Below are 59,289 nucleotides of genomic sequence, written 5' to 3'. Positions count from 1 at the left end.
ACTTTTTGCGCCTATTTCTACCTCAAATATCAGCGGAATTGCGGCGATTTCATGAATTACTTCGGGTGTAACTTTTTGTGATGCACGCACCGGCGAGAATGGTTGAAAATGCGTTCTTTATTTTTCTCCCCATAATCTCTTCGCATTCCGTACATGCGTTCTTGAAAGGTATACGACACGGCAGAATTCACGATCCTTTTTGCGCCTATTTCTACCTAAAATATCAGCGGGATTGCGATGATTTTATGAATAACTTCGGCTGTAATCTTTTATGATGCACGGGCCAAAAAGGGTTGAAAATGTGTCCTGTATTTTTCTCCCAATAATCTCTTCGCATTTCGTACATGCGTATACGACACGGCTGAATTCACGATCCTTTTATCGCCTATTTCTACATTAAATATCAGCCGTATTGTGGCAATTTCATGAATTACTTCTGATGTAATCTTTTGTGATGCACGCACCAGCTAGAATGGTTGAAAATGCGTTCTTTATTTTTCTGCCCATAATTTCTTCGCATTCCGTACATGCGTTCTTGAAAGGTATACGACACGGCCGAATTCACGATCCTTTTTGCGTCTATTTCTACCTGAAATATCAGCGGGATTGCGATGATTTCATGTATGACTTCGGATGCAATCTTTTATGATACACGCGCCAAAAGGGGTTGAAAATGTGTCCTTTATTTTTCCCCGATAAACTCTTCGCATTTCGTAAATGCGTTCTTACAAGATACACGACACGGCCAAAAATCATGATTCTTTTGCGCCTATCGTTTCCTCAAACTTCAACGGGATTGCGATGATTTTATGAATTATTATTCGGCTCTAATCTTTATGATGCACGGGCCAAAAGGGTTTGAAAATGTGTCCTGTATTTTCACCCAATAATCACTTCGCATTGCGTACATGCCTATACGTCACGGCCGAATTCACGATCCTTTTAGCGCCTATTCCTACATCAAATATCAGCGGGATTGCGATATGTCATTAATTATTTCGGCTGAAATCTTTTGTGATACATTCACCAGAAGGGTTGAAAATGCGTTCTTTATTTTTCTCCCGATAATTTCTTCGCATTTGTGCATGCGTTTTCAAAATTATACATTGCATGCAGGGCCGAATTCGATATTCTTTTTGCGCCTATGTAATTATTGTTTACTCAAATTCCAACGGGATTGTGAAATTTTCATGAATTACTATTTGGCTGTAATCTATATGATGCAAGCGCCAAAAGGGGTGAAAATGTGTCCTTTATTTTTCTCCCGCTAATCTTTTCCCATTTCGTACATGCGTTCTTAAAAGGTATACGACACGGCCGAATTCACGATCCTTTTTGCGCCTATTTCTACCTCAAATATCAGCGGGATTGTGGCGATTTCATGAATTACTTCAGATGTAATTTTTTATGATGCACGCACCAGAAGGGTAAAATGTGTTTTTTTTATTTTTCTCCCGATAATCTCGTCGCATTTGTTCATACGTTTTTGATAACCAACACGGCATGCAGGACTGAATTCAAGATCCTTTTTGCGCCTATTATTTCCTCAAATTTCAACGGGATTGCGTTGATTTCATGAATTGTTATTCGGCTGTAATCTTTTATGATGCACTCACCAAAATGTGTCCTTTATTTTTTTTTTTCACCTCTATAATCTCTTCGCATTTCGTACATAAGCTTTTGAAAGATACGACGCGGCCGGTCGAATTCATGATCCTTTTTGGGACGACTTCTACCTCAAATATGTAAGCGGGACTGCCATGATTTCATGATTTTTTTTCCTCCCTAGTATTATCTATTCACATTTTGTGCATGCGTTCTTAAAAAGTACACGGAAGAGCCGATTTCGTGATCCTTTTTGCGCCTATCTTCATTATGAGACCATTCTGAGCGAATGAATATATTCATTTGTGAAATGACTGTGTAAAATGAAAATGAACGCAATCAGATCCATTTACTGTATCGCTGAATATCGATGTGTTTTTACTTTTTCTAAAAATCGACACAAGTAAATTAGTTCTAACATAACTGCCACGCTGCTGCGAAAAGCCGGGATCTGATCGATCTTGCGTAAAAAAAAAAATAATGAGTAAAATGACCCAGAAATGCGTGCGCTTCTATCAATGCTTCTTGTCTGGCATGACCGCCGATTGCAAGCAAACGAAAAGCAGTTACACTGTACATGCTCTGCATGTATTGCATTGCATGGCAGTGCGTGAGCAGCGCCAAATGCGCAAGCGAGGGCAAATAACTGGTCGACTGCTAGTGCTCAAAACTAATGTATGTTTACTGTACAAAGTGCACCGGTAGACATAAACGAAAACTTGCGTAAAACTTGTTGAACAGTGCGATATCTTGCATTCTGTTTCTCCCTGATCGGGGCTGCTCTTTTTCTTTCTACTGACCCCACCAATGCTTTTTTTTTTTTTCTTACTGGTCATGTCGGACCGGTAACTTGTGGATTTCCTGAAAAGTTACCGGTCCGACAGTGACTTTTACCGGTCTTTGACCGTCGGACCGGCGCCAGTGTGCAGCCCTGCCTGAACTGTTAAATGCGTTTGTTTCTTTTTCCGAACACCGATTAAGTAGGTTAATATGCGTTATTCAACTATTTTTACGCTACTCTCACCCGGCGAGATCGCGATGATTTCATTAATTATTTCGGCTTTAATCATACACACTCATAGTTAAATTATCATTTGTTAAATGATAATGAACAAATCCAGATCTATTCAAATTAATAAATGCGTTTGTTTCTTTTTCTGAACACCGATTAAGTAGGTTAACATGCGTTATTCAACTATTTTTACGCTACTGTCACCCGACAAGATCGCGATGATTTCATTGATTATTTCGGCTTTAATCATACACACTCATATTTAAATTATCATTTGTTAATGATAAAGAACAAATCCAGATCTATTCAAATTAATAAATCCGTTCGTTTCTTTTTCTGAACACCGATTAAGTAGGTTAACATGCGTTATTCAACTATTTTTACGCTACTGTCACCCGACGGGATCGCGCTGATTTCATTAATTATTTCGGCTTTAATCATCCACACTCATATTTGCTAAGCAGCAAAAGAACTGGAAGTCGGAACTAAAAATGGAAAGGATATAATAATGAGTTGCACACGCATTCCAATTGTCCATTTTTGGCCACAAGTGTCGCTACATGAAAAGTTTTTGAATGCGTTATCTTTTTTATTTCTCGTTGCGGTGTGGTCTGCCCTAATATCACGCACGCGTATCTCGCGGAAAAGAAAATCGAATGATTATGTTTAATGATTTAGTAGGAACATCGGAAGACATTCCTGTGTCTTATCGCGTGATTTAGAAGAAAACATGGAAGGAACGGTTCTCTGCAAAACGGAAAAAGACGTGGATAGCGTGATTCGGTTTTCAGGGTTTCGTTTGTCGCGTGTTTGAAAGCGGCAATTTAGTCAAGAAATAGAACCTCGTTATATCCGATCAAATTGCTTATGTTTTTCTTTATCATGATGCACCGAAATTGTCCTCGTTATAACCGGAATCTCGTTATAACCGAACTCGTTATAACCGATTCGTTCTGCCATAGGTTTACACGCAAAGGAAAACGGGACCGACGCGATCACCTCGTTATAAGCGGTTCCTCGTTATAACCGAACTCGTTATAACGGGGTTTCACTGTAATAGCTCCTTGGTCATAGTAGTCGCAGCTTCGCAACAGCAAGGCCGAGTAGAACTTACAGAAGTTTATGGAGATGCACGAGTGCATGTGCTAGATGTATTTTCAACAAAGATTTAATTCTCAAAACCGTTATCACCCTCAGAATAAATATCATTATATTTTTTAAAAATATCTATTATTTTTTAATAATTTTTGTTGACTATAAAGTAGAAATTAAACACCGATCAGTAATAATAGAAATTGACGATTGATTGCTTATTCAATTTTGTATGTGTTGTAGTGCACTTCATATCTGCTCTAGCTGTACTCAGAAACACACAACGACTAGAGGCGGAAGTCCTAGCCCAGTGCTTTGGTACGCGTGGCATTGCTTGACTTGCAAGGCGCCTTCATTGCATGCACTCAACTGTACGTGGGATACTGTGTACGGTCGCTACTACACCGCACAGCGGCGACAGGCTCATTTGTAAGTTGTATGTTATTTCCGAAAGAACATTCAAATTCCAGGCCCCCTTAATACAACCTCAGCTTTCTGAACAGTACGGTGAACCGAAGTCCAAGAGAAAGTGCCTTATTCTGCTGAGAAACATGGCGAATTATGACCATATCTTGTTCCTTGCCTGCACTGTTGCTTTATTAACAACAGCGAAAGCATATTTCATCGCCATCGATGCCCATGCAGAAGAATGTTTTCACGACAGGGTGTCCTCAGGAACCAGGATGGCCCTTACTTTTGAGGTTGCGGAAGGTGGATTTTTAGATATTGATGTGAAGGTATGTTTTGAGGTTTGTAAATTAACTGTATTATCAAAAGTAAGGAGTCTTTGCGTAGCAAATCATATGCATGTACATGCTCACACATATCAGCATATGTACGTCAGCAATGAACATCATTTTTTTTAAGGAGAATTTTAGTGGAATCTATATAGGCCCCCTACCGTTTTTACACTTTTTTTGACAACCGCAGTGGCAGTGTGAGTGCGAGTGACAATGAGTGTGCCAGTCTGCCCATATTAACATATATGCCCAACATGGCATGGCCATGGCTGTCTGTAGCATATTGATTGAAATTGAAATGGAACTACGCCTAGGCGCTAGGGTACGTGTAAGAGTACCAGTATTCGGTCAGCTACCTGTATTCGGTCACTTTTCACTAGTCACCAGCCAGTAAGTTCAACTGTCACAACACACGCAAATCACATCAATTCACATACTTTCACACTCATTCACAACTGACAACAGGAAACTCCCTTAACCCCCTCCAAAAATCCATCCAAAATCCCAAATTTTACCGTCAAAAGTGCAGAATCGGTGCTACTTTCCAAAAGCACGCGCGGATAAGGCCCAGTTTTAAGAGTATGGGTCGCCGAAAAAGCACTAAAAATCAAGAAATAGGCCATTCTCTCGCGGGTTTTTTTGCTTATCGCAAGCTTGTGGAGTGTGATGGTATCCTCAAAAACGCACAAGAAAAACAAAATTTCCGCACGTGCCGATACAGTGTCTCAATTTGTACAAGGGTTGAATGCAAGTGCCGAGTCCCCAGTATTCGGGCACCACAACGTTCCCGATGCAATTTTGCGCCAACATGGTAGCGCGTGCGCGTTTTTCAGCTGCCTTGAACACGCATTGACTTTGAACGTGCATATCGCATCACCGAATACTGGTGGCGGTGACCGTATACTGCACTGGGGAATTTTCAAGGTGATGTATTTTGCGATTTTGTGAAATTCTGTGTGATATTTAAGTTACAAAATGAAAATTGAGATTAAAGAAATTTGATATATTTCACGTACATTGCTGTGGATATGATGTATGTATGTATTATTTTAGTTTGAAAAATACACGTTGTATTGCAGAAAAGCTTAAGTGACCGAATACTGGGGATGTTGTACATGTTGTTTTACTGGACGTTGGGATATTTGCACAATTATTACACTGTGATGTGGTGATACTTGAGATCTAAATTTGAATTTGTGGACAGTCGAGTCACAGATACGATGGAAAAAGGAAAAAAGGGCCTGCAGACTCCTTGCTTGATTGTCTGCCTTGAAACTACCCATACTATTACTTGGACACTTTACTTTTAGGTGTACTTTATCACATTCTATTGACAAAATCTTACATTCTGTATAGAACTAGAAGTGCTTCCTTTCTCCTCAGAGCATTAATTACATTTGTTAATTTGATAGCTTGTCCCAACAGGCAACACAGACACAGTGACAGTGTGTCGGTGCAGTGTGAATGTGTACGGTAATATAAAGCCCTATTGCATTGATATTCCAGAAACTAATGACAATAATGCACAATGTAAAGTTTGTTACTTTGATCTTGTGCACCATTAAAAGTATTTAAGAAAGTCTGTGATTGAGTTAATCTTTGGACAGGGAGTTTGATTCATCGGACTAAAATCCAATTCATCAGCTTCCTGTTCCTTGTCACATATGAAAAAGCATTAAAATGCTGCACTGGTACAATATTGTTAAACTAACAATCATCATCATCATCATCTGGTACAGGAAGAAGGTGTTGGCCTGTAACTCCAGATCACTGCTTCTTATTTGGCCTGTACTTAATTAACTGAGTACAACATGCGCAGGAGTGGAGTCATGGGAGATCAAAATGATGCTCCCACCAATATTTATCAATATATTGTTTGAATTTTTCAGTTGTTGACAAGACCATTATGTGTTCCGGCAAGCTGTTCCAGTCCTATATTGTACGTCTGCTGAAAGACTTGCTTCTAACATCCAATCTGCAATGTTCTCTTTGGATCTTGAAACAATGCCCTCTTGTGGTTCTACTTGTAGGTTGGGAGAAGAAGTGGTCCTGTGAGATGTTGACAAGTCCGTGCATGATCTTCAACTTCTTTGTAAAAGAAAAAAAAAAGCAATCTTCAACTTCTTTGTAAAAGATGTACCCGGTACCTCGCAGAAACTATATACATTTGTATATGCACTCATCACAAAAAAAATGAAATTTGTGCTTGCTTTCAGATCTCTGGACCAGATGGAAAAACAATTCATACAGGAGAGCGTGAATCAAATGGAAAGTACACCTTTGCTGCGCACATGGATGGTGTTTACAAGTATTGCTTCAGTAATAAGATGTCAACCATGACACCAAAGATTGTCATGTTTTCTATGGATGTTGGCGATTCTCCTAAAGACCAGGGAATTGAAACAGAGGGTATGCATCGATATTTACATTATGTGCAGAGTATGCCGTAGGGCCTACATATTGGTAAAATATTCATGTGCATCTGTGAATGTTATGTGATTTCATTCTCCCTGAACAAAAAAAAAAAAAAAAAAAGAAAAGAAAAAGAAATGATTAACAGAAGATGGATCTTATAAACCACTCCGGAAATGAGCTTCTTTTTTTACTAGATTAGTCTACCCTGTCGTGTCTACTGATCTGCCACTGTGCTCAGATACATTACCCAGGATGGAAAAAGAAGAAGAAGAAGAAGAAGAAGGGGGAAAAAAAGAAAAAAAAAAAGGGATGAGTGAGCACCAGGATACAGAACATTATATTTCAACAATTACCAGCACTTGTAATAGAAAAGCATTGATTTATTTCATTTTATGCTATTAATGAGAAGAATGTGGGGCCAAAATTAGTCTGTGTTCTTTGTTTATCAAAAAAGGAAATGTGATCCAACAAGTGCAGTCCATTTTGTTGTTGTTGTTGTTGTTGTTGTTGTTGTTGTTGTTGTTGCTTTGTTTTTGTTTTTGTTTTTGTTTTTGTTTTGTTTTTTGTTTTTTGGTGAAAAGTTTCAGGAAATTCAGTAACTTCATAATTCATGAACTTCCTGTAATAAATTACCAGATTATATGTACATTGTAAGATTCCTTGTGATGAACAGAACACAGACTCAATTAATCATTAAACAATAAGAAAGAGTGAGAGAAATATCGTCGGCCTTATGCCAAAAGGGCACTAATAGTGTACAAAGTCTATGGTGTTTAGGGCCTTTTGGCATAAGGTTGACGATATTGAGAGAATAGATCTCAAACCCAGTACAGGTATCTTTGAATGCATTTCAAAAAAAAAAAAAAAAAAAATGTTCTGACCATTTTACAAATGATGTAAGATACAGTCTGTGCAACACAATGTGTGCTGCTTTATTACCTGTCTGATGTAATATCTAATGTGATATTGTGTTCTCTCTCGAATTTTCTTTTCCTGATGCCCAACATGACCAATGACAGAACACCACAGTAAACTTGAAGAAATGGTAAATGAATTAGCAACAGGGCTTACAGGAGTCAAGCATGAGTTGGAATACATGGAAGTTCGGGAGAGAGTGCACAGATCAAGTAAGTTACTGAGATGCTTCACCTGTGAGATTCAGTGTCACCATTATATGAGTTATCAATATTATTTTGTTGTCGCAAGTCTTGCTCATGTCACCATTTTTGTTTTCATCCTCCTTGGCAATTGCCATTACAGCAGTTGGAAAATATGTACATGTATGAGTATCTAGATCAAATGTTAAGATGAAGGTTAATCTTTTACATTTGTTGTAAAAGAACCACACAAACTAGATGATGAAAGAGGTTTCTGGCAGGAGATGATATTTGTTTTATGAGAATATGTTATTATGCCTTTTGTACTATTTTCAACATAAAGCTAAAAAAATTCTGTACAGTGTTACTACATGTAGGAGAGTCTTATTATCTTCCATGCTTTGTTTGTTCTTCAGATTTAGAGTCCATGGTTGAAATTTATATTGAATTTTGGTGTGCATTTGTATCACTGGAGTAACCTCTGCATGCATGGTTCACCCTTACATGGGAGATTTATTACTTCTTTTGTTGAAACATTCTTTAACATGTGTTTATTTTAGAGATTGCTTTCTTTGATGTGAAAGATATTAAAGGGACTGTAAGGTGTACAGTTCTGGTCAAGGTGAGGATTTAGCTTTTAACATTTTGCGAGATATTCAGAAACCACTCTATGAGATGTCAAATAGCATGCAATTCTAAGGGTATCAAAAGTTTATTTGGTGAAAATCGGTTTCAAAATGGCTGAGATATCCATAAACAAGGTGAAACAAAGAGATCCTAATAAAAGGCATGGCCTGTCGCCTTTTATTATTATCACTTTTTAGCTCACCTGAGCCAAAGGCTCAAGTGAGCTATTGCGATCGCCCTTCGTCCGGCGTGCGTCGTCCGTCGTGCGTAAACTTTTTACATTTTCATCTTCTTCTTGAAAACCCCAAGACCGATTTTCATCAAACTTGGCAGGTAGCATCCCTAGGGGGTTAGGAACTCAATTTGTTAAAATGGGCACCATGCCCCACCCAGGGGGCCCCCAGGGGGGCCCAAACCCCCCAAAATTAAGGAATCTGTAAAAATCTTCTTCTCTAGAACCAGAAGTGATAGAGCAAAGTTAATACTATGAGTTAGTACATTGATGACTGTAGTTTCAAGTTTGTTCATGGCAGAATCAGGGGTGCCCCCCTTGGGACCCAGGGGAGGGGGGTGGGGAGGGGTCCTAATGGGGCCTAAATTATACATTTTCATCTTCTTCTTGAGAACACCATGACCAATTTTCACCAAACTTGGCAGGTAGCATCCCCAGGGGGTTAGGATCTCAATTTGTTAAAATGGGCACCATGCCCCACCCAGGGGCCCCAGGGGGCCCAAACCCCCCAAAATTAAGGAATCTGTAAAAATCTTCTTCTCTAGAACCAGAAGTGATAGAGCTAAGTTGATACTATGAGTTAGTACATTGATGACTGTAGTTTCAAGTTTGTTCATGGCAGAATCAGGGGTGCCCCTCTTGGGGGGGAGGTTGGGAAGGTCCAAACGGGGGCCTGAATTGTACATTTTCAGCTTCTTCCTGAAAACCTCATGATGGATTTTCGTCAAACTTGGCAGGTAGCATCCCTAGGGGGTCAGGATCTGAATTTATCAAAATGGGCACCATTCCCCACCCCTAGGGCCCCAGGGAGCCCCCAATCCCCCCAAATTAAGGAATCTTTAAAAAAAAATTGGGCCCTTATTGTACATTTTCATCTTCTACTTGAGAATGCCTGGTCAAATTTTAGTAGAGCTGTGAATGATTTAGATTAGTGACTGCTCGAAAGGTGAACTTGCGATATTCAGGTGAGCGCTAGACCCGCAGGTCTCTTGTTTGGATATCTCAGCCATTTGAAAAACAATTTTCATCAAATAAATGTTGAATCCTTCTTAAAATTACATGCTCTTTCATATTTCATAAGAGGTTTCTCATTAACTCACTTAGGAATGTTATAAACCTGAATCCCCACCTCAACCAGTACTGTACAGTCCCTTTAACTTTGTACAGGTATCTATTGTACATATGAGAAATGTTTTACACTGTCAGGTAGATTTACATTTGAGTTGATTACAGCATGCCTTTATTTGCAAGAAAGTATGTACTGACCATGTTTAATCCATTGAAATTGCTTCCTCTTCTTCCCCCAACTCCAACAGTTAACGACAACACCAACTCAAGAGTTGTACTGTGGGCATTCTTCGAAAGTCTAGTACTGGTCGCCATGACGCTAGGCCAAGTGTATTACCTGAAGAGGTTCTTTGAAGTCAGGAGAGTTGTGTAGTTTTCCTCACTTGTTAGTTTATTTTCATCATTGTGCAAAATCTTCGAAAGTCTATTACTGTCATCTTTGCAGCTCCAAGAGTGTAATTAGTGATATCTCTTCATTCTGTCATTAGTAAGTTTTACTTCAATAACAATCCCTTAATATCTCATACTCTTTAGAGGACATCCATGTCTGCAAATGATAGTGGGGCAGTGGGATTGAGCAGACTCTAAATACTTGTGTTTCCTCTTTGATGCTCTATGATTGTAGATTTCAGTGTTCTGTTGGTTTGAGGCTTTCATTTACTTCAATTTTCACCATTTGTTTCATTTTCATTCTATTTTGGGTTGTGTAGAAATGACATAGAAAATGCTTGCGAACTTACAATGTTCGTGAGTAAGAAATGGGTGAATTTCATCATGTAACAATTTTACAAGGCATTTGTAAAGTGCATTCTTAAAAATATTGACATCTCTACATAGTTGCCTTGACATTTCATACATACATGTAGGCTGTAGTACCAGTGTCAGTCTTTTATTTGGCAGCAAATGTAGATAGAATAAAAGCCATTATGTGGATTTTAATAGTGGCATGACTTTGCAGATTTCAAGACGTGTTACGTGTATTTGATAGTGCACTGACTGCACCTTTACATACACTGTAATACCTTTTGCCAGATTAACTCTTCCAAATGCAAAAAAAAAATAAATAAATAAATAAAAGATGAAAAATATTGGGGAGCAACCTTCATTACATGAATTTGGCACTGTCAAGCTGGTTTACCTTTATTACTTTGTAAAAATATTTTCTTTTTGTTTCCTCCACTGTAAACCTTTGTAGAGGCACAATGTATGTGCTATGTTTTCTATTGAGGAGAGTGCTTGTCAAGAAGTATACAAAGTAACCAACAAGGTTTGTTTTAGGAATGAAGGTGAAATTGTATGTGTTTGCATGTTACTTGAAATCCACCTCAAATGCCAGTTTAGAAGCATCTTTATTCTATGTTGTAGTAATCTAATTTTATTGAAGGTAATGTGTCCTGTGTCACCACTCAGTTGCCAATCATCTTTTCTCTTTATACATGTATCTTCATTTTGAGTCTGTCAACATAGCTATAAGCCTCAAGGTCAGCTCACTTGCCCAACATTGGTATTGATTCCAGGTAAATAAGCGATTATACCATACTTCACACCAATATACATGTTGTATCTTATTAGTACATGTATTTGAACAATTGATATTCATGAGCTTACATTTCATCCTCTAAAATAAGACTGTGATGTTGTAAGTCAGAGATGTTCAATATCATAACTTCCCTCACTGAGTTTTGCAGATTTTCTTAGCCCTTGTAGGAATAGATTAGTTTCAGGATTTTCAAGTGTGCAATCCATATGGCTGGACCTTTGAGGTGTACAATGGTATTGACTCTTGAACCCGTGCTACCAGTATTGGAGTTAATTTTCTTCTTATGTGTAATTGTGTGAAAAGCTGTATACATTGTATGTGGTTGCATTTGATGTATGTGTGTACATCGCAATGTAATTCTGAATACCAGTAGTTGTGTAAAACACAGATATTAGGGAATACAATATAGTTTGTAGTTTAAATGTAAGGTTCTTACAACCTCACTTGCATGATTTGAATAATTGATAAGAAAAATTCATTTGTACCTGTAGAACAGTTGCTAAGTTGAGAAAAGAAAGGAGAAGTTGACTGGCTCACAGTTGCTAGAGTTTTGTAAGTTTTTGCAGTAGGGGTCAACAGCAATGTGGATGTACAATTGTGGTAGTAGATGGCAGGTACATGTATTACCAGACAGCATGGTAATTCCAGACGCACACATCTCTTCCTATTAATGACATTCAATACACGCGGGACTTCATTGACTAACCTCACAAAGCGTTGTATTGGACGAAATTGGAAAAAAACAAATATGACAAAAATGTAGAAACGCAAAGAAATTCACATTTCACCACAGTTCTAGAAGAAGATGTCGATTTATCACAAGATTTTATCACGTGAACTGTTCGAAATGTTCATGTTAGACCTCATTTGTCGATTTTCTCTTTGCCGTCCTCTAAGTACAAATGTGTACGGTAAATCAAGGTACAAGTACCTGGAGGTATGTGTTGTGATTCTGGTGCAAGGACAAGATGTGAAAGACGTCGATTATTCCATTTCAAAAATTGTGTCCAGAATTATAATGCAATTTTACACTGCGCTGAAATGAATGATAACTTTTTGTAGAGGGGTACACTTGAAGTCTACTACACCGTATTGTCAAAAAACGGAGTGAATAATTTTCATAGTTTTGCCAAAATTCATAATTTTCAGGACTTTTGTGAATAAGTGCATGGTGTTATTTTTGGCTGAAATTTCATCCTCCAAGTATTGGATTCAGAGCCACAAAAAAAAAAAAAAAAAAGCATGCGGTGATACAATCCACTTTCCTACTATTGCATCTGATCGGAAAGCATGTCAGATTTTAATTAGATGAATGATTTATAGTACATGTAGATGGTTAGCAATATGAATGATTAACATCGTATAAAATACAGACAATGTCAATAACAATATCATTTTGCCAGTGTACTGTACAGATCTACCTGAGTTTATCATGCATGTATAATTGTACCTCTTAAATTGACACAATGCTTACCGGTATTTTTTTTTTTTTTTTTTTACTGATAGGTGACTGTATACACTTGCAACACATACATTGTATTATGTGTTTCTGCGATAGAAGTTGTATGAAAACTATGGATATAACGTATACATTAAGTTCTGATTGTGAATTTTTCTCTCTCCCTATCTTCATTCTACGTGTATCTACATATTATGTACTTGCATATTTCTTTCTTTTCATCTATTTTGTTTTGAATATGCATTGTGCACTGTACATAATTTATCACTTCCACTCAGTTTTCACGAATTATTAAACTTCTCTACCCCTGGAATGATAGCTTTGTTTCACTGTGTTATTTTGTGAGTTGTTTGTTGCTGTGTGTTCTTAGGACTGGAATTTGACTCTTTACTTCATTTCATTTTCATTTCATTTCATTTCAGTTATTTGTCCATAAAATGGAAACTGTTCATGAATCAAGTGGCATACATAATTACACATACATGAACATGTTCATAGTGCACACATTTCAAAATGAAATACAGAAGGCAATACATTGTATTACAACACACATGTCATTCATTCATATACACGTAACACATAAATCTTTACACTCAATAACAAAAAGTACATCCACAACATAAAATATGGCACCTGTTTCTTCTAAAACCCACATATATAAGCCTCGGTAAAAATGGAGCAATGCATCCAACAGTATCAAAGTGACTTATGAAATTCGATATGAAATACATGGACATGTACATGCTGCGTATGTTCATACTGTACATAGCCTTCCATTTTACATTTACATTGTATGTTGGTCTACTTCCTTCAAGATTGCATTAATTACAATGCATTCACATTATAACAGTTTATGTTAGGGTTAGGGTTATGTATCTCTGGAGAGACAGAGAGAGGAAATAAAGAGAGGTAGAGAGAACGGAGAGGAGGGGAGATAAATGAGAGAAGGATGCATACAGTGGACTCCCATTATAACGAAGTCCTCGGGGACCGGCAGTTTTCTTTGGTTATAACGAAATTTCGTTATAACCGAATGAATAAACAATAAAAATACATAGAGTTGATAATGTTGCGGCCCTAAATTTAATTTCGTTGTAACCGGAATTTCATTATAACCGTGTTCGTTATAACAGGAGTGCACTGTACAAGTTTATTACCCTGTCGCACAGACACCTGTACAATGTTCATCAATTCAACATCATAGGATGATAATAGCATGAGATATCCTAGACAGCAGTGATATATATGTACAAAGAGTCTAGTGCCTGTATTTAGCTTTGTCTATCATTTTTATTTAGACTTCTGGCTCACACTGATTGATTCAACCATGAGAATATGAGGATAGAATTATAATCCATAATTAGAGGTAATATAGATTTTCTTTCAAACCAGTCATTTCTTGGAAAGTTTTTTTGTGAGATCAATATTTACTACTACACTGTATTTGTGTTTTGGTTTTACTTTTAATGATATACAGTACATGGATTATTGTGATTTTATGTGCTGGCACGTTACTGCAAAACATCACAAAAATAATACTGTAGCAGCTAGGAGAAGCAGATGCATATTCCCAAAGATTAATAAGCAACATACCAAATCATTTAGAAATCATTATCTCAGATTCATTGGCATTCAATTGTTTAAGACAACGAGAAACATTTGCCAATGAGATTATTGGTTTCAAACTTTCCTGATGGGGAGAGCTTATAGGCATGTATAAAAAATTACGACGTCGCCAGCGAGAAAAACAGCCAAGCTCCACCAGGCTCTGGAAAAAAAAACAATTCAAAGCGCCATCTCTTGAATAGACTGAGAAAATGGCCTCGCTTGTAGCAGACTATGCGTCGTCTTCTGACTCCGAATCTGACGAGAATGACCAACATGATGGTGACCTAAAAGCGCAGAACGAACGTGACGTGTGAGATTTTTAATTCATTGTAATATATTCGTGTATAACCTTGTAAACCTGGCCACAGAGACAGGGGTATTCTGTGTTTTTAGAAGCAACAGTGCGGGGACAGATGGCCCGTTATTTGGTGTAGTCCCACATACTGTACAATTGTGTTGTGCCCAACTTAACCCCGGGGCGCCCCTTGAATTGTACACAGCTCAGAGTTAAGTTTATACTGTGGGAGCGAGCTTCGGGCTGTGTTTCGCAGTTAGGCCCAACTCAAGTTGGTTGGTTGGGTTGGTGGTGGTGTTTATTGGCGCTTTTCAATCAATTTGATTATCTGCGCCACGTCTTCTCCATGCTATAGTAGGAGTCCATGAAAGAGTCTATGAGCTCAGTTCGGTTGATCCACGTCACACTCACTCTGTTTTAGGTTTCGGCTCACCTGTCAAGTGGCAGTGTGTGAGATCAATTTCCCTCCACCGTTAATAGTGCAGTTTGTGCAGTGCATCTATATACATACATATAAATATACTCTTTTGTGTGTGTATATTTTTTAACAAAACATACGAGCACACAAGGTGTGCGTATTGCTAGTAAATACTAACAATATCAATAACAATAATCAATCTTTATAAACGCTTTGTATTATTTAAATACACACACAAAGCCCTAAAATTATCTTCTATACTAACCTTCATTATATTTCTAATATTCAATACATTTATTTTCAACATTTTTTGCAACAATTTTCTTTCATTTTTATACCGTTTACATTCCAATAAATAATGTTCTATTGTTTCTAATACTTGACATGAATCACATAATCCATTTTCGTGACAATTAATTTCATAAAGATAATAATTCAACCTACATTTCCCCAGACGAATTTGATGTACTAACACTTCTTCCTTTCTACTCATTCCTTGTAACTGTATTCCCTTAGATATCTGTGACTGTATTCCGAAGAAATCTCTTCCTCTCTCTGATGTTTCCCATTCTGTTTGCCAAATATTTCTATAATACGACACCATATATTTGGTAAGTTCTTGTCTCGTATAAGCAATATCTACATCTATATTTTCTTTAAAAGACCCCCTTTTTGCTAAATTATCAGCTATTTCATTACCTTTCACTCCTCTATGAGAGGGTACCCATTCAAAATGTACATCTATATCCTGTAATTGTAAACATTTCAATTTCTCTAAAATTTCTACAACTAAAACATTAGTAATAGAGAACAAATTTTCTAGCGCCTGTAACGCAGCTAGAGAATCAGTTAAAATAACAACTGAAATACTACGAAAATTCTCTAACCATTCTAATGCCATTATAATTGCAGTTAATTCTGCTCTCATAATACATATTGAAGGTAATCTAAAAACTTTACCTATATCATACTGATCAACATAAAATGCAGCACCAGTATTGTTATTGTCTTGCCTTGATCCATCTGTGTATATTTTCAAATACCCTTTCCATCTTATTAATAATCTTTCTTCTACATAATTTGCTACCTCTATCTCAGTATCACTTCTTTTCCTAATGTTATCAAAAATAAAGTATGATATTCTCGGAGGTACATAATACCAGTACGGTTCTTTTAATATACAATCATAAATTTGTTCAACTTTTGTATTCAAAGTACATGCCCTCATAACAAGCGGGCCTTGACCGGTTTTCCAATGAAATCGATCGTAATACCAACATGGCTGTAATATTTCAACTGTAGAATGCCGTTTCCTTTCAAAAGACATTAAATAAAATCTATACTTATCAACAAATATACTTCTGCGAAATTTTAAGGGCATCTCTCCACACTCTACTTGTAAAGCTTCAAGAGATGTCTTACGCACTGCACCGGTAACTATTCTCAAAGCCTGATATTGAATACAATCAAGTTTACGTTTTGTGCTACTACTTGCAGCATCATACAATTCACATCCATAATCTAAAATTGATCTTATCAATCCTTTATATACCGTCAATAATATTTGTCCGTTACTGCCCCATGGTGTACCAGCAACACATCTCATCAAATTTAATCGCTTTACAGCCTTATCTTTGATAACATCAATATGTTTTTTCCAGTTTAACTTCTGATCAAACCACATTCCTAAAAACTTATATTCCACATATTGTTTAATTTCATATCCTTCAAAAAATAATTTAACATTATTTTTCTGTTTATTGGTAAATACCATCACAGCTGATTTCTCGGCTGAAACATCTATCTTCCAGTCTCTACACCATGACATAATTTCGTCAATTGCTCTTTGTAATTTCTTCTGCAAATAATATAAATTTCTACTCATACCCCATAACGCTATATCATCAGCATATACTGATAATTTAACACAATTTTCTTTCAATTTTAAATCACTCAACATAACATTAAACAAAACTGGACTCATAACACTTCCTTGGGGAGTCCCCCTTTTCAGCACATATTCTTCAGAATATATACCATCTAACTTTACTACACATTGTCTATTTCCCAAAAATGCAGCACTCCACCTTAACATTCTATCTTTAATTCCAATCGCTTCTATCTTTTGAAGTAAACCTTTTCTCCAGATCTTATCGAAAGCCTTAGTTAAATCTAAGAACACAACAACCACATATTCTTTATTCGCCATTCCTTTTTGTACATCAGATTCTAATCTCACCAACTGGTCCATAGTACTTCTATTTTTTCTAAAACCTGCTTGAAACGGATTTAATATATCCTTCCTCTCCAAATACCATACTAATCTGTTTTTCACCATTCTTTCCATGATCTTACACATCACTGAGATTAAAGTAATCGGGCGATATGACGTAGGATTTGTGGGGTCTTTTCCCGGTTTCAACACAGGAATTTGTATACATTGATACCATTCAACTGGAAAAATTGCTTTAATCCATACATCATTATACAATTGTAATAAACATTTATACATAATTTCAGGTAGCGATTGTACCATGATAGCATTAATACCATCTTTACCTGCCGCTGTATTTTTCATTTCTTTCAACGCATTCTTTAACTCTCTCATTGTGAATTCCTCATTGAAAGGACTATCAACTTGCTCATATGAATTTACTTTGATTACTTCATTCTCAATATGTTTCCTTTTTTCTTCTTCTTTTGAACTACATATATCATTTGTTTCGATCAACTGAAACGCCTTAGCAATAAGATTTGCTTTTTGTGATATATCTATTACCGGTGCCATCTTATCCATCTCAAATAAATCACTGCTAACATAAGTATTCTCCTTACTTTTCTGTAATCCTTTCACTTTTTTCCAAACTTTACCCACATCCGTCGTTCGATTAAACGTCTGGCAGTATTTGAGCCAGTATTTATACTTTTCTTCTCTTATAACTTTCTGAGCATACGCTTTCTTTTCTTTATACTTTACCAAATCTTCTGTCTTATAATGCCTTCCTACTCTATTTCTATACCGATTTCTCTCTCTGATCACCTGTTCACATTTCTCTGTCCACCATGGCGCTGGATCCTTTCCTTTTCTTCCACCTATATATACCTTTTTAATATTTTCTTCTGCTACCTCATTAATCAAACTTACAATCAAATTATATTTTTCTTGAATATTCATATCTTCTATCACTTGTAATATATCCAAATGCAAACATTTATCAGCAATTCTTTTCTTATATAAATTCCAATCAACATTTTTAAATGACCACACCTTTTCATTAATTCCTGTTCCTTTTACATTAGAATATTTTCGAATCAATGAGCATTTTAAAACCAAATGATCACTACCAAAATTACTTTCCAATACTTTCCAATTTAAGTCATGCGCAAACTTTTGCGAAGCAATGGTCAGATCTAAACATGACCAAAGACCCGTATGCGGGTCCAGTCTAGTTGCTGATCCATCATTTAATAAAACCAAATTATACTTTTCTAAAAATTTAACCACCACTTTTCCATTATTGTCCTCTTTTCTTCCACCCCACACTACGCTGTGGGCATTGAAATCACCGAACAATATGAAATCGGTAAAACAGTTTTGAATCATATCTTCCAATTTACATATATCTAATTTTTTACATGGATTATAATAATTTATAATTGATACTGGTCTATTAAAAGAAAATACATCTATTCGTTGATACTCTTCAGAAGATGGGGATTGTATCTCTTGAAAAATGATAGATTTATGAATATAAATCACCAAACCGCCTCTACCTCCTGAACCTCTATTCTTAATAACATGGTTGTAATCAGGTATATTGAAAACATTATAATCTGTAAACCAACTCTCTTGTATACATATAATATCTGGTAAATTTGTCCGTTCTTTACCTTCTATCAACTTTTTGTAAAATTCTGTTCCATGAGCATTCATGCTCTGGGCATTCCATTGAAGGATATTAAATACATGATATGTGCGACGGGAACTATCCTGTTCGCTTTGAATATTTTGACTCATTGAAGACGTTCATGAATGAGTTCGGGTGACACATCTTGTATATCTAAGCATCTTTTGGCTGCTTCAACCACAAGTCTAATTCTGTTCGAATGAGTTGTTTCTTTATCCAGATTATTGATGATGAAAGTGACAAATGACAAAAAATCAACATTGACATTGAAAGATGACGTGGCTGGTTGTTCTGGTTCCCCTGTTTGCTCTTTTTTTTCCTCAGCAGGTTCTCTTTTTTCCGTTTGGGTTCCTTGATGTACCATAATTATTCTCTGTTTCAGAGGCGGACTTTCCACTGTATTTGATTGTGTGCTTTGGGGGGTCCTATTTTTTTCATTCTCTTGGGGTAAATTCTGTCGCTTTTTTTCACTGGCCTGTTGTGTTGTCTCTACTTGTTGTGAGGGTTGGGTATTCGACATACTCTGTCGATTCATTTCAGTAGACTGCTGCGACTTATATTGTTTTGCAGCTTGTGCGTACGACACCTTGTTCTCAAGTTTGAGCGTCTGTATCTCTTTAGCTTCTTTGTAGTAGATGCAGCCCTGGTAAGCCGCTGAATGGTTTTCTTTACATCTAAAGCACTTTGGGTTGTCCTTTGTTTGACATTCCTCAAAGTGGTGGTTATCACCACATCTCACACATCTTATTTTCCCCTTACACTGGCTTTTTACGTGTCCGAATTGTTGGCATTGGAAACATCGTGTGAGGGGAGCTACGTATTCATGCACTCTGTATGTTTGATACAAAAAGGTGATAGATGTGGGCATTTGTTGCGTGTCAAAAAAAAGTAGCACAGAAGGTGTGGGGCCTAGTACTCCTTCGATCCTTTTTTTGAAACGCTTTACTTGCATGACTCCTTGGTCCTTCAACAATTCTTGCAGCTCTTCTTCAGTAATCTGCTCATCAACTCTATGGATGACTCCTTTGCTACCCACCACTTTTGATTGTATTCTTTCAACTTTCACAAATACCCCTGCCAACTCACTCATTTCTAAGGCTTTCTTCATCTGTTTTTCGTCTTTACATACGATTTTCAGTACCCGCTTTTCTTTCACTTTGTACATTTTTTCAACTTCCCCGATTTGTTTATGTAAGTGCTGTACTAGTTTGACGGGGCTGATCTGACAAACATTTTGCTCACCTAATCCCACTATGGTCACCGCCATATTTGATCTTTGATTTTGTCCCGTTTCTGTAGTTGCCATTTTAGAAGTAGATCTATCTGTCTCATTACACACACTTTCTTTTCTAATTCTTTTTTCCTCCTGAGTCTCCACTGTGGATTTAGATCTAGGTCTAACTTTTCTTTTCCTCCTTTCTACTCTCCAGCCATTGTCTTCATCTTCGCTGTCTTCTGTTCCCTTTCCTATTTCAATATGCTTGCTAGGTCTAGGTGATATTGAACTACGCACATCCATAGCGGCCTGATGGTAGGCCTCTTCGCCGCTAGATGAGGTTTCATCTGCAAACATATTCAGATGTACTTTTGATTCATTTTTTTCCCGCCTAAAAAGGTCGCTTACTTTGTTAGTGACGGCTTTTATTAGTAGAATTGTGCAGAAGGAGTTTGCCAACAATAACAAGCTTACCTTGGCCTTCAACTTATGAGGTTAAGTAACCGAATCTTAACTGTATAAGTCCGTCCACCAATAACTCTCTCCACAAGTGCCTCAGCAGAATCAGCAAGAAGTATCCACTTTATATTGCTTCAGCTGGCTGTGGCCTTGGCTCCCAAGTTTGATGGGTTTGATGGCACAAATCCTCAGGGCTCGGGTCGGCCGGGCATTGAAGGAGGGTTCCGATGGTCCACAGCCGATTGCAATTTTCCCGCCAAATCTTTGAACTTGGCGTGTGTCCGTATCAAATCAGAGCAGGAGCAGACATGACACGTCCGTTCAGATCTCTCTGTGCTGTCTGTCTGTATTTATGTACGCTGCTGCCGCGCTGCGATCTCCAACTGATCGACTAGTACTAGAAACTAGTAGGTCTAGTAGTAGATCTATTGTACAAGATTTAAACTTTAAACTTTATTATCCGTTCACGTAATTCACTGCACACAAAATCGATCTGTTGTAGTTGGTTCTAGTATTTCTGACTGTAATTTAGCTCGTTTATACGTTATTCTGCGGATAGATTCCAACTATGAGTCGTAGCATAGTGTTCTGGACTTCTAGATTCTAGGGTAAACTTACTTCTTTAATATGCATTTATATGGACGCTTTAACAAGCTGCTTGGTACCACTGAAATGTATTTGTTATGATATCTGATCTGTATCCTGTTATATCAGAGATAAAGACAATAGAACATTTAATGGAATGGGCCTGCAAAATTACCATGTTACCTCAGGTACCAGTAAATTACTACTGGTAACACTGGTATATCTGACTATTCTGGCCTTATTATGTTATGATAAGGTTCCGTTCCGCTGTTTATTGCTGTCACTAATGCACTTGTCAATGTATACTAATTACTCGCCCCACTACTCCCGGACATGGGTGCGTCATTTCCTCGTTTGGTCCGTCAAATTTGTGACCCAGGTGTTCGTCATTTTACCAGCTTTTTCCGTCAAATTTTTTACCGAGGGGTGCGTCAAAATCCCATCATTGTCGGTCAAAATTTTGACCGAGGGGTGCGTCATGGTACGTCACTTGGCTATGGAAAATAACACGCATTTTTTGCACGCTACCGGATACACGTACCGCGAGTGAAATTACAGTGAGCGCTTTCCCGCGGCAAGTGAAAATCAAAAGTCGGGAAGCGTTTTGGAATAAGAGGGGAAAATGCTTGCCAGAATCTGGCAAGCAAATAATTTAAAAGCCACCCTTTCTCCTTACATTTTCCCTCCAACAAACCCATGAAATCATGCATACTCAATCTCAAACCAGGGACTGTTCAGCGATGTAACAACTTAGTTCAACGCTGTGCGAATGTCTCCGTACAGTTACAGCAACTGCACTAGGCTGTATGTAGTTACCAAAGACACTTCCTTTGGTAGTTATTCGACTCGCGGGAATGCTGTGGCGTGGTGTGTACCTGCGCTGCAGCAGTATGCATCCACCGGACTAGCAATGGCCGCACACACACAGCGCATCTGCACACACGTGATTGTCATGTATGGATTGCATGCACAGAATACATATTACTGTACGGAATATCGTAGCAGCAGCGTGATGTACGGTGAATGACAGTACGGTGCTTACAGGGCCATGGTAAGGGAAACTTGCCGAAACTTTTTCAAATTATGTTTACGAACCAAAAGAAAATGAAATTGCTTGAATAAAACGTATCCAAAAATCGTTTCAGTATTTGCGGGGGTGCGTCAAATGTACCGAGGATGTCCGTCAAAAAAGTGACCGAGGTGTGCGTCACTTTCAACGTGTTGTCCGTCAAAAAAGTGACCGTGGTGTTCGTCACTTGCAGCGTTTTGTCCGTCAAAAAAGTGACTGTGGTGTCCGTCAAAAACCCCGTGTGGTCAGTCAAAAAATGACCATGACGCACCCATGTCCGGGGGTAGTGGGGTGCGTCATTACATTGACAAGTGCATAATGGACAAAATCATCTTGCAATATGAAACTGAAAGTGACTGAAATAGAAGTGATAGGCAAATATTGAGCTGCATGCTTCTATTTTATCTGTCTATAGAAAACATGGCAAACAGACAAATCTGCTCACCAGCCATGATGGATCTAGTTCATCAGATTCAGAATCAGCTGATGTCAACCAGAAGTTTCAGTCTGAACCCGAAAGAAATGCAAGACATAGCCTACCCCTTCCAGAAGTCTTTGGTGCATCCCAGTCAGTAACAGAAGGAAAGAACCTTCCCAGCTTATCCGTCTTTGCAAATCCATATGAGCAGGAACGGCAGAAGCAACTTTCCATCTTAGAGAAGCATGTGAAGCTGAAGGAGGAGGAGAAGATGGACAGCCACAGGCCAAGAAATGTGTGTTACAAGTTCCAGAAGTTTCAGAATTGTAAATTTGGGGACAAGTGCAGATATCTGCATATTGGCGGTAATCAGGGCCCCTTACCTGCTGGAGGGAGCCAAGAGCCATCACCTGGCACTTCTAGACTGCCAGCCAACACATCTGCCTCTGACAGGGATTCAGTGCACTCACACCAAGTCCAAAGTGTCCAAGGGCACAGACAAAAGTTTGTGTGCCACCTGTTTCAAAACTTTGGCAAGTGTCGCTATGGAAACTCTTGCAGGTTCTCTCACGCCATCGGCACAGACCAGAGTGCAATGCATGGTGCCCCGTCCAGTGCAGGCTACGTGCGGAGCCCACATGAGAACAGGTTTTACCAGGGTGATGGAGAGAGGAGAGGAGAGGAAGAAGAGGAGGATACAGTACAGAGGAAGAGGAAGGATCGGGCAGGACTTGGAGACTCGCTGGTTCTTTCCAAGAAGGCGAAGAGGATCTACGATCGGCAGAGGCAGCAGGACAGGCCGTGGACCGACAGGACATAATGCAATAACTGATTTTCATTCATAAATTCTCCTAATTTTGTCTGATTTGGCCGTATAATTAGAATTATGCAGTTCCATGAATTTGTTTTCTGTATAACATATTATGCTTATTGATGATGATGGTGATGATGATGATGATGGTGATGATGACAAAAGTATAAAGTTATGATGATATTGATACAGTGTCATGATAATAACAGTAAGATAGTGATGATGATCATAATAAAGAATGGTCATTATAGTTTTGATAGCAATGATAAGAATAATGTTTTTAAATACCATAACAACAAATGAATTAGTTTGAGCAAATTGGTTGATAAAAGTGACAAAGCTCTGTGCTTGTGGATGTCTGCTGTTTCAGATGGACTCCTGTTTTGAAAACAAAACATAAGCATCACCTTTCTCAGTGAGCAATATTCAACAGTTCTTGATTTCTTTACACACTTCTGGGTACAACCTGCTTTTTTATATAGGTATACTTGATCGAAGGATGAACCAGAAAGTATATTTCACATGAATTGCTAGTTTCAATTTAGTTAGTGAATGTGAATAAAAAACTTGGAGAATTTACCTGGGTAACTGCCAGATCTAGAGGTTGTGCCTCATTTCTGATACTTAAGTGCATTTGCTGTGAAACTATTTGCAGTTATCAATTTGTTCACACTTTATATATCGATGATACATATATCAGGGCTCCACACTAACTTTTTTATTTGGTGGCCCGATTGGGCCACCAAAATCATCAATTTCAAATTTATGGTGGCCCGAGAGAAAAATTTGGTGGCCCCCAAAAAACAAAACAAAAAATTAAAATTCCTGCTTTTTTTTTTTGATGAGTCAAATATTTTAAGTTTTATCATAGTAAGAATTGGAAGCTGGACATATCTACTCATAAATAAACCTCAACAAACTCGCAACACTCACTCTCAGGCACTCATTCAGTCCTTTTCATCCATCCTTATAAAAAAATTTAACTGCTGAATGGTAAGACTAAGTATAAATATTCATTGGCAGGAACATGGGTTGCAGCATCTTAACATAAATAAATGACACCTTTCAAATCTTTTTTTTTTATTTGGTGGCCCAACTTTCATTTTTGGTGACCCCAGGCCACCAGGCCACCGTTAGTGTCGAGCCCTGCATATATACAATGTAGGCTTACATGTGTACTTCTCCTCTTTCATGAGTTTTGCCCATCCTCTTTTACACACTTTAACACAGTGTACTGTAGCTGCTTGAAATGGCATTGTTTTGTTTTGTTTTATTTTTATGTGCAGTTTTTTTTTTTTTTTTTTACATTTTGCTTTAATCATGGGAGGCTATTTTCTGTTGTAACAAAAAGCTGTGTGTGTAAGCTTTAAAAAGGAAACTGCCTCCAAATACTGCAAGGTTTCCTTTTTTTGCAATATACTTTGCAAATATTTTGTTGAAAATGGTATGTAGGTTTGAATGTGTAATTAGTCAAAACAGAAAAAAAAAGCAGTAATGGATATGAAAAATCTGTTTGAAAAAAATTGAAATCACTCCTAAAAGTTTGTCCAGCATGATTTAAACCTATGTTTGTAGCTATAATGGTCCATCAACTTCAGCAAATACATGTGTGCTGTATTTGTAAGTCTACCAAATCTCTGACACTTTGGAGCATTCAATACAAAATAACGCGATCAGCTGTTCAGTACATTGTTGTTGTTTTTTTGGTACATCAGGTTAGGGCTCACTGCTTTCTTTATCCCTCTGTTGTTCCTTATCTTGTTGGATGTTGCCTCCCTGTTCATCCTTATCCTTCCCAGATTGCCCCGTTGTCCTTGGGACCATCACTGACCCTCCTCTGCCTTTTGTCTGTCTACCCTCCTGCTTTAATCCCCCTCCCTTTACCTGTTGGGCTCCTTGCCCATGACCTCTAGCCCTCCCCTTTTGTTTTCTTTGTTTGGTGTCCCTAGCCCATCCCTGACTGTTCTTGTTGTGTGTAGTCCCTATACATGATTGCTTTCCTTGCATGTTTGTCATTTTGCCTCCGAGATTCTGCTAGGATCGAAAGCTCAGGCCCCTTTTGACTCCAGTACAAATTTTGGATGGTTCAAATTAAATAGTAATAAGATAATTGTGCAGTTATTGTTGTAGTTCAGCAAAACTACTCTTTCAACTCCTAAATGGCTGAAGCTGGTATTTGGTTTGAAGTGAGATGATAGCTGTGTATGTTTCTCCTGTTCTGAAAGGAAATCAAAATGGCTGCACATGAGACTGTACCACAAAAATCCATAGCCAGGAATAGCACTGCACATTGGAGGATGCCTTGCAAGAAATTGTTGTCTGGAGATGTACTAATTTGAGTATGTCACAAGGTACTATCAGCAAGTGAAGGGAATAGCTGTGGCAAATACACATTAACAAGCAATCTCTTTTAAGGAACACATGTAATAGACATTATTTTGGGTTTGGTGGGTTTGGTTTTGTTGTATTTTGAACATTTGTTTATTCATTTACTTATTATTTACTTGTAAGATGTTTTTGTTGTTAAGTCATGTACTTGGGGAGGGGGGGTGTAAACCCAGTTGCCACGAATAACCAGCTTGGCTATACTGTTACTGAGATTTAAACCTGACAATCGAGTTAAAAACAAAACAAGAACAAGAAGGTATGACGAATGGAAGAATCTGTTGTGTTTGAACTATCGAAATGATACAATGTATCACAAGTAGTTCTATAATGAGCGCTTTGTACTTTGAAACCAAAATGAATGAAGGACATTTAAAAGAAAAATTTTTCCATTAGATTATCGATTGGTTTTCCACATCGAAGGTACACACACACCATTTCCTAGGAATTATAACAACCAGAGCTTTCAAGCTGAAAAAACAAACAAACATATATATATATATATATATATATATATATATATATATATATATATATATATATATATATATATATATATATATATTGTAATGCATGATAATCTGGAGTACATAATAAAAATATAGCCTAGTATTTTAGACATTTGATATCAATGTGAAAGTACTATGTGTGTAGTATTAAATACTTCTGTTTTAGCACACACGTTCATAGATTTTTTACTTTTTACTGCTGTAGAGTTACTCATGAATGTCTAACCATCCCATATTTTTTGCATTCGATGCAATGAAATACTTTATAATGCCATTTTACTGCATGTAACTTTCACTCATTGTAGAAATTCATACATGTATTGAATACCCTAAGTGTGATTTTTTGATCAAGTGACAATCAGCCATTCTCTGCAGTGGCATGGTCTTCTCTCCTATAGTAGGAGCCTTAATGGAATAATTAATATATCATCGCTGGGGTGACAAGACCTCGTATCTGCAAATTTGGTGAAAATGAATTTTTTGGATTAACGGTCAAATAATGGGTTGAGTGATGTCCTGTCTTACTCCAAAAATGAAGCCACCACAGCATGTCAAACTTAAAGGAAAGGCTATCCCATTTGCCACAGTGCTTTGGCCAGCATGTTTTTTGGCTCTCCTGAACATTTGACATTTTGGTAGATACGAGGTCTTGTCACCCCAGCGACGATATATATATATATATATATATATATATATATATATATATATATATATATATATATATAGATAGATATATAGATATATATATATATATATATATATTATGTCAACAATTTCATTTGAAAATGTCCCAGGTATTCAGTGTACAGTGTGTTTAGGGATGGGTTATTCACACTACAGAGCTTTCAGCTGTAGAACATGAAATTCTCTAGATTCTTTTTAAAGCCTTTTCTTTTTAATGGTAAGTGTATAATTCCACTCCATCTTCAACTTTGAATAAGTAGAACAACCAGATTGGTAGCCATTTCATTAACATTGGACATAAATAACAAGGCTTTGAAATGTTTTGATGTGAGAATGCGATTGGCCATAAGGTATGCAGATTAGATGAACTGAACTACACACAAATTGCCCTTTTTTACATAAATCAATAAGAAAAACAAAAACAATTGTATCCTTGACTTCAAATAAATTGTGCAACAATTACTTAATGATGATGATTATTTTTCCGGGTTAAGTTACAGTTGTCTTTAGAATTATTGACTTTTGAGGTGATGTCATCATCACTTCATCAAATTTGCATATTTATGTCATTACTAATGCCATTATTGTTTGTGAAACTTGAAAGTGCTGCAATCCATTACTTTATGCCTAAATTTGATGACAATGCTACTATGTACAGATGTACATCTGTATTATCTGTATGTTTGATTTTATTCCATTGAAGTCAATGGAACATGCAGTGGAAATGCATGTTGATAGTATCATCTAGAGTTGAATTATTAAGTCAGTATTTTTGTATCATCAGTACTTACTGTCATAGTCACATCTGAATAATCTCTTAGCTTACTGATAAAAATGCAATCAGTACCAGAGTCTCATTATGGTCAACCCCGGAATACACAAACTGTGTCCCATCAACTGCAATGTCTTTGATTACAGGGGTCCCAACTATAGAATAGATATTATGTAACGTGTGTCATAAAAATTATTTTTGCTTGATATCTCATTATTTGCAATTGAGAATTATGTACACTGTACTACCTTTTCCTAAACGTATTAAACAAATTTCTTGTTGAGAGTGAGTTATTGTCAATTAGTACATGTATATATAATTAGGTCGTGTTTGTGTGACTGCAATGTACTTTACTCTCGGCACATTTTGACTTCAAGAAAATCCCATCTGCAGCTAAGTGTTTCATCTGTACAGATTCTCATTAAAAATCCCATACATTTTTGTTTTCATTTATTTTTTCCTTTTGACCTGTAGACCAAGACTAATACAGCTGTACTGTGTTAAACCCAGACGTCCAGTCAACCCCCATAACAATACAGAAGAGAGTTAACAAAGCAAATCTGCATTCAAAAAGCCACAAGCCGATGCCAAGTGTAATCACCAACTGGATTTAAAACCGTGCCAGCATTTCCCATTGTAAGCAAGAGGATATATTTTGTTAAAGTACACTACAACGGCTGTAAATGACAAATTTCTTTTTATTTGAGACATAGGGTACATGTACTTTTTTCATGAAACAATTTCAACAAGTTCCATACAGCATTTTGAATGACTTGTGCTGTCCTGTTTGACCCTATTCATGTCTATTGAGCCTGAAGTGATGAACTTAAAATTTGATTCATATTCCACAGACTTTGTGAGACTTCATAACATCAACATATACTGCACTTGTTTATGTGTGTGTGTGTGTGTGTGTACGCGTGAAAGTGTTTATGTATGAATCACATTGCCTGACTTCTTACAACTTCATTTTCAGTTGTAGTGCAGTGTAAATATAAGTGTCTTGTATGTGTCTGTCCATGTGTGTATCTGTCTGTCTGTGTAGTTGTAAGGCCACTCATGTCTTGTGCTAGCCAGTGTAACCATATCTGAAAGAATATAGCTGAAGAACCATCAGTGTCTGACACACTTATATGGATTCACATCTGAACAAACGCATTGAGACCAGTGTGGTTTATGCTCTGTCTACAGTGTATTTGAAAGAACAATTCTTGCAATAATGAGTTTGTTCTGCTAAAAAAGAAAGTCCCATTAAAATGCTTCACAAAATAGAATAGCTTAAGAAAGTATGTAATAGACATGTATACTGTACGAGCTGAAATTTTCGCGGTGGTTTTATTTTCGCGAATTTCGCGAATCGCCTTTGAACCGCAAAAATAACACGCGAAAATAACAACGTGCGAAGAACTAAGTTCAGTTAGACCCTTGCAACCTCGAAATTAACAACACACGAAAATGTCCTCCAAGTAGCAATTCACGAAAATATCTGTACGCGAAAATTTCAGCTCGTAATGTATTTCACGTCTACAATATCATTTCCAATCCAGTGCCATCCATCACTAATTTTATAAATATTAAACTACATATTTACCTCTCAGTACAGACTTTCACAAAAGTTGCTCAGTACCCAACAAGTCTTACCTGCTGCATAAGTATTCACTGTATGTATGTGATAACATTTCTCTTTATGAATGTGAAGTCTTGACAGAGTAACCCCCCCCCCCCCAATCATTTTTTAAAATATGCTGTACAGTTGTAATTAGACAATCCACAACATGCATCCGAAACTCTCTGAAATACATGTACATACCGGCTTTGAAATGTACTGAAGCATTGAATACAGTGCACACCTACGTATGATAGCAAACATGTTTAAAAAGAAGTCGGGTTACAATAAAGTACAAATTCAGGTCCCCAAAAACTGTATAAGTACCTTCATATACTTCATTCGTTTAATTATATCAAAATATAACAAAAGAAAACTGCTGGTCCTGTCAAAAGACAAAGTTGTCTGTGGTATCACTTTAACTCCTCTTTGCAGATTAGATAACACACAACAGACTTTTGACTGCCATCTTCACTCTGTTCTACAGCATCACGGTGGGTTGCACCATGTCACATTTTTTGGAGGCACTGCCTGGAAAGTGGGAAGTACATGTACAAGTATTGGTAGCTGGGATTAACTACAGTACCTGTCAACTCTATATATTATGTACAAATTGGGTTGCATAACGTCTTTTTATTTTTTTTTTGTGGGGGGGGGGGGGCTGTGGGTCAGGGGTAGGAGGGTCAAGGGTATCCCTCTTCATAAAGTCTTCAGTGTTGTGATTTCTTTTTCTGATTTTTATTTAAAGACATGAAAAGGTTGGGTGGGAGGGGCTGCAGACCCTGCAAATAGAATCAACAACACCTCTATGGGCTACATGACTTATACTTTATTGTATCCATGTATTCAGTAGTATCAATTATATTCAACTCTGCACACGTTAAATCCGTTGGGACCTGAGAGAAGCTTCGACTTAGGCAAAATTAAACTTGAGCATGATGTCATTGACACACACTTTCCATACGTTTGTCCGGGAGTAAACTGCTTGACTTTGGAAAAATCTCCCTCAAAATTAAACTTCAAGTCTCACATAGAGCTTTTCGTAAAAGTTCATCAAAAAAAATTCCAAGAAGGTATTGGCTCCTGTCTGCCCAACATAAAAATGTTTTCAAGGCCGATCATGTAGATGGCAGCAACAGTATTTACACACTATAAGTTGGTATGTCTCAGTCCATGGACCAGTCCACCATCAGTTTCAACCTCTTGAACAACTGTTTTACTATCTTAAGTCACATCATCGAAGATACCTCTACGGTATCTTCATGGTGCTATAAAGTGAAAGTCATGCTACCGTCCCTGTCAAACTAGCCGTATTTGTTTGTAGCCACACCAAACCATGGCGTTACTAACTATCCCACGATGCACTGTGCAGGCGAGGGCTTCCTCTGCTTGAGCTGAAGCTAACAGCTTCCATGAATCATGTGCATACCTCATTCAGTGTTGGTGTGCATCCATTCACAATTCTCAATCCCGACCAGGTAATCCACAGATAAACCTCGTAGGTTGATGCTAATTCCACCACATACAAGTTTGCCAATCACAGAACGCTCCTCATAATCTCTAATGTTGGCAAAATGCTGGTGTTTCTTTCTTGTGCGCGCTTCACTCCTTCCTCTGTGTCATGGAAAGGGATACCTCTGCCTCAAGTCAATACAGTTCTACAGCTGGTCTGAGAGTGTGCTCGACTTCCCAGAGTTCCATCATAGGCTGTTGCCATGGTTTCTACTCCTCATGTGATGGAGGCCATGGCAGAAGATCGCTTCTTCTTCTTTAGTAGCTTGGTAGGTGCACCTTTGATCTTGAATGCAGTACTGCAGCAAAAGAAAGATAAGTTTCATATGCAGAGTAAAACATTCATTTAACAATACAAGGCTTACAAAGCATCTGAATGTCTGCTTCAGGAAAAAACAAAAACAAAGAAAAGATGAAAACTGCAGTACACCTTTGTAAATAACTTAATCATATAGATGATAGAAAGTTATATTGGATTATTGCTGGTCAAGAAAGCAGCTGGTCATAGTGTGAAACATACAACTAAGTCTTCAATTCTAGTCAATTTATATCATAACACAGATATCTTCACAGTCTCAAGACACTTACAGTAAAAGTGAAATGCAAATTTTCTGAGAGTGTATTATGTTATCTTACAGTGAATACACCACACAGTGCACCTATGCACATCACATATTTATCTAGCAACACTACACTGCACTAGCTTCAATACCAAAGTGGAAGGGTAGAGTTTGTTTTTTCTGTCATAGACCATATCAATACTCAATGTTGTAAATGTATACTTACTGGCATGTTGAGCATATGGGACTGTAGGTGCAGAATACTGGTAAAGACAAAAATTGAAACATCACAAAAAGATTAGTTATGAACAAAATATTTAAGAAAAGTGAGAATCACAAAGAGGGGAAAACAGTTTTCTTCTCAATACATTCAATAATTTGAATTTTAAAAAAAGGGTATATATATATATATATATATATATATATATATATATATATCAGACAAAAACTGTGGAGAGAGTGTATAAAATGAACTATTTAGTGGCTAGGTCCTTTACTGTTTCTCTTATAATTTTCAGGGAAGTACAAATGGACGTACATGTAGTATAGGTATCACTGAAAAGCATGGTCTTGAGTACATATGATATCAAACTCAGATACTGATGTGATGTAATGTCATTGCGCTTTGAGGTGACAAGGTCATAAACGGCAGAATGCAGATCGTTTTCAGCACTAGTTTCTCTGACTGGAAAGCCTCAAAGAAACCTCAGTAAAGATTTAGAGTGGTTCTGAGAATCCACTGCAGCGCAAAAGTGAGATACATTTCTATGCACAGCTATTTAAAGTTCCCATTATATCTGCAATACAAACATATGCAGGGGAACTCATTGAAAGAGGGCAGCATTTACTGATGACTCACTCGACAGGCACACAGAACAGACATAGCCGACGTCGATGAGAGTGCGGTGGCAGAAGCAGGCCGCCCGGTAGTCGACGTGAACAGCTGGGGGAAGGTTCAGACTCTCTCTCAGGCTGGGCGATGGCAAGTAGACCCACTGAAATGACATCCGAAAGTATATATTTTGCAATGGCTTTTCTATTTCTGTTTGTAATGTACAGTGTGCATAATATTAAAGGAGGGTGAGTTTTACAGGATTGTATCTGTGACTCTCCTTGCAAATATCTCAATATCTACCACCAGAGAAACAATTTTTCTATGAACAACATTAATATCTCTATAAGGTAGATATCAGTAAATGGTACAAGTCGAGGACCTCGTCATCATCCCTGCATCCATGATACATATGATACATGATACATATTTGGAAAAACTGAAGGTGCTGCACTGTCTACATTACAGGAAGCATTTCTTGGTTAATAAACTACAAGTTGAATCGGGAGAAATGGAAATAAACAGCAGGTGTCTATTGCTCTTAACTATGCTATAAAAAATGCTGAATAAATCACTCCAGTAAGAACAAGAACAGACAACGGGGAATGATAATCAGACTACTTACCAGAAGATATTGAAGAAGTCCAGATACAGTAGGTATCTTGAGATACTTTCCACCTGTGATGTCACAGGCTTGCTGAAGGAGACTGGAGTCTTTGTCCAGGATACAGGCATCTATTAGGACACTCTAAAGTGGGAGCACAGAATCAATGGGTTACAGGGGAGTATACAGTCCCTGGGTCATAGCTACACTTGATATGCAGTGGTATCACCTAAAATGAATTTCATTGACATTTTACCAAATGGTAGAGTCCTCAATGACAAGCCTCCATACTCGTTCAACTAGCATCTAACAGATTTGACTGGTGCAGAAATAGGCACTATAAGATTTTCACACATCTTCAAGTCTAATAGTAAGAAATTACATTTAATAATCTTTCTCTCAAAAGGCCCAAGATGTCTTCCAAGTTGCCTTACGATCCATGGGCATAGAAAATCAGCTATTAATTGTATTAACTTGAGACCACAACATGTTGTACTCCACTTATTGTTTGACATACTCGTAGTTTGATGTTGGATGTTGACTGCACTGACCTGACCTTTCTTTGAGACCACCAACAGCATAAATACAGGGGGTGTGGGGGGGAGGGGGGGCAGGGGAAGGATAAGTAGGCACTGTGGTCAAACCATTCCAAAGTACAAACATTTTACCATTGGTACCCCTGCAAAGTCCTCTCATTCTTTCCTTTTTCTTACTTGTTTCTGAGCTGTGAATATAACATTCATGAAGTTCATGTACTGGGATGCACTGTCATCAGCTGCCTTGATTACCTATAGAGATAAATGAGACAGATTACATGTTGTACTAATGTCCAACATTAAGAACTTCATTAACAAATAACTTACATTTGTTTGTGGGAAACATGAAGGGTACAGTTTAAACTAGATAAAGCAAATTATACAAGAGAATTCCATGGTGTGAAACCAATGCAGTTTTCATGGTCACATATAAATGATTAGTGAAATTTTGTGCTACATGATACAAAATAGTCCACATTGACCACAATAATTTATCTAGTTAAAGCATGCAATCAGGCAAATAAGGGAGCAAATCAATTTTCAAACATTGAGCATAACCTGGTTGGTTCTGTGTAAAGAACTCTGACTGGATGTAGGCCCCCATTTCACACCAACATACCGGTACACCTTCAGAAGTAAAACCAGCCAGAAAAGAGATCTCACACCAAAGTGTAAGGCATAATGATATGATACATAATGATACCATTGTACAGAAAGTTTTTGACATGTCACAATAACTGCAACAAAAAATATTGAAGCTTACTTAGCATAACCATGTAACTTTACAGACAAAGAGCGAAAGGGGGGGGGGGTGGGGCAAAACATTCAGTATTCTGACAGTCATAAAATAAACGAACAGGGAAACTATTCCTATTGTGTTCTACATGTATTTACAAAAAGTACAACAAGGATGATAGTAAGCTTACCAGTATTCTTGATTCCATCTTTTCACCAACTGAAAAATTAATTTAAAACATCTAATGACATATGTCATTTGCACATGAGGAAAATCTCTCTTTATATTGATGGGCTGATCTCCGTAGAATTTAGTATGTGTCAGTATCCAAGAATTTGGGGTGTACTTGAACAATGTAAGCAAACCTCTTGACAATGATTTGAGCTTGAATTACAATTAAAAAGTGTAATCAATTAAAAATTGTTCTATTCACATGCACAGAGATAACACAATTGTCAACCTGAGACAAAGACATTTTCATTTACAATGACACTCAGTGAACATTCATAACTTTCATAAGACTAGTAATTATGAGGCAAAATTTGTGGGACATCACAACAACAAAATATATAAGTACAGCAAGGTATGCACACCAGTGGCGTATCTGGGGAACGGCGCCCGGGGCAAGCACGAAAATTGCACCCCTAATTTCTGAAAAAGTGTTCAACCCCATCCCCATCCCGGTAGGGACTTTAAGTCCACATGATGCTTTTTCAAGCACTTAAAAGGGATCTTTTTGAGGGTGATTTAAATGTAATGAATTTTGATAGATTTTGGCGGGCGAGCGCAGCGAGCGAGCCGAAAATTTTTGTATTTCAGCTTACAAATATGGAATTCTTGTCAATTTTTGCTTACCAAATCTTACAATTCTAATCAAGCTATAGTGACGGCCTTATAGATAACGATTTATACCCAAAAACTGAGGATTTTAAAAAAATACTCTAAATTAGTGCGCGCGAGTGAGCTGAAATTTGTATATGTCCTCGTCATCATCACGTGTTGTTCTTATCTTTTTTTATATAAATTTTGACGAGCGAGCGCAGCGAGCGAGCCGAAATTTTTTGTATTTCAGCTTACAAAACATGGAATTCTTGTAATTTTTTTGCTTATTAAATCTCACAATTATTCTGACGACCTTATAGATAACGATTTATACCAACAAACTGAGGACTTGAAAAAATACTCTAAATTAGTACGAGAGCAAGTGAGCCGAAATTTGTATGTTTCTGCGTCATCATTACGTTTTTTTCTTATCTTTTTTATTTTTTTTTTACACCCCCCTCCCCCGTATGTTCAAAATCGTTGGCGTCCTCTTTTGATCCAATCGGCGATCGTTTCAGAACGAATGAAATTGCAGTCGCTGCTCCGTGTAACATTTTTCCTGCTAAATATAAAATGACATGAGTGAAAACAATAGACATTAGCATTTTGTCCGCGTCATCGTCACGTTTTGTTCTTATCTTCTTCTCTTTTTTATACAAATTTGGCGAGCGAGCGCAGCGAGCGAGCCGAAAATTTTTGTATTTCAGCTTACAAATCATGAAACTCTTGTCATTTTTTGGTTATTAAATCTTACAATTCTAATCAAGATACTATTACAGTGCCGGCCTTATAGATAACGATTTATACCAACAAACTGAGGACTTGAAAAAAGGAAAATACTCTAAATTAGTACGAGCGAGTGAGCCGAAATTTGCATATTTCCGCGTCATCATTACGTTTGGTTATTATCTTGTTTGATTTGTTGTTGTTTTTTGCGCCCCCCCCCCCTGTTGGCGCCTTCTTTTGATCCAATTGGCGATCGCTTCAGAACGAAAGAAATTGCAGCCGCTGCTCCGTGAAACATTTTGCCTGCTAGATATAAAATGACATGTGTGAACACAATAGACACTGTCATTTTGTCATCATCACGTTTTGATCTTACCTTCTTTTTTATATAAATTTTGGCGAGCGAGCGCAGCGAGCGAGCTGAAAATTTTAGTATTTCAGCTCACAGAACATGGAATTTTTGTGTTAACACAATAAACATTGTCATTTTGTCCACGTCATCATCATGTTTTGTTTTTATCCTGTTTGATTTTGTTTTCTGCCCCCCCCCCCCCCCCAACACACACACCATTCTCCCTCCCCCCTTCCGGGCGATTTTTGTTTTTTTCATTTCTTCTTCTTCTTCTCTTTTTTTTTTTTCATTTCTTCTTCTTCTTCTTCTTCTTCTTTTTCTTCTTCTTCGTTTTTTTTCTTTTTTTTTTCTTCTTCTTCTTCGTTTTTTTTTTCTTTTTTTTGTTCTTCTTCTTCGTTTTTTTTTTCTTTTTTTTTTGCGCCCCCAAGGAGTGGCGCCCGGGGCACGTGCCCCCCTTGCCCCCCCCCCCCCCCCTAGATACGCCACTGATGCACACTTAATACAGATGAAACTTAAACAGTTGTATTTTTTTTCCCTTGGGTTTTATTAGATTATCTGATATATACGTTGTAATAAAACAACAAAAAAATTAATAAAATTTGTCCCATTGGGACAAAAAGAAATAGATAAATTGTAATACCACACATCTGTCATTTTTCAATCTCATCAGTCTGAGTTTCAAATTGTAAAAGTGTGGGTGTATTTGAATAGAAATAATCAAAAGCTTGTGACTGATTGATAAGTACACCTGGATTGGGAGATACATGCATTCCGAAAGTGGTATTGACAATTTATTCAAGAAAGTACCTTTCCAGACATTCAGGTGCACTTTGAATTTATCTTATCTTTTTCTTCCTGTTAGCTATGGAAGCACGTCTACTGGCATCATTCTTTGTCCAATCCACGTTATTGCATTAGCATTGTATCTCTTGATCCTTCCCCCCCTTTTTTTTTTTTTTTTTGTTGAGTTTCTTCAATAAACCACAGCAATAGGTGTACTGTAAAACCAGAAATGTTCACATGCATTTTAATTCTGCAAATTTTGTGAGTCTAGATTCTCAAAATCAAAATGCATGCAAAATTTCTTGTCTACACGAGATGAAAGCCAGTGGTAATTCACGAAAATTTCATGTCGCAAAAAAGGCTGTCAACTCCAATTGGCGAAAATTTTGTGCCCCAAAAATATCTTGTTTTACAGTTTAAAAACAGATCTGCCATTTGAGGAAGCGTGACTCTGGCAGACGATTCAAATTCATGTCATTCATTTGAGCAAGCAGGTTTGCTTCATCAGTGAGAGAAAATTGATAAAATAGACATCAAGGAATCATAACCTTGTGTGCATAAAGAGCAAATGACATACAGTATTAGACTTACCTGGGCACTCTTTTTCTACGCGATGAATATCTGGTATGCGTATGATTTAAGGAAATGTTGGATACTATTCTCAGAGTGATGAATATACCATATTTCCTGAAATTGGCAGTCTATGTTTTTGTAATGTATGTATCTCATACTTCAAATCTCTGTCACAATGTTGTGAACAAAGCAAAACAAATAATATCTAATAGCACTGGTAAGATTCAACACAGCCATACGTCTGTAGGTGTGTCGTTTTTGTTTTTGTTGTTTTTTTTTTCTATAACAGTAGTTTGCATATGAATGGAAATTTAAATGTGCGGCTAAAATTATGCCTGGACAAGGACCTTGTATACTGCACGGCTGAAGATATATTACATGTCCAACCACTGCAAAAGGATACAACAGAGTGCCATAGCCAAAGAGCCAGCTAGCAGGGTGTCTGTGTGAGACACTGTTGGATCTGTTTCAGAAAAAAAGAACACAGAGAGGGATATGCATATGACAAATAAATGTATCAAACACATACATAAATCAATTAAAGAAAAACTCCTTTCTATTCTTCATTTTTAGAGAATAGCCCCACTAGGCCACCACTACTTACGCGATAAGATCTAAAAGTGGGCTTCCACATAAATAAACATAAAAGTTGAAAATCTTACAACAAACTACGTTTCTAAGAAAAAAAATTGTCAGACAACTGGTCAATGAAGACAAATATAACAAGTCCACAAAACTTTCGGGGCCGTGTCATTTTGCTTATCTTATACTATATCAATAAACCTCAAACAATTCTATGGAAGTATTAATCAATTATTTCCAAGAATTTAAAACTGATAACTAAGTAAACCATTGCACCTCTTTCTGTTCGTGTTACTAAACTGATTTGAAGTAATGGAAAAGTCACTAGAAGAGTAAGGCAATATTCCGTCAAGAACACAGGCTGCTGAAACATGTTTTGATGACAGCATGCGTAATAATAAGAAATGAAAGTATATTCCCATAAAGCCTCAACAGAATGATAGAAATTAAAATGTTTTTCTTAGATTCTCAAACATGCACAAACATCTATTAACTCCCTGCATCTTTTTCTTCAGACATTAGTAAGTGATGACTTATTCTAGCATGGTGCTAACTCACTGTCGCGAACGAGGGCCTTGAGTTCTTCCGACACTAAGTCATTGATGGCAGCGAACACCTCGTATCTCCCATCTGCTTTCTGAGGTTCCTCCCCGTCCTTCTGCTCCTCAGCCTCCTCCCCGCCCTTGCTCTTCCTGGGGTACAGGAAGCGACTGTTGGCAAGCCACAAAAGTGACAAATTAGTGGCGGATCCAGAAGGGGGTACACCGCACCGGGTGCGCGCCCCCTCTTTATTTTTGGTTAAAACAAAAGAAATAAAAAGAAAAAAATGGGGGGGGGGTGCGCCCCCTTACGGAATTCCTAGATCCGCCCCTGCAAATGATATCATGATGAAGAGAAAACACCGCCCCCCCCCCCACACACACACACACATACATATACACATGCATAAAATGATGATAACTTTACAAGTAATGGCAATGATGCAATCAAAGGTAAATACCATAGCAACATAAGTCCACAGCCAATCAAAGCCAAGATATCACTAATAGTGACCACTAATTAGAGTTACCATTAGTTGTAAAGTTAAAATGTACCAGTTTGATGCAACAGGACCCACTTTGTTTTCAAAGTCATGGCCAGTGGTACAGCACAGAGAAAGTTATGCACTTATCTTTGACTCCCATACTGATTTTTGTCCATTATGTTTCAGTGTATACTTTTCAGTGAATGTAGTCTTTATCCAAAAAATGCAGATTCTTTCTCTGAAGAGCACATCACTCCTAAATAAGCAACCACAAATATACTAAGAATTCACACAAAGGCTCACCATCCCATATAGGAAGATAAATGGATTGAAATGTAGATATTTTTTGTTTGCAAGAACATCATTGCATGTATAATTCATGCATGAATGAATGAAAGGCTCAATATTGTTGTGGCCTGGTGGCCAGCCTGGGGCCACTCAAAATTGGTGTCGGGCCACCAGATTTATCTTTTAGTGGCCTGAATGGGTGACCAGACAAAAATTTTAGTGTCGAGCCCTGATGTATACACAGGTAGTATAAGTGTATGTCTGGATGTATGTGTGTGCATGTATGCATGTGTGTGTGTGTGTGTGTATGTGTATGTGTGGATGATGTACGTATGTATGTGTGTATGTATACCATCTCTATATTGAATTACCTTTCATTGGTGTGACTGGCAATGACTGCAACCTTGTTCCTTCTGTCCATCATCATGTGGGAGTTAATGAAGACCAGGACGGCATCCATACACTTGCTCAGAGTCAGCTTCTATGAGTGGCAAATCATCGGGAAAAGCTGGTCTTTCTATGACTACATACAACTAAATCTTAATAGCTGGTTGCACCTTTAGCAAGAAATACTTAAATGTGGACAAGCCTACACTGCCCTCTTCCAAAACAAAAGTGAAAGGAAGAAAAAAAAAAGTGTCTTGAGAGCAACAACATTAAAGGCTTGGTTTACCTTTGGGAGCAGTTATTATTATTTTTTTTTAATGTTCAAGATATCACATTTGATGCATATTTGTAGGTCTGTTGTAACACAAAACATCCTATTATTCCTACCATATATTTTGTTGTTGTTGTTGTTGTTGTTGCAATAAAGCCTAAAATATAAAGGAGATATCAGTACTTTTCTCAATAAACCATAACTGTAGACAGTTTAGTCTGGAAACATTTTTATCATACATAATTATTGTTTACATTTTGTGATTTAAAAAAAAAAAAAAAACCTGAATATCGATTGCAAGGATTCACATTTTTACAGTCCTTGTTTCTATCTCTAACTCACATTTTAGAACTATTTTAGTACCCTAATGGCAAAAAATGCTGGGACTTTGTTTCATCTGCAAATGGTAGATTATGCCTTTAAGGAAATAATCAACTTTTGATAATACACTGTATGTACATTAAAGGAGAAGTGTGGTTTTGAAAAGGCATTAATTAATACTATGGGAGAGACATTTAAAAAACTTTCAAGCAAACTACACAGCTTCCTGCAGACTATGTATGATGATTTTCAAGGCAATGTACAAAATTCATATGATTATAATGATGATGATAATAATAATAATAATAATAATAATAATAATAATAATAATAATAATAATAATAATAATAATAATAATAATAATACAGGATACTTTTAATGCACCAATTCCACATGGCTAATGTGCTCAAGGCGCAGTAGGAAAAGTAAGTTTTGAAGTACCAGCACATTGAAGTATATTTTGAAGTACAAGTACATTTGATTATTTAAAGTCTTTTTCTGGTCAAAGGAGCTAGGAGTATCTGCATAAATATGTTACAATTACTTCACCATGGTTCTCTCCCATATGTAACCGGTCAACATCTTGCCCTGATACAAATCCCACACACCCTCGTGAAGGAAAAAGTGTAAGATATGACTGAAAGTATGAAATTCAAATTTCATACAGTGTACTTTCAGTACAATCGATAAGAATTCCAAAGTCTCAGAATACTTTAAAATGCAAAAAAAAAAAAGAAGAAGTTTTTCTTTCAATTTCTAACAAGCCCTGTCACTAGTATTGTCTATCTGAAGTCTGACAATTTGGAAAATATCAAAATCAGAAGATTTAATATTGCTTGTCGGCGTTATCAAGCCATTATGATTCAAGATCCCATTTTGATTTTGAAACAGAATTGAAGTCCTGACAGCATTTTCTAAAGAATGTCAGAACTATGCAGGAGCTTCAATTGGACAGAAGAAAAGTTCTTGAGAGAACAACTGCTCCAAGGAGAAAATTGTGTTGAATTCATGTATAACGACAAGAGAATCAGTACTACAAAATACATTACAAATGGACATACACACCTGCTGTTCAGCATGAATCTGTTTTCCCCACCATACTGGGTTAACATCGATCACTATGACCACTAGATTTCCAACTTCACCCTCTTCCGATGATGCCATCTTGGTGATCCTCGGAGTCTTTCACTTGGTCAAGTTGAACAGTCGCTGTTAAATGACAGAAGAAACATGAAACATGTACATGGATATTCAACAAACTTTACAGATAGATATACATGTATGCAGGGTTCGAAATTGGCGATGGTCCGCTGGCCATTGGCCACCCAAAATCACGTCGGACTAGCTAAAAATCATAAAATTCTGTAGTAACTAGTCCGTTTGGCTAGCCAAAATATTGCTTCAGTGTCAAAATTGATTCTAAGTAGTCCGCCTGGCTAGTTAAAAAAAAAGTTAAGTGCGACCCCTGTGTATGTCATGTACACATAGCAACTTTAATCTTTGCAGCCACAGAGATGTTTACATCTACCAATATGATCACATCTACACATTAGCTGTTCAAGACTGTCTAAAGGTATTGCCTATTGGGTGACAGCATGCACACTGCACCTTCGGCTCGCATTTCACTATCATTTGATTTACCTTCCATGTTTACATGGTCTCTAGCTATGCAGAGAGTTGGGGACCGACTTTGGATCAAGAGTTGCTGCACTTAATATGTAGTTACCTAGAGGGTTTAAATAACCCTTTCCTCAGGTGCACCCTTGCCTCGGGCACGCGCTCACTTCATTCGGCCCAATTTGCTCGGGCTCACACTCACAGTGCTAGGGTAGTCACTGTGTATAGTCAAAGGCGCGAAGGCCCTGGTAATCGCGCACAGAAATGCACTTCTAAAATGTTTTCCCTCATGATTTTCAAGAGTCTTTTCTCGTTCTTTCTAGTTGACAGTCTAAAAAGTGCGAGTGGAACCAACTTGCTAATGCAGCAGTTCAGTGAGCAGTGTTCGTCATTAGACCTCTATCCTCGTTTAAGCAAAATTTGAAGCAATTGACAATAGTATTTTTTGGTCGCCCTCTGTCCAAACGTAGACAAAGTGCTCCTCGACAAGTTAGTGTGGATGTGTCTTCTTGGATATTTTGCTGACTAAATCAACAGATACAGACTAACGTTACACTTAATTAACTAGTATACTATAGAGTATAGTGAGATAAGACTGGTTTATACAGCGAAGTAAAAAATCTCCCTTCGCACGGGACGGACGGCACAGCGTAGCGCACCATCGCGCATCGCAACGGGAGGCCGCCCGCCGCCACTCGGGGGAAGACTCCGAGCAAACCTGCCGCCGTTCACCAGCATGCACTGCTTACTTTACGACGGATGTTTATCTCCTCAAGTCTCATATTAAAAATGCAAGCAATAAGACGCCTTCCCCTAGCAACTCTAATGAATGGGATACAAATAACATAACACGAAATAACCTACCCCTGACTTCTCACTTGTTACCAGAAGTGGTCATCTTTCCACGCTGGGTCTACACGGCTTGTTCCTCTTATCACTGGCGTCATTACCAGCCTACACTGGACTGCATCGAGGGTACAGATACCGCGTACAGATACACTGCATGCAAGCATGCACTGCACTCGCACTGCACTGGTAATGGTAAGCATACGTTTTGAAGCGAGACAACTCAACTTGACCCTTCAAGATTCCGACCCTAAACAATGCGACCTAAATCATAGATAATTCGACCCGTCGAGCTGTCCAGGGTTGTGTAATTTAACTGGTGATCGGATCGGACAACTCGACACAATTTGCTTTGTTCCCGGATTTTTAGTGGTGGAAACACATTTTTACACACTCGTGGTTTACATCAGATGATTGTTCCAGTTTTCATTGAATTTTTCAAGTAATTTTTTTTTTTCTCTCTGCAGTGTGCAGTGTTCCTGAGTCGTACTCAGTCGACTCGCAATGCGTCAGCGGCTTTGAATTGCATCTCTTGGCCTTTCACCTTTATACCCGGACCTACAATCCAAGGGGGAGAGGTGTTGAAGGGCTCACACCCATAAATATTTCCCCATAGGGACGTGTGTTAAAAATCAAATTTCAAAAAATTCTGTAAAATAGCTGGGAGAAATGAGGTGTTTCAGCTTCACTAACCTGGATAAGTTAGATGTACCCTTTCATCCATCAAATTCTCAGGTTGGATAGTTCAGTTCAAATTCTGTTCAGGGGTCCGAAAAGCCAGACTACGAGTTCTTGTCACTCAAAAAGTCACCCATTTTCCGTACACGTACCCAATGAAATATAGTCCCCTCAAATTCCACCAGAAAAGCTTTCATCTTCTAACCAAAATGCAATTTGTAGAGGAATTCATACTCAATATCTACAGCTATTCAGTTTTTTGCCAAACTACATCATTGATTTTTAATTAATTTTTTTCTTCATTTATTTTGGTATCTTTGGTACGAATTTGTGAAGGGGCCTGGGGCATTCCCTTGTATTTACGGGTGTGAGCCCTGAAGGAGTTCCTCAGGATACCCCACTGTGACTGATGAGCACGGTCCTTGAGCAGAAAAAAAACCCACAGAAAGAAAAAGAAAAGTGAAAACTTCCCAATCTCCGAATGCACACGTGACAGAAAGATGCTGTTTGTTTGTTTTTGTTCAGGTTCCAAAGGTCCAGTCTAAAAACATTGACAGGTTGAACCCCCACTCAGAGAGTCTTAATTAACTCCGAGTGAATGGCTTGAGCGATTCGGACATGATCTTGAGAGTCAGTGGCCCATCAAACTCGACGCAGGCGGGAGGAAGGGTTTCCAAGAACCAAGTCCCCCCCCCCCCTTTTTTTTTTCATCGTCTTGCCACACCCATCTATACCCTGATCCATGCACAATCTAGGCCCGTAACTACAAAGGGAGGATTCGAATCGCCCGCTGGCGACCCTGGTTGGCGAGTCAGTAGGGTCCACTCGAAAAAAAAAAAGGAAGAACAACAAGGAAAAGTAAAAATAAAAGCTTCTCAAATTTTCTGTATATTTCATATCACATATCACAAAATCAACAAAGAATTACAGAATTAAGTTTTTTTCTTCTATTTGCTTATTACATTTCTCGTTAGCCTCTTTATCGTGCAGCCACCACTCTATTCACAGCCGTATTCATTTTTTTTTTTTATTGCCGATGACCGCTATCATGCCTCTGTAGCAGACTGAGTGCGAATAATAGTTTTCAATGCGACTTTGAAATATTTGCAACTCTTCTATAAGTTGAGGCAGCCACACTAAAACGTATGGAAACAGAAATAGGCGTACAAGAGCCCAACTTGTTGCCATGTATTACATGACTGGTCCAGAGCTACCTTGACTCTTGTCTCTCTTGCTATATGTGCGTGGACAAGTACTTAAGTGTTTCAAAAGTTACTTTCAGACGGCGATCCTTAACCTCGAGGATACTAGAAGCTAAAGTATCTTCGAGGACATAAGCTCTGGGCCCCGTTGCTAGAAACTTTGCGTTTAAACGCAACTTGCAACTGATTGTCACTGGCCAATCAAAATCATTGTTGCATGCATGTCTTCTTAATAGGGCAGACCCTGAGCCAATCAGAATGGTTGTTTCAAAATTAGCAATTATTTGCAATTGATTGCAACTTTCTTGCAACGGGGCCCTGGCCCCTAACTATGATATACGACGCGCGTTCACACGAGGAAGCTTATCCTAGAGGGTAGGCTCCTTGCATTCCGTATACACTGTAGTAAATTTTTTTAACGCTTATCTGAAAGTTGCTAACATGTTCTGTCCACACGATGCTTAACGAGTTGGGACACCCGGCCGAGTGTCCCCAACTCGGCCCCCTCCCCCGCCGTGGCTCATTTGATTTTGATAGAGCGCAAGGATGGAGCGCTAACACTGAAGTGAGATATCTCGTGGATAGCTATAGTATAAAAGTGAGCTATCAACGAGTGCGTCTACGCAACTTATATACGAGCTTATCCTCAAACTTAGCTGTTTTACCTGTATATCCTCGAGGTTCAAAGATATTAAACGTTCACATAATATACTTCATAAAATTTCAAATAAAGTTTAAACAAGCCCCATATCATTACAATTCCCGACCTAACTGAAAAGATTTGTGCAACATAAAAGAGAGAATTCTCCTTACTATTTCGTCAACCTATCGAAAATTGTCGAACGCGCTATGAATGCACAAGTTTATGATTTTTTGTTTTAGCTGTGACACGTCATCTGCTGCTGTTAGATTGGTCCACTTGATGACGTCTGTAAAACCTTGGCTGAATTCATCCAAAGTGCTTGCATTACCGCAGACATTTAATTAAATTTCTCCTCGCTCTTGTTGCATTCCCCGTTGTGGAATGAGCAAAAGTACATTTTGTCCTTTCCAATGTTCTAGCTTTAAAAACACAGCATATAATTTGTGCCAAATGGTAAGTTTCTTTGAATGTTCACTTTAAGGATCACCGTCTAAACGTAACTTGTGAATCACAGAGAGTTACGGGATGTTTAAAGCTCATACATTGAAACTGAATTGCCCTTCAGCTATAAAGGTCATTGTCCGATTTGTTTCCATCTGTGATGGCATTGATGGTCACTATAATTCCCGATTTCTTTTAGGCCATGGCACTGAGGTTGAGCAGTATTACGTAATTCTAGAATCACCGTCTGAACGTAACTGGAAGAGTCACTTCCAAAGGAGTTTGATAAATCTCTAATACACTGCAACTGAATGGCCCTTCGCAGCCATTGGCAGCTAAAGGCCATTGTCTGATTGGTTTCCACAGAATGATAATGGTCACTATCATCCCTGATGTTTAGGCCATGGCACTGAGGCTAAATGAACGGTATTACGTATAATTCCCAAGGTAGTGGTTCATTTAAGAAAATACAAGTCTAGTCTAAGAAGTCCTGTCTCTATAATTCTCAAACAAAAGGGGTGCAGGCGATCCTCTTCCAACCTGAAAATTAATTTAAAAAAAAAAATAGCGTGGCTGGCATAAAGACTAGGCCTTTATGCATCTTTTATGCGGAACACTTTTTCCGAGTCAATAAAAAAAGGTGTAACCCCCGGATGGTTGGGCGGACTCCTCCCTTGTCGCCATGAGAATCGGACGTCAATCCCGCTCATAAAACTCACATTCACAAACACATGTACAATGATTAGGCCCCGTAGTGCACTTTATATTCATATACGTGGGGTTGGTCCCTTTCCTTACAATGTTTCAAAATATGACTCGATACAAAAGTTGGAAAAAAAAACTAACAAGCAAAAAAAAAAAAAAAAAAGATAGACATGGAAAGTTCATTGCAAGTTGATATAATTACAGAGTCCCTTCAGCCAGTCCCCTTGAAGAAAGCGTGTTCAACCTCTAACTGATTAAGGTGTAGAGTCACTCTCATCCACACAACAACCATGGTGCTCGATGCCTACCTATCATTGTTCACACACTTTCTACCTTCCTTGCAACACAAGATTTAGTTTCGATCTTTAGAGCGGCGTGGTTTTATAGAGACCATACAACTATAAACTATGCTTGAATAAATCTATCGTACCTTGACCATATATCGATCGGCTCTTGTGAGCTCTTTTGTTTTGATTCTGAGGGTAAGGGAACTGCTTTGAAGTTACTTTACTGATTTAGTTTTGAGGTTACCTTAAATTTATATACCTTGACCAATGAATGACCATATCGATCGGCTGTTGTGGGAGCTCTATTGTTTTGATTCTGATGGCAAAGAACTGCTTTGAAGTTACTTTAGTGATTTAGCTTTGAAGTTACCTTAGTACTTTAGCTTTGAAGTCTTTAAGGTACTATAATGCAACTTAGTGCAATAGGGAAATACATTATTTCCTTACTAATAATTTTATTACAAGTTATAATAGGCCGAGTTGGCCAAGATTGCAGACGCCCAATTTCTTTATCACACCTGTCAGTTTTGGCAGGGTCGGATTGTTTTGAGGCCGAGTTGTCTAGCGTTCAATTCGTAAATTTGCGCCCTCTATCGGCGCAGGATCTTCTAGTCTCTGCACAAATTTGCACATGAAGATATCGGAAGACTTCGTAGCGTACACTGTGTACACAAGCAACACATCAAAACAATACAGTACGTTTATACACGCATCTTTTTTTGTGTGGCAATGTTGCAATGAAGGAGAGCGCATTATAGCAGTAATTTTCCTTGCCGTGCTCTTTCACGAACGTCACGGAACTTCGGGCCCGGTTTGATACACCAGCTAGAGACTGGCAACTCAGTAACAATGGTAGGTTGCAAGTTATCCTTCGTTGTTGACAGTTGCAGACCCTCAAATTCTTTCGTCGTCGGTAATGAGTCTGTTGGTGTTGCATTTGGCTGGCTGGCCGTTCGGTGATGCTGCAAACTAGAGTCTACGTAACCTATATCAGTATACTGTGGGACTACGAATATCGAAGAATGAGTTTGCAATCTAATGATCACTGTGTGGGCCCGAGAACTAAGATCTTTGCGACAACCAATTTGTATTTGTTGCTTAAACTAAGCAGATCATTGCCCATGTAGAGTGTTGTGTGTTATGTTGCGTGCAAGAGTTAAATTTTATTATGCCAAATTTTATACACTTTACTAGTCTTTAGACTTAATTTAATTGAATTGTTGAATGGTATGTTGGAGGCGACGGGATCAGGATGGGGATTCCGTGTTGCGCAATAAGGTAAATACACGTACGTGTACGCTGAATGAGCAACTACTTCCCATGTCCTGACTCCTCTACCTAAAACGTTAGACTCTAGTAGACTCTGGGAAGTAGTTGCTAGAGCGATATGGATCACAGAATGGAAAGCTATGGAAGTTGTGTGTTTCCTAAATCATATCTTTTATTTTATTTTTTTTTTTTTAAGTATTAGATGAGAGTGGTACCTGTACATAGGGTGCTCTAGCCTGGCAGTCTAGAAACTAGTTTTTGTTGAGACGGGGCTTCAGTTCAGACAATGTTTTGTTACTGTGATATAATCATGTAGTAATAATGAGAAATCTCTTATGAAATAATTATTATACTTATGAAAGAGCATACAATTCCATAAAGAGGAATTCAAAGTTTGATGGAAATTTGCTTCAACATTCGTGAGATTTCCAAAAACAAAGAGGTCCTAATAAAAGGGGGGGGGGGCCTTCCTTTTATCACTTGTTTCACTTTATTTTTATATATCTCTGCCATGCCAGAACCGATTGTCATCAAACAGACTTTGAATTCCTCCTAGAAACATATACTTTCTTACATTTCATAAGTAGTTTCTAATTATCATGCAAAATGTTAAAATCCCATCACAGTCCCATCACAAGCAATAGACCATACTAAACATCGCTTTAAATCATGTTAGATCTACATACATTGTACTACTTATTCTGATCAGTCTAAGGACCTATATAGTTATGTGGAATGGTATGGCATTGAGCATTTGCCTGCTTAAATTTGTGATAAGTATATTTATTCATTAAATTAATTTTCAGTGCAGTACAAGCTTCAGACAGGGCTGTTCTCCAGCATGTCAGTGCATAGTGAAAAAACAATCAAAGATATATACTGATATGATTTTACAAAGTGATATAAAATTACCATATGAAATTGATTGGGAAGCTTTAGTGCACCTTGGCCTTGGTGGCTAAGGTAACTCCTAGAACCTCATCGTGACCAGTTCACTCACATGTGGTAGTATTGTTATGACTTCTCATACATAAAGATCTTCTCTAGTGATGTTTGATGAAGAATTATTCTTATGTTTTGACATGTCGATTCTTGTGCTGAAAATCTGACCCTTAATCTTTAGTGAGTAGTCAATCAATGTAAGTCTGTTCAATATTTCATGTTATATGTTTTGTTTCTTTTCCTTTTCTTTCTCCTTTCTTCTGCAGTTCGGGTTCAATTCATTTGCTCCTTTCCCAAACCAGTTCAAGACACAGTACCGATGTTTTTCTGTGTCTATGCTGTCCGGCACCTACAGGGAGGATGTGGAGAGGGGTGGAAAGAGTGAGGCCTACTGTCTTTTCTGCATCTTAAGCCAGAGGATTTTGTTTGTTTGTTGTAGATTCTAAGTATCAAAATTGACTTTTTTTAAAAGAAGAAAGTCTTTTAGATAAAAAAAAAAAGAGGTAAATGAATGCAAGAACTTTTGGAAAATTTAAGCTGACATCAGCACAATGTGCTTATTATGTGTAGTCCTTAGATGTGATCGCTTTCCCTGCCTGTTTGTAATTTTGCCTCTAACAGAGATTCTGCTAAGATTGAAAGCTCAGGTCCCTTTTGACTCCATTTTACTCCATTGGCTCACCACTATTGGATAAGTAGTTTCAGGAGTTTGTTGTTGTTGTTGTTGTTGTTATTTGTTTTTTTGTTTTTTTTGTGTGTTTTTTTTACAAACCCCAGAAGAAATAGTATTTGATACTGTTAGCTAATACACTTGTACTAAAATGCATTTTCTGATTTTGATCTTCACAGTCATCATGCCGCCTTCTGCTCTTGATACCCTGGGTAAGTTTTTTGTCATTGTTTCTATGCAAACTTTCAAATACAAGAATACAAGTGTATATCGTCAGCCTTATGCCAAAAGGGCCTTAAACCACTTCCACTGTTATGCCAAAATTCCCTTAATGCTATAGACTTTATACATTATTAGTGCCCTTCTGGCATAACGGGAAGTTCTTTAAGGTCCGTTTAGCATAAGGCTGATGATATAATGTTTATTCAAATTGATGGGTCATAGATGAGTTCCAAAATGTTTTCTAATGCTTTGATATTGTACCCTGACTCTACCAATTAACACCTGTTCATTCCTCTGATAAAAGGCAATGAAGGTCCTCTGCTGTACTCTTCTGTCACATTTATACATGTCCTGTCTGTGTCATGCTTTAGATTTCTCCAGGGTTAATCTGTTACAAGTCTGTTCATTTGAATATGAACATATCCTGTAAATGGTTCGAGATTCAAGTCATTTGTTGTCATGCACTCAGGCATAAAAATCATTGTAACAGTCTCCAAATATACAAGCACACAAATATACAAAAGGAAATAGAACAATATGAAATGACAAATTCCTGTTAATAAAAATACATAACTCCATAATGAACTCAATAAGTTCAAAACGGCACAATTTGTACAAAAGCACAATGAACTTGAAAAAGTAGACTCATAAAGAGGAAGGAATAAAATGAAATGAGACAAAAAATTGAGGTCAACGCCCTCAGGTTCATTTTTCTCTTCTCTGGCACTGATATACAAGTGAAAATTAAACATTATTAGTTTGATGTCTCAGGGCCCCTTTTATCAAAAGATAAAATAAATTTTAAATTTCCGTACCACACAGGCTGCCATAGACTTACAGTTGAAATCAACCATATTCATCAATTTCTACTCTTCATGAAACAGGGCCCAGATCTATTGGTGGAAATATTTATGGACTTACAAACAAATATTCATATGTGTGCATATCATACACTTGTACATTGTATGTGTACTGCGAAACCAAAACAATGTAGGTAAAGGTGAAGGTACAGCTCATTGGATGACTTTTTTTATGAACCAGCTGTTTTTCTTGTTTTTCCTTTCTAGCTCGACTTCACATTGAGTACCCAATGCTGTTCAAGTTACATAACAAGAAACACAACAGGACCACACACTGCGGGGTGCTGGAGTTTGTGGCTGATGAGGGGAAGGTGTACCTTCCATACTGGGTAACTATCACTATACTCTTTCTTTTCTTTTCTTTTTCCATGGAGAAGCATATACTGTACCTTTAAACAAATGGAATGTGTGCCTAACAAGAGCAATGTTAAGTAGTAATGTTGCCCTCTTGCAAATTTTGTATGCTGATTTGTTTTGACATAACAATAAAAAGTACAAGGTTTATTTTCTTTATTTCTTGCTGTTCTGACTTGTATCCAAAGACTGTTAGGGTCACGAGGCCAAAGAACCACTTCATTTCTATGATGGTACTTATCTGTACATCATGACAAAAATGTGACTTGAGGCTGGCTGGCTGGGTTTCCAGACACCACATTTACCCAACAGTGCAGTCTGGTCATCTCTTTTAAGCAAATAGTGTGGACTGGTAGCGCTTCATGAACAGTGAGCAAAATGTTCTCTGTAAAATGGGACCAGACTTCGTAGCTGGGTCTTCTGTGCCAATGCAAACACGTCCATGGTTACATCAACACCACTTGTAGCGTTTGTTACCTTCTCTACTTCTTGGATTTTTCCCCTTCTTTTCTATCTCAGATGATGCAGAATTTGCTCCTAGATGAAGGAGACTTGCTGAACATCCAGGTGGAGGCCAATGGACTTCCTGTTGCTACCTACTCCAAGTTCCAGCCACAGTCCACAGATTTCCTTGATATTTTCAATCCCAAGGCTGTGTATCCTTTCTTGATCAACATCATTTGGGTTTTGTTTCTTTTCTTTTCTTTCCTTTTTTCTTTGCACATACCTTCGTGTGTGTGTGTGTGTGTGCATAGGCTCATATGCAAGCACTAGAAGTGTACACTTAGAAAAGGAGCTTATATTTTTGAACTCAGTATTACTGAAAAAACATTATGCACTGCACTTTTTCTACAAAACATTTCTTGGATGGGAGTAAAGCAAAACAAAGCACAGCTTTTTGAAAATTGAATGCAATATTTATGATGTGTCTACATAATAATCTGATAGCTTGGGGTTATAGTGCAAAGAGATCAATGCATTACAGCTTCAAAGATGTGACATGGTTATGCGTTAGATTCAGAGGACTAAAACATACCAGGTACTTGCTGTTGGTGCTTACACTGTACCTGTAGTATAGATTGTTCTTCATAATCAATATGCATCAGCATCACATCTGAAAGCTTTTTTGCCAGGATTTTTATACTATTTTTTTTTTTTGATATAGAAAAATTTTTTCTATAGGAATCACCGTGATGTTGGTCGGGCGGTCGGTCGGTCAGTCTGTTGCAAAATCTTGCGTTGCGAACTCCTTCTACAGTTTTGAAGCAATTTAAATAAAACTTAGGGTAAATGACGATATTGAGGTATAGATGTGCAAGACATGTTTTTTGTGTTTGTCAGACAATGCGTTGCCATGGTAACCATAATTTTACCAAAAACCTTGTGGATTGAATAACTTCCATAGTATTTAAGCAATCAATTTCAAAATTGGTATATATGGTGATCTATAGGTGTAGTTATGCAAGGCACTCCTTGTGTTTCTACTTGATGAAGTGTTGCCATGGTAACATGTTTTCTTCGAAATCTTGTGGAGTGAAAAACTTTCACAGTTTTGAAGCAATTAAAATCAAATTTGGTAGGCATTATGGCCTTGAGGCATAGATGTGGAACACATAATGTTTGTGTTTGTCGGACAAAGTGTTGCCATGGTAACCATAATTTTACCAAAACCTTGTGGATTGAATAACTTCCACATCATTCAAGCAACTAAGGTCAAATTTAGTATGTATGATGATCGGGAGGTGTAGTTATGCAAGACACCAATGTGTTCATATGAAAAATATGTTGCCATGGTAACCACTCATTTTTATATCAAATTGAACCATTTCATCTATGAAGGTGAAAGTATGGTGTGTATGATGCTCTTTAAGTGTAGTTTTGCAAAATGTCCTTTGTATTTGTATCGGACAATGCGTTGCCATGGTAACCGCATTTTTTTTTTAAATCCTGTGGAGTGAACTTCTTCCACAGTTTTCAAGCAATTGAAACCAAATTTGGTAGGCATTATGGCCCTGAGGTATAGATGTGGAACACATAATTTTTGTGTTTGTCACACAAACTGTTGCCATGGTAACCACAATTTTACCAAAACCTTGCAGATCTAATAACTTTTCCATCATTCAAGCAATTAAAGTCAAATTTAGTATGTATCATGATCTAGAAGTGTAGTTTTGCAAGACACCAATGTGTTAGTTTAAGGAAAATGTGTTGCCATGGTAACCACTCATTTTTGTATCATAATAAAGTATTCAAGCTTGAAGGTCAAATTTGGCATGTACATTGTATGATGGTCTTTAAGTGTAGTTATGCAAAATGTCCCTTGTCTTTGTATCAGACAATACATTGCCATGGTAACCACACTTTTTACCCAAACCTTGTGGAACTCAGTGTCAACTCTGTAATTGTACAGTAAACTAAAATTATTCTGTTTCCAATTCAACAAGTGCACAAACTTGGTATTAACGTCGTTGCCCTCATGACATCACATACTATAAAGCAACACTAGGGGCGGGGGCATTAATCACCTTCAGTGATAATTCTAGTTTGGGGTAAATTTTAATACATAGTGATGCATTTCCACACCAGTCAGAACAATGCATTATCTGTCCTTGGTCAATAGGGTACTGTTTTCTGAGTGATTAATTGTTTGTGTAACATTTTCTCCATTTTGTCCTTAACTTGTGCAATTTCATCAGGCTAGAGAACATACTCAGGGGATTTGCCTGCCTAACAAAAGGTGACATGATAGCCATCAAGTACAATGACAAGGTAAGGTTCCCCGCTGATTTGCACAATGTAAATAAGAACAGCAAAAGAACGATGGGAGCTTGGCACGTTCTTCTTGTTTTTGCTGGTGACCGGCCTTGAAACTGTGAGTGTTGTGTTCAGTTCAGTTTAATTGATATATTTTTCGGAAGTAACATGTGTATAGTGATATCACACAAGCCAATAACGGGTGGTGAGGGGGCTCAGTCGGTAGTGTGTTTGCCATGCAAGCAAATGGGGCGAGTTCATCATGTCCCGGTGAGTTTAGCTGAGCAGTATTGTGTGTTATCATGCGGTCCCTTCTGTAAGAGGCAAAACACTCTGTCCCCCTATAGGACACATAGTGGAGGTCCCTTGTGGGAGAGAGTCACAACCCATGCATGTAAAAGATCTCCTCAGATCCAAGATCTAAAAGATCTCCCTATTCCTCACAAGGAGCAGGGTGCAAACCTAGTGGAGTGGTCCGCCCCAAATAAATACAAGAAATTGAATTGATCAGGTATCAACCAGGCCATGTTGTGGCACTAGAGAAGGAAATACACAAAACAGTGGGGTGAAAAGTTTTGTAATAGACAAAAAGATATGAAAGAAGGAATTTCGGATGGGGAGATGGGGAGAGCAGAAATGAAAGATGTTTATTCAAATTCATGAAATTCTTCCGTAGAGATGTTTTCTTTGCAACTGATTGACAAGTTGCCCCACATCAATGTAAATAGGCACTGAATTTATCAGTGTTTTTAGTGGTAGCCATGATAAAAATATCGTAGGTTTGAGTCCTGCTCGAGTATGTATGCCCATGATATTTTTATCATGGCTACTACTAAAACACTGATCAATTCAGTACTTATTTACGGCGATGTGGGGCAATTTGTCAATCAGCTGCAAAGATGTTTTTCTTATTCCTCATTTCAACTCAAACACAGATAGAATGATTGGGTTATGTAGATTTACATGCATACATGTAGATACACACATTGAACAAACCACTTTGTTATTCTATCTGCTTAGAGAAGAAGAAAAGAAAAACTCTTCTGTTTCACTCCCTGATATGAGTGCAGTGCTGGCTGTGAATAATTATTAAAGTCATAGAAATGTCATCAACAAAATGTGGGAGGATAATATTACTACTTAATTGAGAAGATTAGACATTGCTGCCATCTTTATATTGGTCTATCATCTGTGAAAATGCCATGTCTGATAATGGTTTTGTTAAATTTTGTTAAAGATATATGAACTGGAAGTGTTGGAGACAAAGCCAAGTGATGCAGTGTCAATTATTGAGTGTGACATGAGTGTAAGTATAATTTGAATGGTTCACCAGAATGGGCAAACAGATGTTGGGTAGTGAAATTGAGGAAACAACACCAGCTGTGCCATGTCTTTTCAATACATTAGTGTTTGATAGTTATAAGACCTTACATGTACTCTCCTGGTGTGTGGAGTAAATGCTGTGCGTCCAGAGTATCTGTTTTTAGCAGCAAAGTATATAGCAGACACGCGAGAACCATTTGACAATTTGAAATAATGTCTTGCACAAATTGAAAATAAAGTTATGGGGGAAGGGTCTGTATTAGGCCAGATTTAAATTACATTGTATTTATTTCCCCCCCCCCCCCCCATTTCTGATCTCTGTCTGTCTGAATAGCTCCTCAATGACAACTGCACTCAAAGAATCATGATTCAGTCAGTGAGTGGGACACCCATGTAGTTTATGCATTGGATTGACTCCCAGCTTGATCCAGTACATTGTCAACTGATGTTTCAAGAGGGATGAATCCGCAACTTGTTAAGTGCATGCAGCAAATTTGCCAACGTGCAATTTTAGTACATTCACAATAATCTTGGAATAATTGATGCTCATTAAGTTGAGGATAGGAATTTGCTCTCTACTTTTAGATACCAAAAGGCCCCATAATCAGAGTTTCTAAAATCATTGTCTGATGTAATATTTTCTTTCTTTATATTTTGTCACTGTTTTCTTTTTCTTTTCTTTCTCTTTTTGCCATTGATTATCAATGTGCAGGTGGAGTTTGCTGCCCCTGTGGACTATGTGGAACCTGCAGCACCAAAACAAAAGCACCCTGAAAGTGAGGTAGGTGGGACTTGACATCCTGTAGCTGGTGTGATGCCATGGCTGATTGTTACCATGTACATTGTTTTGCATCATCTGCTTTTATTCATTTTGTGCTGGTGTATGTCCTTTGTGCTCCCTGTTGTGCCATTTGTTATATAGATGATATGAAACATTGATGCCAGAGTCTTGTGTAATCTCCCAAGGGTTGTAAAAACATTGTGGAGTCTTTCTAACTGGTTGAGGCTCATTTCAAGCCTGTGGAAGAGGGTCATGGGCAACCCATTTGATATAAAGACTAAACCCTGTGTTTACACAATACTTGAACAAAGGTATAGATTGCAGACAACATTCATGAATTCAAAGAGATATAACTTGTATTTTGAAAATTACATCAAACATGGTCAAAGCATGATATATGAAAGGGTAGATACAACCATATCAGATTATATATTAGATGAGTTATGACACCTAACTGTTCTCTTACCAAACCTTTTTTTCCCTTTTCTGTCAGGACATGCAAATGGATAGTACAGACTATTCACAGTACATCGATGTCAATAAATTCAGAGTGAGTAACACACGATATGTTCTGCCTAGAGTCCTAGATTGGTGTTCTTTTGAGTGCTTTGAGCAGTTTGTATTATGCTTTGATTTGCAGAGATAATCAAGTCAGACATGAATGACTTTGCAGCTAATCATGCATAAACTAATCCTTTTAAGTAAATCACACAGAAGACTATATTGGTGTTATGCTTAATTTTTATGTATTATGTGTAAACATTTACATTTAAGTATTTATGAAATGCTTACAAAATTGCTTATTCAAGAAATCACAAATAATCTGATGTGTTATGTCTTTGTCTTTTAAAATTCTGTCATTGAAAAATTATGATGTTATACATGAAGTTGCTGTAAGTTTGCACACACCTACATACTCAACCTATTTATTATCACTTTGAACGTGTCATATTAATTGTTAACTTGATTACGTTCATGTTCTGTTTAGCAGTCAATAAAAATTATAGCATCTTCCCAACCTCAGCTCACCAGGGGTGCACAGAACTGTTACCACTATGACATGACTTTGCTGCTGTTTCATCACAAATAGAATAGTGTACACTTACAGTCATCGTACTTGTGATTGATTTCATCCATGGCAGGCATTCCAAGGGGAAGGTCACAGGTTAGACGGCAAGAAGAAGAATGTAGAATACAAGCCTGTCATCCCTCCAGAAGACATCCCACAGAGGTACTGATAAAAATCTTATCAACTATATCAATTCTTTTTATGGGGGCGCTGTGGCATAGTGGATAAGACTCCCAACTCCCAATCAGAGGACAGGGGTCCAATTCCCGTCCAGTGCTTACGTCCTTGAACAAAATGTTTTTAACCCCCAATGCCCCTCTCGACCCATAGTAGTAGTAGTAGTAGTAGTAGTAGTAGTAGTAGTAGTAGTAGTAGTAGTAGTAGTAGTAGTAGTAGTAGTAGTAGTAGTAGTAGTAGTAGTAGTAGTAGTAGTAGTAGTAGTAGTAGTAGTAGTAGTATTTAGTTGCACAAATTTTTGTCAAACCCACAGTATAACATAGCATTATGTTTCTAATTTACAAGTATATTCAAGATGGAATTTTAACTTGGGTTACTATTTCCTGTGTAATCCCATAATCTGTTCAGTGAAGCTACAAATCTGATGTATCACTGCATCCTGCAAATGTATAAAGTTTCTATATTTAAAGCATTGATTAGATTAAATCTTATTTCCACCATACCCTGCAGTTCTGCAGTTCCATACTGACTTCAAATGCCAATTTGTTTTTCGTGACAATTCAGGGGCATCCCAAACTATGACTACAAGAAGGGCACACTGACCTTCATCAGGAGGATACGACCTTCTGCAGCTAGCAATGGAGTTGGTTTGGTGAGCTCTGGAGTTTCTTTTTTCCCCAGTTGACATATTACATGACTTTAATATGTTGTGTACTGGAACACCAGTTCTCCATACAGGCAAATGAGCCTGTTTTGATGTTTCCGTACATGGCTATAGTACATAACATTACGTAACAGTTCTGTGTGTATGCAAAATACAAACAAAAAGTAGTTTATTAATACAGGTACATACAGTATACCTCATAAAACTTAATTACCTTAAATTAAATTGTTTTGATGGCCTAGTAGATCAATTCCCTGGCTGTGATGAGAGTGAAATACAAGTTCAGGGGGGTGTTCGTTCCTATGAAGTAATTCTGATATATTCTCTGTGGATCATTCAGAGGTTATTATGCGATTGAATGATTTTGAAGCTATAATTTCTAAGTTTGAGCAAAGCACACAGTCAAAATGTTAGCCTACATATGCTCCAAAGCCCAGAACAGGGCCTCTGCTAATTATATCAATTAAATCATTTTGATTTGCTCTGGAATACTTGATGATATCATTCTGAAGTCCTCGCGCCAAACTTAAGCCAGCTAGTTCTTCAGTGAATTGGAAAGTCATGGTATTGGTCATGCTGTAGTCCCATACATGAAAGGAGCGACTGTACTGATTATCACCAATGTTTGGTTGTATTCTTTATTGTTTTCTCTCCACAACAGGACGAACCAGATTCCTTCCAAGCATTCAAAGGAGACGGCCAGAAGTTGAGACAAAAATCAAGAACAAAATAACTTTTCATTTATTGCTGTTATAGCTATATTAGTGTAATATATTTAAGTTTATGACGTAGACCATTGGTAAATGACTTATATAACTACAGTAAACCTCGCATGAGTCGAAGCTCTCGGGACTGGCAAAAATGCGTCGACTTAAGTGAAATTCGACTCTCGCGAGAGTCGAATTTTTTTCGACTCACAGTTATGTACATGTATTATAGTACATTTGCATGCATGTGTGTGTGTGTGATTTTGTTCTAAATTGAACATGGAATTTGTATCAATACTAGTAGTTAAACGTAGTTCTGAGAATGTCTGCGCTAATGTGGCAATGTGCATGTGCTATGTCTATGGTGCAACATAAGTAGCCATCTCTGTCAACCTACCCTGAGACAAACACTCTCCCAGGCCCATCCCACCTCCACTGAACAAAACTATACAGCCAGCCGGGCACGCACAAACAAGCTCCGCCCACTTGGCCTGTCACTAAAATATTAAAGCAGCGATTGGTTGACCAAGGAGTTCTGG

General features: G+C 37.7%; 4 protein-coding genes across 4 annotated transcripts; 3 read left to right on the top strand and 1 right to left on the bottom strand.

Moving 5' to 3' along the window:
* Positions 1-4,101: 4,101 nt before the first annotated feature.
* Positions 4,102-12,175, top strand: LOC140227543 (transmembrane emp24 domain-containing protein 2-like). The gene is made up of 4 exons (XM_072307948.1): positions 4,102-4,446; positions 6,666-6,858; positions 7,884-7,991; positions 10,137-12,175. The coding sequence occupies exons 1-4, from the start codon at positions 4,261-4,263 to the stop codon at positions 10,259-10,261; spliced, it is 612 nt and encodes a 203-aa protein (XP_072164049.1). The 5' UTR covers positions 4,102-4,260; the 3' UTR covers positions 10,262-12,175.
* Positions 12,176-14,669: 2,494 nt separating this feature from the next.
* Positions 14,670-23,809, top strand: LOC140227465 (uncharacterized). The gene is made up of 2 exons (XM_072307869.1): positions 14,670-14,805; positions 22,861-23,809. Exons 1-2 carry the CDS (start codon positions 14,705-14,707, stop codon positions 23,681-23,683), a joined length of 924 nt encoding a protein of 307 aa, XP_072163970.1. The 5' UTR covers positions 14,670-14,704; the 3' UTR covers positions 23,684-23,809.
* Positions 23,810-28,599: 4,790 nt separating this feature from the next.
* On the bottom strand, positions 28,600-43,107 carry LOC140227542 (general transcription factor IIH subunit 3-like). Its single transcript, XM_072307947.1, has 12 exons — positions 43,021-43,107; positions 41,605-41,748; positions 39,932-40,041; positions 38,807-38,958; positions 38,070-38,129; positions 37,685-37,714; positions 34,601-34,629; positions 33,852-33,926; positions 33,160-33,282; positions 32,562-32,697; positions 31,929-31,965; positions 28,600-31,441 (listed from the first exon to the last, which is right to left on the bottom strand). The coding sequence occupies exons 2-12, from the start codon at positions 41,701-41,703 to the stop codon at positions 31,360-31,362; spliced, it is 933 nt and encodes a 310-aa protein (XP_072164048.1). The 5' UTR covers positions 41,704-41,748; positions 43,021-43,107; the 3' UTR covers positions 28,600-31,359.
* Positions 43,108-47,683: 4,576 nt separating this feature from the next.
* On the top strand, positions 47,684-58,856 carry LOC140226829 (ubiquitin recognition factor in ER-associated degradation protein 1-like). Its single transcript, XM_072307256.1, has 12 exons — positions 47,684-47,810; positions 49,436-49,550; positions 50,019-50,051; positions 51,129-51,250; positions 51,795-51,931; positions 53,972-54,044; positions 55,267-55,335; positions 56,065-56,133; positions 56,627-56,683; positions 57,276-57,364; positions 57,944-58,031; positions 58,705-58,856. Exons 1-12 carry the CDS (start codon positions 47,808-47,810, stop codon positions 58,774-58,776), a joined length of 927 nt encoding a protein of 308 aa, XP_072163357.1. The 5' UTR covers positions 47,684-47,807; the 3' UTR covers positions 58,777-58,856.
* The last annotated feature ends 433 nt before the right edge of the window (positions 58,857-59,289 follow it).

This window comes from Diadema setosum, chromosome 4 (assembly GCF_964275005.1).
Source record: "Diadema setosum chromosome 4, eeDiaSeto1, whole genome shotgun sequence".
In the NCBI taxonomy this organism is placed as follows: domain Eukaryota; kingdom Metazoa; phylum Echinodermata; class Echinoidea; order Diadematoida; family Diadematidae; genus Diadema; species Diadema setosum.
Note: the sequence above shows the minus strand (reverse complement) of the source record. Positions and strands in the feature narration are given on the sequence as shown.

Bases quoted from the DNA above. Each gene is read 5' to 3' on its own strand.
- LOC140226829 (XM_072307256.1), top strand. The intron at 50,052-51,128 runs GTAAGTTTTTTG...TTTCCTTTCTAG, and splicing joins TTCTGCTCTTGATACCCTGG to CTCGACTTCACATTGAGTAC. The intron at 51,932-53,971 runs GTATCCTTTCTT...CAATTTCATCAG, and splicing joins ATTTTCAATCCCAAGGCTGT to GCTAGAGAACATACTCAGGG.
- LOC140227465 (XM_072307869.1), top strand. From the start codon at position 14,705: ATGGCCTCGCTTGTAGCAGACTATGCGTCGTCTTCTGACTCCGAATCT. The intron at 14,806-22,860 runs GTGAGATTTTTA...ATCTGTCTATAG, and splicing joins GCGCAGAACGAACGTGACGT to AAAACATGGCAAACAGACAA.
- LOC140227543 (XM_072307948.1), top strand. From the start codon at position 4,261: ATGGCGAATTATGACCATATCTTGTTCCTTGCCTGCACTGTTGCTTTA. The intron at 4,447-6,665 runs GTATGTTTTGAG...GCTTGCTTTCAG, and splicing joins TTTTAGATATTGATGTGAAG to ATCTCTGGACCAGATGGAAA. The intron at 6,859-7,883 runs GTATGCATCGAT...GACCAATGACAG, and splicing joins CCAGGGAATTGAAACAGAGG to AACACCACAGTAAACTTGAA.
- LOC140227542 (XM_072307947.1), bottom strand. From the start codon at position 41,703: ATGGCATCATCGGAAGAGGGTGAAGTTGGAAATCTAGTGGTCATAGTG. The intron at 38,959-39,931 runs GTAATTCAATAT...GCTTGCCAACAG, and splicing joins GCCAGTCACACCAATGAAAG to TCGCTTCCTGTACCCCAGGA. The intron at 32,698-33,159 runs GTAAGTAGTCTG...ATGTCATTTCAG, and splicing joins GACTTCTTCAATATCTTCTG to TGGGTCTACTTGCCATCGCC.